Below are 72,089 nucleotides of genomic sequence, written 5' to 3'. Positions count from 1 at the left end.
TAATCTATGTTAGAGAACATGCCAAGGCCTATTTAAATACCACATTACAACTTGATTTAATACTCGCTACAACCATGTGAATTAAACTTTCACTAAAGATAAATATTAAATAAAAATTGTAATTCTTAATCAAATGATCCAAATTTAATATATGTTAACCAACATATCTAAGCATAATTTCCTATCATGTCACAATTCAAATCAAAGTTATACATCATCATAAATTTTAAATTTTATACAAAGAAATAAAAATTACTAACTTTCTAGATTTGATACAAGGTATACATAAATGTTGTATAATCATGGCAAACGCATAATATAACACACAAATAATCCTAAAACATTCCCTACCTTAATTGGAATGAAAATCCCAATTACCACCGAAATGAAATCGCCCCAAATTTTCGGTCCGCAAAACAGATTTTTCAGCTTGCTACCTTCAACTTGTAAAATTCATAAAAAATTCAATTCTAACCCAAATTGAATGAATCCAAAGCCCAATGAAAGCTTAAACACTGTAATTTGATAATATCAATTTAGTTTAACAAAATATTTTCCCAATTGAAACAATTTTGACCCACAACTTTGAACCAAATTCTGCCCAGAAAACACATTTTCAGCCTATACCTTCCAACTTTGAAAATTCATGAAAAATTCATTTGACAACCAAATTGGACAAACCTAATTTATTTTGGAAGTACACATATGATAGTGTAAAACTGAAAATTTAAGCCATGATCCAATGTCAAAAGGTTAGTAAAATAAATCATCTAAAAATATGTTTTCCAGCTACAATAAAAACATGGACAGCAGATAGTTTTGGATTTTTAAAAAAATTTGGAAATGCTCTAAAATCTTGAAAAAATTCTGAGTAGTGTAAAACCTGTGTAGGAAGTTCCAGTAAAAATTTCAAGGTAATTGAAGCACCACAGCTCCATATAAAAATTTATTTCCGGACCGAAAAGGAAAAGCTTCAAATTTCAACAACTAGCTTGCAACTTCAAAAATTCATAACTAATTCATTTTAAATCCAAATTATATGAAACCAAAACTAAATGAAAGCTAATTGAGTATATTTTCATATTCTATATTTAATTTGACAAGATTAATTTCATGTCAAAATAGTTTAAGGGCAAAATACAAGTCCTTCTCTTCCATGCATGTAAAACACTCAATAATGACATAAAAATACTTCAAAATAATTGATTAATACCTCACTAGAGAATTGAATCTCTAGATACCAAAGCAAAACTAGGAGTTAGGCTAGATCATTCAAGTGTTTTAAAGAGGAGGATGAGGGGAACAAAAAGTATTCAAGCTTTATGGTCTAAAGTAAGTGAATGGGCCTCAAAGATCAAGGTCAATGCTAAAGGCTTCAAGCTCCATCCATGGAGGCTAGGGTTTTCTTGTAAGGAAGAGAATGAAATAATGTGGTTAAGTGTGAGTGGAGGAAATAGAAATCCTCCACTCACTATGTGCTCTTACACCATGGTCAACACACACATCTATGGTCAATTGCACAAAAACCCTCCTTTAAAACCATAATCCCAAGTGGCCCAAAGATATTTGCAAGACTAAATTGTGAACCTACACTTATCACCAATCCATGGCTCCTTCCAAGGCTTAATCCCACACCTACACTTGTCAACCATCCAAGCCAACAAGTGCACCAATACTAGGCCAACAAGTGGGTGAATCCTCACCCTCCAAATGTCATCATCCAATGCATTAAAGTGTTTCCACACAAATGTCAACAAGTGGACCAATGAGAGTGGGACACTTGTCACACTTTTCAAAAATTGCAAAAAAGGTCCTTTTTGAAAATATCAACATGCTTTTCTAGAACAGTAAAAATACCACTATCATGGAAATTAAATATCATAAATGCATGCAAAACCGGAATCAAATCCGAGCACAAAAAGTGAGGTTGTGCAAGGAAAATGGATAAACGAGAAAAAGACAAAATGTGAATAGTGTTCGGAAAAATAAAATGTGGAAATGACATAATCCCCAAAGGAAGTTGTCAATCCAAGGAAAAGAGTCTCAGAAATCATTCCAGAGCACTCGAGACGACATCAAGTGATGAAAAACCGAACCCAAAAAGGAAAAGACAACGGAAAAAAAAAATATCCATTAAAATCTAAGAAAAAGAAAAGGAAGAAAAATGACTGGGTCATTACAGTTTGGGTTTGAGGTCAAGTTGTGATTTTCATGGGGCTTCCTTCGGATTCATGTAGATCGTGTTATCCCCGACAAAACCCTTCGGTTTCGGCGGATTCGGAACACTTTTTTTTTCGGTGGGCCTTTGAGGTTTTCATCTCAATTTGAGGTAGGGGGTGTTATAATTTACTTTCTTACTCTATTTCATGCTTGTGATGCTTATTCAACTCAATTTCATGCTTGGATATTAAATCTAGAATTTTTGATTATTTATTTTCTAGTATGAAATTTAATTTTCCCGGTGAGTTATAGGATGTTTTAAACTTATGGCTTAACATTATATTACACCTTGATATGTTGATTAACATATATTAAAATTGGAGCATTTGGATAAGAAATGAAGATTTTATTTAATATTTATCTTGAATAAAATATTAATTCATGTGGCCTTAACTAGCTTGAAATTAATATGTGATAGCATATTATATTTGGCCTTAGCATGGTCTTCAACATAGTTGAATTTGAAAGTAATTGGAGGTATTTTGAAAATTAGTAATTATTAATTAACTTGATTAATTAATTTGCCCCGAGTGCACTATTCACTCTATTTGAATTTCGACTTGATATTCTTGATCTTAATGCCATATAGCTTCACATATATTTGATTTAGAATATTCGGTGAGGTTTTGAAACCTTTCATTTAATTAATTTCCTTGTTTAAGATTTAATCCTCATGGTGATATACAACTTGGAATTGAATTGTGGCATGCTAGAAAATTAGGCTTTGGTATGGTTTTTCACATATATTAAATTGGGATTAATTGTATGAGAATTGCAACTTTTATTTTATATTTAACTTTAGTGAAAGTTTAATTCACATGGTCGTAAATTGAATGAAATAAACTTGTAATGTGATATTACATTAATCCTTAGCATGTTCTCTAAGATATGTTAAATTGAGAGCATTTGGTTAAGTTTGAAAATCTAGAGATTTTAATTAAAAGAATTAATTAAAATCTATGTTGTGGTCCCATTAGCTTAATTAAGATTTTAACTTGATATTTGTATTGGCAATGACTTGTTTACTAATATATATTAATTGTGGACCATTTGAAGTTGCTTTAGAACCTTGGTAATTAAATTAGCATGATTTAATTAGAGTTCTATTTTGTTGTTCCAATAACCTAATTGAGTTTTATAATGGATATAGGTGATGACTATGCCATGTTCTTTAATATGTATTAATTTGAGGTTATTTGGAATTGAATTAGAATCTAGGGAATTTAATTATTTTTATTTAATTAAATTCTATCTAATTGAGCCATGGATTTAATTGTGTTTGAAATTCGTTTCTATATCAAAATCCTGGACATGGACTGTAACGACCCTGGTTTTTAGGCCAGCGTGTCCTGTGATTAACTATAAGGATGATCCGATAACAGATCCGAATGCGGAAGCGAAAACAGAAAACAAGACTTTAAGAAGTCAAAGTGACCTTCCATGAGGTTGTGAAACTCAACAAGAACTAATGCGGAAGCAAAAGATCGAAAATATGACAAATAAGCCCCCAGGGGCAAAATAGTCATTTCTAAAAACTATAGATTCGGGTGCCACCGAGCACATTGCTGGAAGGACAACGAAAAACAAATCAAGATGGACTCAAGAATCGCACGATTCGGAGTCCGAACGAAAGAGAAACGGCATGACAAAGAAAAATAAGCACTTAAAGCAAAAAGGGTAAACTGGTAATTATCCAGGAAGAACCGGGTGCAACCGAGTACACCGTTGGAAAGACAGCGAAAAATTAGTCAAGTTCAAAAAAAAAATTCACTTGAATCGGAGTCCGGACGAAGAAGAAAAGCCCAAAAGAAGAATTGACGTCGCGGCGGCCCGACGAGGGGCCATGGCGCACACGGCGCCTATGCGCGATCCCACCGGCGTGCATGCCGGCGCCTAAAGACATGGCTGGTGGCAGCCCTTAGCTGCTGCTACATTTTTTTTGATCTACCCAGAATTGAGGCTTGAAACGGATGTCAAGACGAGTTTTTCTGGAAAAACACGAAGAAGAAACCCCACCTAAAATCGAGTTTTCTACCCGACAGCACGAACAAAATCGAAAAAAACTCAATGTGAAATCTCCAAAATGCCCCTAGATCAGAACTGAACAAGAGGGTCATAAAGCTGCTAAATGAAAACTGGAAGCTGAAACTTCACGAGGGATTTTCGGTACCAAGACGACATTTTCTGGAAAAACACGAAAAAGAAACCCCCCTTAAAATCATGTTTTCTAAGCGACCATGTCCAAAGAAGAAAATAAAACTGAGGTGAAAGGTCCATAATGCCCCTAGATCAGAATATGCAAAAAAAAATGCAAAATGAATTCACAAGAGGCTCAAAACACAAACGATGAGGTTTTGCCCGGAAATGACTATGCACGCAAACGTAACTTACCTATTTAGACATGCTACAATGGTCCATGGCTTAAAAATATAGCCGATGCAAAATCCGACCCCCCAACGGGCAAAAAGGCAAAAATGGACTTGGAATGGAAAACATGGAATCCAAAAATGCAAAACAGGATCAAATGACCATTTGGCCCTTGGCCACACTTCATACAAGATTAATAAGACCCTATGCAAGAATGAAAATGGAATTCCCACACCCGATGCAACCATGGTGAAGCAATGACTTGCGATTTTTCAAGGTTTTCATAATATTTCATGAAGTTAAAAAGTTGTATAAAATACAATACACATGTCATTGGCCTCCGGCCTCATCTCATACATATCAAATACATTGAAAGGAGTGTACTTAAGTACACATTACATACATGGAATCAAATATACATATTTTGACATATAAGTCTACAAAATAACATTTCATGCTAACGTTTGCATGAAATGGAAACTTGAAAGCTACACGACATCCAAGGAATGCTAGGCTTCACGAACCAAGTCTTCGTACCTGAAATATGCCCCAGTATCTAAAGCTATTCGTAGGAGATGAGCATGCATCGACCTAGCATTTTACAAATTTATCACCTTAAGGTGAAACATGTTAAAGGGGCTCATGCCACCTAACGTCTATGTCCAAGTGAGACTCAGTGAGCATCCTAAGCTACCTTAGAGTCTAAGCAACAAGAATCATGATATACATACATGTATGAAACGAATCATGGTTGGGATAATCTAAAGAACACGACAAGAAGAATGCTCGAGCATATATTAACATGAATTGCATTTTCAATACAATTGAACTAGGTCTAGAGTAATCCATACAACATAACAAAAGCATATTTGAATACAAGTTAACAAGAATCACATTATTCATGCAATTCAACAACGAAAGAGCATGTTATACAATGCAACAAGGTTTAAGTTCTCAAAGCCATCAACTTAGAATCTGAAGCACAAAATAACAGTAGTGGTTCATGCCACCTAACGTCTATGTTATAAATGAATCAATATGATCAATCCTAAGCTTTATTAGAATGTCAAAACACGATTTTCAATATCGATGCAATTTAACCAACATTGGAACTTCCAATACAACGCATAAAGCATAATTTCGCAAAGTTAACATCCTGTAACTTAAAATGGAACGACAAATAAGAAACAACAAGTTACAACATCATCTAGTTATCAACTTGAAAATGAAATACGAAATCAAACAAAGTGGATACTCGGACGTCACGCCGGATCAGACCGACAACATAGTTACTTTAGGGTTACTAGCCCATAGGTAACCTCCCTATGTGCGCACTAGACTATATATAGAGGGACTATCCCCCGTACTAGAACCACGTCCTAGCCATAGTCAAACAACGACATCTCCAAGTTTCCAAAATCAACAAGTTGTGCAACAACGCATATATCAACATAAATATGCAAGATAATCAACTATCTACCAAGCACAACCAAATTTGGAAACCTATACAATCCATTCTCTAAGTCCACAACTAATATGATGTGATGAATGTCGAATCTTCAGTGTGCGATTTGTTACACGCTATGCATGAATGATGTTAAATACGAAGTGTGCAAATCATTACACAAGGCAACAATATATTCAATAAGGAAAATATATTCTCATGAATACAAACATAGTAACTATGTTATCCAATGTTCAAAACATAACCAAATGAATATACAACAAGTCTAAGTCCATGATTTGAATATAGAAACCACTTCTAAAACACAACTAGATCATGGAACAAATTGATAAAATTTAAATAGATAGACACAATTAAATTCTCTAAATTTCCGATTCAATTTCGATTAACCTCAATTTAATACATGTTAAAGGACATGGCATGGTCATCACCTATATCCATTCTAAAACTCAATTAGGTTGTTGGAACAACAAAGTAGAACTTTAATTAGATCATGCTAATTTAATTACCAAGGTTCTAAAACAACTTCTAATAGTCCCAAATTAATATATACTAGTAAACAAGTCATGGCCAATACAAATATCAAGTTAAAACCTTAACTAAGCTAATGGGACCACAAAATAGATTTTAATTAATTCTTTTAATTAAAATCTCCTGATTTTCAAACTTAACCAAATGCTCTCAAATTAACCTATGTTGGAAAACATACCAAGGACTAATGTAATATCACATTACAAGTTTATTTCATTCAATTTACGACCATGCGAATTAAACCTTCACCAAAGTTAAATATAAAACAAAAGTTGTAATTCTCATGCAATAAATCCCAATTTTATACATGTGAACAACCATACCAAAACTTAATTTTCTAGCATGCCACAATACAATTCCAAGTTGTATATCACCATGAGGATTAAATCTTAAACATGGAATTTAATTAAATAAAAGATTTCGAAACCTAACCGAATATTCTAAATCAAATATATGTGAAGCTATATGGCATGTAAATCAAGAATAACAAGTCGGAATTTAAATAGAGTGAATAGTGCACTCGGGGCAAATTAATTAATAATTACTAATTTTTGAAATACCTCCAATCACTTTCAAATTCAACTATGTTGGAGAGCATGCTAAGGCCTAATTTAATATGCTAACACATATTGATTTTAAGCTAGTTAAGGCCATGTGAATTAATCTTTCACCTAAGATAAATATTAAATAAAATCTTTAATACTTATTCAAATGTTCCAATTTTAATACACGACAATGAGCATGTCAAGGGGCAATATAAAATCATGCTACATGTTTAAACCAAGTCATGAGTAACCGGGAAAATTAAATCCCGTACAAGAAAAATAAATAATAAAATCTCTAGATTTTATATTTAATCATGCAAACAAGTAGTATAAGCATCACAAGCATGCTATATAACAAGAATTTAAACCTAAAACATCCCCTACCTCAATTTGAGATGAAAATCTCAAATGCCATCAAAATGGAACGGCTCCGAATCCGACGAAACTACTAGGTTTTGTCGGGGACAACGCCGTGAACATAACCCCCATGAAAGCCCCATCAAAATCATAACTTGACCTCAAAACCAAACTCAAGAAATGGTCAAAACTGAATTCTAATAAGGGAGAAAGGTAGAGCACGGCAAGGGGAACAACAAACGTTAAGGCCGAAGACTTTCCATCAAGGAAAAATGAACTAAAAGAGGAGAGAGAAGATGGCAGTACCCCTTGGGCTGCCATGGGAGCTCCAGGTCGTGCATGAAGATGGGAGAAGATAAAAAATGAAATATCTCACCCCCCTTTTATAGAAATCTCAAAAAGTGCCCCGAACGGGCCCCGCCGGGTCCGAAAAAGTAAAATTTGAGCAGACGCACTCAAATGGCAAAACTTTGTGAACAAAAAAGATTCAAAATGATAAAATATGAATAATGGAAGAAATAGCGTCAAAAACTGAGTCCCGAGCAGAAAGTTATGCCCAAAACAAGTTTGGCAAAAACTAGGGCCAGAAACCTTGAAACTGGAAAACATCAACCAGGAGGAAATTCCTAGAGTACATAACTCAACGAAATGTGAAAATAAATCCCGTACGAGGATCCAGGCTCAAAACAAGACATTTTGCAATAACTTTCATTAATTGCACAATGGCCCCTCCAAAAAATGAAAACTGCACTTATAGCCTAGAATGAAAATATCTTCCAAAAATATTTTCTTAAAAACCCCTAAAATAAAATATCTTCAAAAGATATTTATGAAAAACACCCCAAGAAAAGAAAATAATTTCAAACAACTTTGCATCCGTGCCCCTATGGACACCAAGAGCAACCAGAGTACTTTCTTGCAAAAGTAAAGATACGTATTTCGTGGAAACCACTAAAGATGAAGGCACGTGAAGTCAAAAATCAACTCCGAGCATGAGAAGTGAGGTTGTGCCAAAAGCTGACAAACGGAGATAAGACAGAATAGGGAAAAGGACGAAATAACGCATAGTGTCGAAAAATGAAAAATGTGAAAATGACTCGATCCTCAAAGGAAGTTGTCAATCCACGGAAAAGAGTCTCAGGAACCAATTCCGAGCACTCGAGATGACACTAAGTGACACTAAACAGAGCTCAGAAAAGAAAATTAAACGAAAAAAATTCATTCGTAAAATTTCTGGAAAAAAGAAAGAAAGGCAAATGACCGGGTCGTTGCATGGACTTGTTGTATATTCATTTGGTTATGTTTTGAGCATTGGATAACATAGTTGCTATGTTTTTACTCATGAGAATATGTTTTCCTTATTGAATATATTGTTGCCTTGTGTAATGATTTGCACATTACGTATTTAACATCTTTCATGCATAATGTGCAACGAATCGCACACTGAAGATTCGACATTCATCATATCATATTAGTTATTGACTTAGAGCATGTATTGTATAGGTTTCCAAAATTTGGTTGTGTATGGTAGATAGTTGATTATCTTGTATATACATGCTGATATATACGTTATTGCACAACTTGTTGGTTTTGGAAACTTGGGGAGGTTGTTATTTGGCTACGGCTAGGATGTGGTTCTAGTACGAGGGATAGTCCTTTTATATAGTCTAGTGCGCACATAGGGAGGTTACCCATGGGCTAGTAACCCTAAAGTAACCACATTGTCGGTTTGATCCGGCGTGACGTTCAAGTATCCACTTTATTTGATTTCGCATTTCATTTCAAGTTGATAATTAGATGATGTTATGACTTGTTGTTTCTTACTTGTGTTCTCATTTTAAGTTTCAGGATGTTTACTTTGAGAAACCATGCTTTACATGTTGTATTAGAAGTTCTAATGTTGGTTAGATTGCATTAAAATTGTAATTTGTGTTTTAATTGTTCAACATGGCCTAGGATGATTCCTTAGACTTATTTAGAACATAGACATTAAGTGGCATGATCACTTTAGTTGTTTCTGTATTCTAGATTGCAAGTTAATACCTTTAAGAACCTTTATCTTGTTGCTTTGTATAACATGCTTCCATATTGTTTAAATTGCATAGATGATGTGATTTATGCTAGAAATGATCTAAGATAGGTTAGGATGATCCCTGAGTCTAATCTTGACATAGACGTTAGGTGGCATGATTCCTTTTCTAATTATAGCATATTAGTCCTAAAAATCTCTAAGGAAATCGAGTCATGCATACTCGTCCCTTACGAATAAACTTGTTAGACTTGTTTATTCACCCCGAAGCTACTGGGTGTTTTGCAGGTAAAGAAGCTTTGTTGTGGGATATACAACACTCTTAGACATGATAGAAGTCTTGAAGTAATTTTGATGACATTGAATATGCACATGTTAACATATCATGTTTACTTTTGTTTATTTTGACAAAACTTGTACTTATTGTTTAAGCCATGTAATGTGCACTTAAGTGCACCTTTTGACACTCTTTTGATGTGTATGTAATGAGGCCGGAGGCCAATATCATATATTATGTATGTTATGCACTTTTACTTGCAAACTTCATTATGGAAATATTGAAAATTCATGAGATATTATGTCACAACTTTTGCATCAGGTGTGGGAATTCCATTTTCATTCTTTCATAGGGTCTCATAAATCATGTTTGAAGTGTGGCCAAGGGCCAAACGGTAATTTGAAATCATTTGTCAATTTTGGTTTTCATGTTTTCCATTTCAAGTCCATTTTTGCCTTTTCGGCCGTTGGGGGATCGGATTTTGCATCGGCGGTATTTTTAAGCCATGGACCATTGTAGCGTGTCCAAATAGGTAAGTTACATTTTCGTGCATGATCTTTTTCAAGAAAAACCTCTTCCTTGGCAATTTGAGCCTCCTAGAAACTCATTTTGAGGTTTTGTTGCATAATCTGATCTAGGTGTATTCTAGACCTTCTACATCAGTTTTATTTTCTTCTTTCAACATGGTTGATTAGAAAACATGATTTTAGGGATGGTTTCTTCTTCGTGTTTTTCCAGAAAACATCATCTTGGTACCAAAAATCCCTCGTGAAGTTTCAACTTCCAGTTTTCATTTTAGCAGCTTTTTAGCTCTTTTGACCAGATTTCTTGGGAGGGCACTTTGGCCATTTTTCAGTGAGTTTGTTTTGAATTCTCTTGTGAGTCACGTAGAAAACTCATTTTTGAGGGGGGTTTCTTCTTTGTGTTTTTGCAAAAAAAATCATTTAGGCCTCCAAATTCAGCAGTTTTATGGGCTGCTGCCAGCCATGTGTGCACCCAGCGCGTGCGCCCCGTGCATGGGCGCCCGCATGGGCGTGCTCATGGGGCTGTCATGGCCCCTCGTCAGGCCGCCGCGACGTCAATTCTTCTTTTGGGCCTTTCTTCTTCATTCGGACTCCGATTCAAGTGAATTTTTTTTTTTTCACTTGATTAATTTTTCGTCGTCTATCCAATGGTGTGCTCGGTTACACCCTGATATTTCTGAATAATTACCAATTTGCCCTTAAAGCTTTAAGTGCTCGTTTTTCTTCGTCATGTCGTTTCTCCTTCGTCCGGACTTCGAATCATGCGATTCTTGAGTCCATCTTGATTAGTTTTTCATTTTCCTTCCAGCGGTGTACTCGGTGACACCCAAATCTATAGTTTTCAGAAATGACTATTTTGCCCCTTGGGGCTTATTTGTCATATTTTCGATCTTTTGCTTCCGCATCAATTCTTGTTGAGTTCCACGACCTTATGGAAGGTCACTTTGACTTCTTAGAGTCTTATTTTCTATTTTTGCTTCCGCATTCAAATCCGTTATCGGATCATCCTTTCAGTTCATCACTAACGCACTGGCCTAAAAACCAGGGCCGTCACAGTTTCATTTTGGTGCCATTTGAGATTTTCATCTCAAATTGAGTTAGGGGGTGTTATAGGTTATTATTTTTGTTGTCTTGCATGCTATTGATGCTTATACAACTTGTATTCATACTTTTGTTCAAAATCTAGAATTTAATTTAATTATTTTATATGTTTAAGATTTAATTCTCATGATGATATTCAACTTAGGATTAAATTGTGGCATGCTAGTAAATTAGGTTTTGGTATGTTTGTTAACATATATTAAATTGGGATTATTTGAATAAAGATTTCATCTTTTATTTAATAATTTTCTTTTGTGAAAGTTTAATTATTATGGTCGTACCTTGCATGAGATTAACTTGTGATAGGCTATTAAATTAAGTCTTAGCATACTCTTTAACATACTTTAATTTTGGAGCATTTGGATGAGTATGAAAATCTAGATATTTTAATTAAAAGAATTAATTAAAATCGATTTAAGGGTTTCATTGGCTTAATTGTGTTTTAAACTTGATATTTGAAAAGACTAGGACTTGTTTACTAGCGTATATATTAATTTGGGACTATTTGAAGTTGCTTTAGAAGTTAAAGATTTAATTATCATGATTTAATTAAATTTTACTTTGTTGTTCCATTGACCTAAATAAGATTTTGAATGGATGTATGTAATGACCATGCAATGTTGTTTAACATGTGTAAATTAGGGGTCATTTGATTGAGATTTGAAATTTAAAAAAATTAATTAGTTTATTTAATTAATTTCCATTTCTATAGCGTTAATGATTTAATCATGTGTTTGACATTGGTTATATATTTAAATCATGATTTTGGATTTGTATTAGATTTATGAGTTTATGTATTCAATGTTGAAATATATTGCCATAGCATGTAATGAATCGCACACTAAAGATTTGACATTTGTCACGCCATAGTAGTTGTGGACTTAGTGCATGTATTGTATGTGTTTCCAAATTTGATTGTGCATGGTAGATAGTTAATAATCTTGTATATACATGTTGATATATTGTTGCTACATAACTTGTTGATTTTAAAAATTTGGGGATGTCGTTGTTTGACTATGGCTAGGACATGGTTCTAGTACGAGGATTGTCCCTCTATAGTCTAGTGCGCACATAGGGAGGTTACCCATGAGCTAGTAACCCTAAAGTAACTATGGTGTCGGTTTGATCCGGTGTGATGTCCAAGTATCCACCTTGTTTGATTTCACTTTTCATTTTAAGTTAATGACTAGATGATATCGTAACTTGTTGTTCCTTAATTGATTTCCCATTTTTGAGTTTCAAGATGTTAACTTTGAGAAATCATGTTTCATGTATTGTATTGGAAGTTCCAATGTTAGTTAAATTGCATCGATATTGTGATTTGTGTTTTGATGTTCAAATGTACCTTAGGAACGATCCTATAGATTCATTTAGAACATAGACGCTAGGTGGCATGATCCACTTTAGTTGTTTTCGTATTTTAGATTTCAAGTTGAGGACTTTGAGAATCTATATCTTGTTACTTTGTATAACATGCTTTGATGTTGTTAAATTGCATGAATGATGTGAGTTATGCTATAAATGATCTAAGGTAACTTAGGATGCTCCCCGAGTCTCATCTTGACATGGACGTTAGGTGGTATGAGCCCCTTTAACTTGTTTCACCTTAAGGTGATATTTTTGTAAAATGCTAGGTCAATGCATGCTCATTTCTTACGAGCAGCTTTATGTTACTCACACCGAAGTTACTGGGGATTTGTTTCAGGTATGAAGACTTGGTTCGTGATACTCATCATACTTTGGATGACTTGTAGCTTTTAAGTTTCCATTTCATGCAAATGTTAGCATGAAATGTCATTTTGTAGCCTTATATGTCTAAACTTGTATCTTTGATTCCATATATGTAATGCGTACATAAGTACACCTTTTATGATGTATTTGACTTGTGTGAGATGAGGCCAGAGGCTAATGACATTTATATTACATCTTATGTACTTCTTGATTTCATGAAATGTTATGAAAATATTGAAAATTCAGAAGTCATTGCTTCATTACTTTTGCATCAGGTGTGGGAATTCCGTTTTTATTCTTTCATAGAGTCTTATAAATCTTGTATGAAGTGTGACCTAGGGTCAAACGGTAATTTGACTCTATTTTATATTTTTAGTTTGCAAAATTCCGATTCCAAGTTCATTTTTATCATTTTTGGCCATGAGGGGGTCGGATTTTGAGTCGGGGCTTCTCGGGAGCCGCAGATCATTCCCATGCACTTAGAATCATTTATTACACTTGCGTGCACATTCGTTTCAACCTAGAAATGCATTTAGGGTCAAATGCATACATGGTGCAAAGTTGCATTTTTTGAGTTTTTAAGCCCTTACTGATCTAGGGGCATTTTGGACATTTCACAGTGTGTTTTTTTCATTTTCTCTCACGTAGCTGGGTAGAAAATTTGATTTCGGGAGGGGTTTCTTCTTCGTGTGTTTCCAGAAAAATTCGTTTGATAGCCTATTTTTGATCTCAAATGGGGACAGTCACTGTAGCATCTTTTTAGGCCCTCTTGACCTCTTCTGATCTAGGGGCATTTCGAGTATTTTACATTGTGTTTTTTTTTCGTTTTCTTTCATGTAGCCGGGTAGAAAACTTGATTTCGGGGGGGATTTCTTCTTCGTGTTTTTCTAGAAAAATTCGTTTTGGACCTCGTTTCGACTCTCAGTTATAGCTGGAACTTTTCTTCTCCTAGCATGTCATGGTGCTTGTCAGGATGCTCGTGGGGTGCTCGTCTCGACATTGTGACGTCGATTCTTGTTTTCGCTCGTTCTCCTTCGTTCGGATTCCAAATTGAGGGAACTTTTTTTTGACCTTGACTAATTTTTGGCTGTCTTTCCAACAGTGTGCTTCATTGCACCTGGATCTTCCTAAAAAATTACCAGTTTACCCTTTTAGCCTTAAGTGCTCATTTTTCTTCGTCATGCCGTTTCTCCTTCGTCCGAACTCCCAATCATGTGATTTTTGAGTCCATATTTATTAGTTTTTTGTGGTCTTTCCAGTGATGTGCTCAGTGGCACCCGAATTCATATTTTTAGAAAAATACCATTTTGCCCCTAGGGGTATTTTCAATCTTTTGCTTCCGCCTCAGTTCTCATTGAGTTCCACGACCTCATGGAAGGTCACTTTAACTTCTTATAGTCTTATTTTCTATTTTTGCTTCCGCATTCGGATTCGTTATAGGATCAATCTTCGGTTCATCACAAGACGCACTGGCTTGAAAAACCAAGGCCGTCACACTTTCCTTCTCAGGCTCGAGCTTTACATCTAATTGCTCGAGCTTTACAACCAATTGCTTGAGCTTTTCCTTACAAGCACGAGCTTTTCCTTACAAGCACGAGCTTTTCATCCAAGGCTCGAGCTTTACCCCCAAGGCTCGAGCACTGTAACAGCGGTCTGAGCACTATTACGCGACTCAACCCAGAATTTCACTATGCATTCATTCTTTATTTTTTTCAGGAATCCTAGGCATGTTTCTATGTTCCATCAATATACATATATGAAAACATTATGTATAACATATAACAAAACATAATGTAATCCAATCAAATCATAAATTTATCAATTTATACACAAGAACAAATATGAACAAACTAATTTATAAAACCTAGTTCTAGATTAATTAAAACATGGATCCAATTTTAATTATCCTTTAAGCATCCCTAAAGTTATACTAGAGATATATAGATTACAGATCTAAGAGAGAGGTGTAGAAGAAAGAACTTGCCTTAAGGATTTGATAAAACTCTAGCCTCCTTCTTCTTCTTCCTCTTCCTCCTTCCTCATTCCTCCTTCTTTCTCTCTCTTTCTCTCTAAAATATACGTGATATAACTCTAGCCCCTTTTTTCCAACCCAATGTTATATATTTATAGGCTACATATGTGGGATATATATTTTGTAATTGGCTTATTTCATTGTCAAAATAAGTCCAATCGAGTTGTAATTTTTCGGTTCAAAAATTTCAAAGATTGAAGATCGGATGTGAATTTGAAGAAGAAAGTCAAGTGTTCTTTACTACACTCTGAGATAATGAGAAAGATGCTCTAAGAAGGTTGAGAGGTAGTGAAAACAGTTAGGAAGGTTTCTGGAAGGTTCGAAACAAGAATTATTGCAAAATATTGCAAATTTTCAAGACTGCTCATCTTGAACTAGTTCAAGAGGGCTGAACTGGTTCAAGAATCCATAGGATTTAGTACTATCCATCTTGAACCGATTCAAGATGGCTGAACTGGTTCAAGATGGCTGAACCGGTTCAAGGTCTTCTAGCAACACTTGGATTTTAGTTTCCTTTTTGCTGAAAGTTTCCTTTTTCGATTCCAACTTTCTTCCAAGTCCTATGCATGAAATTATCATATTTTCCATGGGATTAGGACTTTCAAAACTCTATATAAACCATGTCATATACATTGGTTGAGAAGGGGCTTTAGAGAAAATCAATTCTATATTTTGAGAAAGCCTTTAGAGAGAGAAAAATTCAGAAAATCAAATCTGATTATTCTAAATTTATTTTTGAGAGCACACATATATATTCATGAGTGATTTAGTTTTAGTTGTGATGTTCTCTATCTCATCAGAATTAGAGCTGTATTGAAGATTCAGATATTCCAGATGATCAGCAGGAGTTAAATCCTTTACAATCGCGTTCAGATCTTGAAGAACAGAAGTAAACTCAATCACACTTTGGAAGGGTTGGAGCATTCGTGGAGTGCTGTCTGATCTACCTGCTACTGTTCTACAAATATCAAGTATAAGCCTGAGGTTGAGTTGCTGTTGGACGGGGAGTCGCAAAGCCAGAGGATCGTCAGTCGTTGGTGTAATGTAGAATGATAGGGTGTGAGCTAGAGTCAAAGTTCAGTATACTTTGTTTCAAATATAGTGGATTGGTTTATTTTGGACTATGTAGTCCACGAGGTTTTTCCCATGCAAACAGTTGACGTATTTTATCAACTAGGGTTTCCTCGCTAAAATCCTGGTGTAATCTCTCTAACCCTGACTTGCTTTACTTTTTATATATTTGTGATTGTGGATGCATGCTTAAATTGGTCATATAATTTAATCAATCATAAATTGAATAAGTTGACCTAATAATCAGATCTAGGTTGTTAAAGGAGTTAATCATAATTAAAATCAACTAATTATTTTCGCACCCCGCATAACTCTTGTTTGACAATTTGGTATTGACGAGGCCGCTTGTGAACGCCAAAATAATGTAGGAAATGTGCAGTTCAAGAAAAGCCTTTTAGGTCAAGTTTAAATTTATAAAAACCACTATCACCACTACTACTAATGTAGCAAGAGTGAGTAGGGATCGTCCCAAGGGATTATACGTGTTGGAATTTAACTTCAACTCTAATGTACCAAATGATTGCAAATAGAGATATTGGTTGATTACACTAAGGTGCAATGAAATTAAAATGCAAGTAAAGTAAACTAGTGAGAGATAGGGATTTAAGAGATATGAAGAGAAGTCTTAGGGTGTTGAAATCACCACTAAGCTCATATAATTAACCACTTGCTTTCCATTAATGAGGAATACATTGTTGTGAACAAAATGCGACTACCAATTGCAATATTAAGCATGGACCATCAAATTCATGTATGAATTGTCTACCTAACCAACAAATAAACTAAGTGTAGAATAACCCATCAAATCTAAGCATGACCCATCAAACTAGTCACAATTGTAGCACACATCAATCTAGAGAATCATGGAATTTGCAATAATAAGTCATGAAATATCAAACCAAGTATAGATTGTCTACCTACCTACAAGCATGAATTAAATTATAGAATAACCCATCAAGCATAAGAATAATCCATTAAATTAATTGGCAAACCCATTCAATGAAAACACATGCTTAGCTATCACTAAATCCTTAATTAATCACACATAGACATGCAACCAACATAGAAAATCTAGTGTAGAGATTAATTCCTAAATAATCACACATAAGACAACATGTAATTAAATAGAGAATCAATAGAAAGAATATTCATATGAATCATGTAAGAAATAATTCCTAATTTAATCACACATAGACATGTAAATAAACTGAGAATTAATAGGAAGAATTAAACCATAGAAATTATAAAAATATACCAAGATTCATTAAATTCACAAGGTTAGAACACTAATCACAACAATATATATAAATCCCCAAAAATAGAAATACAAGGGTTTAGATTACACAAGAATTAGGGCTCATCCAAGCCCTAAGTGTAGATCTAGCCAATCATGGAGGAGGTGGATGTGGTCATGAAACCCTCAAGAGTAAGCTCCAAACATGGTTCCATCTTCTTCTTTGAAGCTCTAGAGAGAGAGTATGTGTGGATCTAGAGATAGGTTCTTGAGATGTGTCTCCACTTCCCTCTTTTCTTCTAACCCTAATCTCTAACTTTTCTAGAGAGAGAAATTAAAATTACAATGTAAAAATAAAATAATAAAAAGCTCCTTTACAAAATGGGTCACTTCCCTTTATATAGAAGGTCCTTTTCTTAGCCACTAAGTCAAAAATATAGCCCCAAAAATATCTAATCCCGTACTATGTGGTAGGTGGAGTTTTGGGCACACGCGGGAATAAGACAGCTCGCTTACAGCACATTTTCGATCGATCCAACTTTTCTTCGATCGATCTGAGAAAAGTTTGATCGATCTAACTTCGATCAATCTCAGAAAAGTTGTACCCAGCCAACTTGGCAAATTTTCAGCATTAGCCTCCTTTTGCTCCAAATCAGCTTTCTTTTGCTCCAAATTCTCACGAAGACTTAGTTTGACTCCAAAAAGGCCTTAAGACACCATTTTTAGCTCGTTTTAATTTTATTGACCTAAAAAGGGAAATAACACGAAATTAGCCTAAAACGAAAAAATAAGATAGATAAAGGTCCTAGAATATTCAAGCTTAAGGCGTTTAAAAGCACACTTGTCAGCGCTCATCAGGTATAAGAGCGGGTAACTCGATATACTGAGTTGATCATATTTGTTGATTGATTATTGCTTTTTGCAACATGTCTGAAAATTCATCTGTTGATGTGTTATCTTTACCTCCTGTTTTTGATTCTGCTACAAGCATACAAATTGAGTAGTCAAAGTTTAAAAAGGATTTTGAAAAATTGTTAGAGAAATTAGAACTTGCGGAACTTGATAGAGATATTTATAAGTTAAAAGTTTCTGTCTCTAATAAGAATTTGGAAGAAATTGGCCATAAAAATTTAAATCTTCTTCATAAAATTGATTTTCTAGAAAAGGAGCTTAAGGAGGTAAATTTGTTTAATAAATCACTGGAGCTTAAAATTGATAATTTGAGTAGTGAATTTGTTAAATCAAAACAGTCTTTTTAGAAAATTGATATTGATACTTGCAAAATTGATAAGTTGAAAGGAGTGATTGGGAATGTTATGAGTAACAAAGATTTGACATCAACTCCAAAGGATTTGTATTTCCAAAAATTAAAGGATGTTTTTGTGGAAGTTGAAACCAAACTTTGTGTTATTACTAATTCTCCTAAACTTATTTCAACTTGTCATTTTAGTGGTGAAAAAGGGCATATTAAGTATAAGTGTCAAAAAAGAAAAATTGAACTAGGAAATAATTTGAAAAATCTAGAAAGTTCAAATTTGAGGAAGAAGAGGATTATGATTGTTAAGCCTTATGACAATTTGCCTAGAACAATAGGGAAATCATTGTATAATGAATCTAAAATTGTTTGGGTAAAGAAAGAGAATTTTAAGTGTCTTGCCCTGCACACTGCACTTAGAGCACTTGGTCCATGTGGTTGGTATTTTGATAGTGGTTGCTCTAGGCATATGACAGGAGATAGAACATTATTTACCATTTTTAAGGAATGTTCAGTTGGTACTGTTACTTTTGGTGATGGGAAAACTTCTACAGTAAGTGGTAAAGGTAAGATTAAATTTCCAAGAATTGGGGAGTTAAAAAATGTTCTATATGTTAAAGGTTTAGCTGCTAATCTGTTGAGTATTAGTCAAATCTGTGATGAGGAGTTTCAAGTCAATTTTACTCAATAAGGGTGTTTTGTAACTAATGAAAAAGGTGAATGCATCTTGAAAGGAACTAGAACTTCTAATAATTGCTATGTTGTGTTTTCAGATCTTTTACTTATGTATTTTTCTGCAGTTACTGATGAGGCTGTTTTATGGCATAAAAGACTTGGACATGTGAATTATAATGATTTAGTGAATTTGTCTAACAATGATCTTGTTCGAGGTTTGCCTAAATTGAAGATGCCTAAGAATGAAATATATGGTCCATGTCAGTTAGGAAAACAAACTAGAATGTCACACAAGAGACTTATTCGTAAAGTCACTACTCGACCTTTAGAATTGATTTGTATAGATTTAATGGGTCGCATAACACCGGATAGCATTGGAGGAAAAAGATATTTGCTTGTGATGGTTGATGATTTTTTTAGATTTACTTTTCTTGCATATTTGAGAGAAAAATCTGATATTTTTGTGAATTTCAGGTCTATTTGCCAACTTATTCCAAATGAGAAGGGATATCGAATTAATCGGATTAGGAGCGACAATGGAGGTGAATTCGAACCTAAGAAGTTTATTGAATATTGTGATAAGAATGGCATTAAGCATGAATTTTCAGCACCTAAAACACCACAACAGAATGGTGTAGTGGAAAGGAAAAATAGGACAATTGTAGGAATGGCTCGTACTTTGTTTCAAGAGAATAAGATTGCAAGTCACTTTTGGGCTGAATCGGTACGTACTGCTTGTCATATCCTAAATAGAGTTTATCTTAAGCCTGAAATTAACAAGACTTCATATAAATTGTGGTATAATAGAAAGCCCACTGTTAAATACTTTAGAGTCTTTGGAAGTAAATGTTATATCCTTAGATATAGGGAACCCTTGGGAAAATTTGACTCTAGAAGTAATGAAGGTGTGTTTTTGGGTTATTCACAAACTAGTCGGGCTTATAGGGTTTTGAATCTTAGAACCAAAGTGGTCATGAAGTTTATAAGTGTTGTATATGATGATACAAAATCGAAGATAACCTCTTCTCAACTTGATGAAGAAGAAACTAATTTTAACATTGCAGGAGAAAGGAAAGAAACTATAATTCATGAGGAAGAAAGAGTTGAGGATTTAGGTGGAGAAGGTGAAGAGGTTAAAGAAGATGAGGATAAGGAATTAGAGGTCACCACTGATGACCCTATAGGAATTCCTGCACCATCTCTATATGTTCCCACATCCAGCAGTTCTAGAGTTAGATTGAGTCACCCAATTGATAATGTGATAGGTCCATGGGATAAGCATGGTACTAGGAGTATAGTCCGTGATGATGTAGGACACTCATGCATTGTAGATGATATTGTTCACTCATGCCACATGGCTCAGTTTGAACCTAAAAATGTTGATGAAGCTCTTCAAAATTCTGATTGGCTTATGGCTATGAAAGAAGAATTGCTTCAATTTGTGAAGAATTATGTATGCGAACTAGTGCCTCGACCTAGTGATGTTAATATCATAGGGACCAAATGGATTTTTAAAAATAAACTTGATGAACATGGTCTTTTGATAAAAAAAAAAAAGCTAGATTAGTTACACAAGGATACACTCAAGTTGAAGGAATTGATTTTGATGAAACTTTTGCACCTGTTGCTAGACTTGAGTCTATTCGACTTCTTTTTGCTCTTGCATGTCACTTTAAATTCAAATTGTTTCAAATGGATGTTAAAAGTGCTTTTCTAAATGGTATTTTGCAGAAAGAAGTTTATGTAGCACAACCAAAAGGTTTTATTGATCCACATAATCCTGATTTTGTTTTTCATCTTAAAATGGCTCTTTATGGTTTAAAGCAAGCACCTAGAGCATGGTATGAGAAGTTGACTTCTTATCTATTACAGAAGGGCTTCAGAAGAGGAGGAGCAAATAAAACATTGTTTATTTTTAGGAAAGGAAGAGATTTTCTTGTTGTTCAAATATATGTGGATGATATTGTTTTTGGTGCTACATATGATAACCTTGTTCATACTTTTTCTAAAGATATGAGTAAAACTTTTGAAATAAGCATGGTTGGTGAACTGACTTTCTTTCTAGGTCTCCAAGTGAAACAACTTGATGATAGGATTTTCATATCTCAATCAAAGTATGCAAATGAGCTAGTTAAGAAGTTTGGTACGAAAGATTCAAAGCATATTCAAACTCCTATGAGTACTTCATCCAAATTGGATTGAGACTCTGATCCTAACAAGGTTGATCATTTCTTATATAGGAGTATGATTGGTAGCTTATTATATTTGGCAGCAACCAGGCCAGATATTTTATTTAGTATAAGTGTTTGTACTAGGTATCAAGCTGATCCTAGAGAACAACACATTCTTGTAGTCAAGCGCATTATTTGATATATCAATAGTATATTGAATTATGGATTGCGTTATTCTTATAAGTCTAACTCTGAGATTGCAGCTATACTGATGTTGATTGGGCTGGAAACAAGGATGATAGAAAAAGTACTTCAGGTGGTTGTTTCTATGTTGGTACTAATCTTGTTTCATGGTATAGTAAGAAGCAAAATTGCATATCTTTATCATCTTGTGAGGCTGAATACATTACTACTAGAAATGGTTGCACACAATTGCTTTGGATGAAACAGATGTTTCTGGATTATGGAGTTGATCAAGGTACTATTTCTATCTTTTATGATAATACTAGTACAATTAATATTTCAAAGAATCCAATTTTGCATTCTAAGACTAAACACATTGATATTCGACATCACTTTCTTAGAGAATTTGTTGAACAAAATGTCATGTCTTTGGAAAAAGTGCATACTGGTCAGAATTTGGCTGATATTCTCACTAAACCATTAGATGCTCCTAAGTTTTCTCATTTTAGGAAATCTATTGGTGTTTGTTGTCTTGATTAGATGCATTGCAAAGACCATAGTCTATAAAGGATTTTCATGCATATCTTGAGAGTTTAGATTATGTTTTTGGGAAGTTAAGCAAACCATATTGATTGAGTATATTGAAAATAAGGAGTTTTATGACACATGGATTATTTGTGGAAAGCATACAATAGCTACGATTTGATGAAGTTGGTTTTGCTTTACTTATTTCGTATAGTAAATGAATCATTGATAGTACATTTACTTGAGATGTCATTGTTTTGGTCAAAGATAATGTTGTTATGATTGATCATTGTCTTATGATTTAAACTTGCTTTATGTGTTTTAGACTAAAAGAGTGAAAAGAAAAGAAAATTAAAAAACAGCTTTGAATGAAAAATGTTTGAAAAATAAAGAAAAATAATTGCTATTTAGAAAAAGGTGAGATGGAAAAGGCTAACTTTAGGAATTGTCCGAAAGTTACCTTGATTTAAAACAAATGGGAATAAGGGAAAGAGCTGGCTGCCCATAAGCATGAAAGCCGTCAATGTGCAAAAAGAAAAAATGGAGCACAAAAAGAGATAAAAAAAAATGTGTTTGTTGCACATGTTGATTGTTTAATTTCTAAGGATATGTAATATCATTGATTTATTATTTGAAATCTGAACAATTGATAAATCATATATTTTTGGAATTTGGTGGTGATTTTTACTACACTTACTAAGTTTGTGGAACTTCATAGCATTGATCTTGGTTATTTATGTGGATTCATATAATCTTGTGGAGTCTACAAACTCATTAATTTCAATTTCCAAGATTAATATGGTTGGTTGCTTCCTCTTTCTAGGAAATTTCTTTCTTGTGACCCTTGTTAATTTGTGACAAAAAGGGGGAAAGAGTTTAGAGTTTTATCATTAAGGGGGAGAAACTTTTTGCATTAAGGGGAGAAACATTTTGCATTGAGGGGGAGAAATATTGTTCAGTGCATTACATTGCATTGACATTCAGGCATTATTAGTTTAGCTTTTTTATGCTTATGTTTATTTTCTTGATTAAGCTTCACGGGTAGTTGTGTTTGAGCTAATGTGCAGATTACAGGTAGCTACATGTGTCAAAGCTTCATAAGGTTCAAGAAAGTTTTCGCGTTTTAATTCCTTTAACATTCTATGTAATTTACTTTCCTGCTTGGGTAGATTGCTGAATTGTTTTAGGGTTTTATCATGAAATTGCCAAAGGGGGAGATTGTACGATCTATATTTTATAATTGGCTTATTTCGTTGTCAAAACAAGTCCGATCGAATTATAATTTTTCGGTTCAAAATTTTCAAAGATTGAAGATCGGATGCGGATTTGAAGAAGACAGTCAAGTGTTCTTTACTACACTCTGAGATAATGAGAAAGATGCTCTAAGAAGGTTGGGAGGTAGTGAGGACAATTAGGAAGGTTTCTGGAAGGTTCGAAACAAGAATAATTGCAAAATATCACAAATTTTCAAGATTGCTCATCTTGAACCGGTTCAAGAGGGCTGAACCGGTTCAAGAATCTGTAGGATTCAATACTGTCCATCTTGAACCGGTTCAAGATGGCTGAACGGGTTCAAGGTCTTCTGGTAGCACTTGGATTTTAGTTTCCTTTTTGCTGAAAGTTTCCTTTTCGATTCCAACTTTGTTCCAAGTTCCATGCACGAAATTTATCATATTTTCTGAGGGATTAGGACTTTCAAAACTCTATATAAACCATGTCATATACATTAGTTGAGAGGGGGTTTTAAAGAAAATCAATTCTAAATTTTGAGAAAGCCTTTAAAGAGAGAAAAATTCAGAAAATCAAATCTGATTATTCTGAATTTATTTTTGAGAGCACACATATTTATTCATGAGTGATTTAGTTTTAGTTGTGATGTTCTCTATCTCATCGGAATTAGAGCTGTATTGAAGATTCAGATATTCTGGATGATCAACAAGAGTTAATTCTTCTACAATCGCATTCAAATCTTAAAGAACAGAAGTAAACTCAGTCACACTTTGGAAGGGTTGGAGCATTCGTGGAGTGCTATCTGATCTACCTGCTAATCTTCTACAAATATTAAGTATAAGCCTGAAGTTGAGTTGTTGTTGGACGGGGAGTCGCAAAGCCAGAGGATCGTCAGCCGTTGGTGTGGTATAGAATGATAAGGTGTGAGCCAGAGTCAAAATTCAGTATACTTTGTTTCAAATATAATGGATTGGTTTACTTTGGACTGCATAGTCCACGAGGTTTTTCCCATGCAAATAGTTAACGTTTTTTTATCAACTGGGGTTTCCTCGCTAAAATCCTGGTGCAATCTTTCTAACCCTGACTTGCTTTACTTTTTATATATTTGTGATTGTGGATGCATGTTTAAATTGGTCATATAATTTAATCAATCATAAATTGAGTAAGTTGACCTAATAATCAGATCTAGGTCGTTAAAGGAGTTAATCACAATTAAAATCAACTAACTGTTTCCGCACCCTGCGTAACTTTTGTTTCACAACATATTCATCATATTCCTTTTCCTAATCCACATCTAATTAATAAAGAAAATAATAATAAAATTTAAAACACTAAAAAAAAGTAACTAAAAATATAAGTTACGTATAATCTATGTATATTATTTTTATCTCAATAAAATAAATACACTAGATTATCTCCAAAGGATTTTTCCTAAATCTATATGTATTATTTAATTATATATATATACATATACACTATCCATCGGTAATTATTCGTACCCATTAAACTCCTTATTCAAATAGTCCATGGAACCCAATTAGTTGGGCCATGACTACTATCCAAAACCCTTAAAATAAAATGAAATAAAATAAAACAAACATTTAAAATATTTAATTCCTAACATTATTTTTTAATGAAAATTCCTAACAATTAAATAAGCAAATACACATCAAAACACCTAACACTTAAGTAAATAAATACACGTCATTAAACATGTATTTCAAATAAACATATAATCAATTAATTCATATAAACAATTAAAAAATAGCCAAGAAATCAATTAAAGAATTAAAAAAAAAAAAAAAAAAAAAAAAACCGAGTCTATTCTTTTAAAATTAGGGGTATTACACGAGTCACTGGCATTAGATTAATTTCAAATATTAATGATTTAAAGCTCTTAATTTCTTCAATAAGTATGGATTAATGTGATATTTTTCCATATAGTTGCCTAGAAGCTAACAGGACCATGTCAATGTCTTCCAGCTCAAGTTCATTTAAGTAATTGAAATTTCATACTAACCAGCACTCTTCTCTCTCTCTCTCTCTCTAGATATATATATATATATATACACACACACACACACAAACTTAGTCACACAAGGAAGATGTGTAAAATATATTAATTATTTGTTGTGTGAGCTAGTTCTCAGTTAATGGCAACTTGGGCTTTATTATGAAGGGCATATTAGAACACTAGATTGAAGAATGGCTTTAAGTAGTTAATTTGTATATTGAAAGTAGAATTTCCTATATGCGCACATAATATTTCAAAAATGACTGTAAATAATGTAGTGTCATTGCAGGAAAACTTAAATTCATCCTACACTATAAATTATATTTAAAGCTCACACTTTTCTTATTCGTTTCCATATCAAGGATTTTAATCGTCAAATTGTAAGTAATGAAGACACAAGTGCCATGTGCATGCTTGCATATTACTTGTGAAAAATGATTTGAAGGGCATAAAGAGAACTTGTGTTTTAATTATGTAAAATGATTTAAAAGGATGCAAAAGAGGATTGTATTTAATTATGCAAAATAATTTAGAAGAATGCAAAGAGAGACATGTATTATAGCCTCTCTTTACCGGATTTTGAATTGGATGTGGCAACTCTACTGGCCATTGCTGTCATAACACTACAGTAAAGTTATCTGTAGGGTGGTTTAAGTTCTCCTGGTCAGGTTTCAGTCCTAAAAAAAGAAGAGTCCCCCCCCCCCCCCCGGATTTTGAATTGGATGTGGCAACTCTACTGGCCATTGCTGTCATAACACTACAGTAAAGTTATCTGTAGGGTGGTTTAAGTTCTCCTGGTCAGGTTTCAGTCCTAAGAAAAGAAGAGTCCCCCCCCCCCCCCCCCCCCCCCCCTCCCATTCCCTCTTGTAAGCAATTTGGGAGGGTTGTGTACTTTCAATCACCTATTAAATAAGCCATGCTTAAGCTTTAATTTTGGGATTATTTCCTTGACACACTGAACTTGCTTTGCTTAAGTTAAAACCATGTTAATACTTGCTTTGCTTGAGTTAATACGAAGAGTAGATCTTTCAATGTACCTTTATTATAATGCTTGCTTTTTTTGGTTTAATTTTGGTAACTTTACAACTTGCTTTACGTTAATTCTCTTACTTCAACTATTACATCTTTGTAGGTCAAAGTTAGGATTGCAGGTTGTGGTTAATTTTTTTTTTTTTTAGCCGCTATATTTTTTGTATAGCTCATGAAGAAGTTGCAAGAAGATATAAAGAATTTTTGTTTTATTTTGGTTGAGTAAATATATAAGGTGTGGATCATGTACTTATTTGAAATTTGTATATGGCTAATTTTTGTATAAAATAATGATTTGGATTTGGTTATATATATATATATATATATATATATATATATATATATATATGATGTTATTGGTCAGTTGTAAATTATTTTGGTTATGATACGATTTTTTATTTATTTAGGATTTGCTTATGGGGTCCTTGCAAGACTAGTAGTAGGGGGAAAAAAAAAAAAAAAAAAAAAAAGGCTTCAAATGGGCTACACTATTTTATTTTTTAACAAAATTATATAACACTTTCTACTACGGTTATGCATAATAAACTTTCTACCATGGTGCATAACCGTGGCAGAAAGAAAGACTTTCTACCACAGTGCAGAATCGTGGTAGAAAGTCTTTCTTTCTTCCGCGGTACGGAACCGTGATAAAAAATTTATTTTTTACCACGGTTCTACATCGTGGTACTGTGGTAGAAAGTCTCTACTTAACTACCATGGCTATTTCCGTGGTGGAAAGCCTCTTCCACTGTGGTAAAAAGTCATTTTTCTTGTAGTGATTTTAGTGCTATGAAAATTCATACATTTAAACTACAGTCATATTTGTAATTTTTGGAAAAAAATTAACACAATAATCCTTATATCATCGACTACACAACCATATCATGTTAAATTTGTAAAGCATCATTTAATTCAAATATTCATTTTTGCAATAATTCAATTAAACAACTAAATCAACACAATTACCACATAAGAAACAACCATCATGTTTTACATAAAAAAAACTCTAATAATCATAAATAAAAATCATAAAGTTAACATGCTATATTCACAAAATATAGAAAATAACTCACAAAAGTCAAAGGGTGTGAGGTTCATAGACCTCTACATCAAAATCAAGCAGAAGCCCTAAAAATTTTTAAATTTTCAAAATCTTCAAAGTGGGCCAAATAGAAATTTGCTCCGATCACCTTGTAACTCTCGTCGTGCTCGTTAAGTTTGCCTTCTATAGCAAAGTCCAAATCTTAAAGAAAAGTGATGAAATCATGGCTTGATTAGAAAGAGAAAGAAGTTTTAGAGAGAGAAAGTGAAGCTCGGCTGGGAGAAGTGAAAAGGATTCTATAGAAAATTTGAGGTTTTAAGTCCTCTTAGATACACCTTAAGTCAAGGTGGGTCCCAATAGGTTCAAAACATCTCTTTTGTTTGATTTCTTGCATATATATATATATATATATGTATGTATGTATGTATGTATGTATGTACATGCTATAAATATTCATTAAGTCACATACTAACATAAATATACACCAAATAATAGTATATGAAATATAATGATGCCAAAAAATAAATCTGTATAGGAAAAATGGGGATGCGGGACCTACCAGAGACCTCTTGGTCCAAAAATCTAGAAAATGTCAAAATGGCTCCAAATACATTTTTAAGAGTCCTAAACTTAAAAAAATGTTCCAAACCACTCTCGGAACCTTTGTGGCAAGTTAACCGGTACGTGGCACATAAAACGAGCCGAGAAAATAAAATAATTTAAAAAATCAAAAAATACCCAAAAAAAATAAAAAATGAAAAAATAAAGACAGTTTTGTAACTTGGTCCTCATATCACTGAAAAGCCAATACACTTTAGAACTTCGTCAACAAGTTTGCATTATCCAGTACTGTGAATCGAATTTGGATAGAGCGCAACAATAGAGAGCATTCAAGGCACGGAGCTCATCTCACAGGGCATTGTTGACAAACATTACCAACTTAATTAGAAATAGATTGGTTTCAATGCAAGTAAAGGACTCCACTTCTACTCGTCGAGTCTCTTTGGATCGAATGGGATTTGGCAGAGGGTTTCATTCGACCACTAGAGCCTCCCGATCGCGCCATGGTTGAGGTCAAATCTTCACCTGTTTTGTCATCGGAAACTGTGGACGACCTGTTACCTTAACATCATGTATTTTGATTTGTTAGGCCTAGCCTGCACTTGTCTTGTGCCTGTTTAACCTGAGACATCAACTGGATTTGCCTTGGTTGCTTTCTTCTCTCTTTTGGGACTGTCCAATGGTATACACACTTCAACTTCCCGGAAAAAAATAAAATTTGTAGGATAGAGACTGGTATAAGATTAGAAATATATACAAGACAAACGATTTACAAGATTTAACTACAAACCATAATATACATTACACCATTTTATTTATAACATTATATATACAAGACATACCATTTACAAGATTTAACTACAAACCATAATATACATTACACCATTTTATTTATAACAACATTATCCCACCAGCAATGTGGTAGGAGAGAGACTAGTATAATAAACAAGATGCAATTCTCCAAAATGTGACTCCAGAACCTTGAAATATTTTACACCATTTTATTTTTTAAGCAAGTCCATCACCATCATCAAGTAGTGTAGTCTTCTCCATTTTCAATTCGCATTTGCTCTAAGAACGACTTTCCATTGAGCTTACGGGCGAAAAAATCTTGGACATACTTCTCCATCTCTACCCTTTTGAACAATGCTGGGTTTTCCGAGTTTATAATACTAGCTGCTGGTCCAATCTCTGCTTGGAACTTGGGATTGAAGAACATAGCAATAGAGATCCTTTCTTTCACTGGATTTACTGTCACCTTGTGCTCAATGCTGCGGTAGACACCATTGCTCAAGATCTGTACATTTACGTACACAATAAATGGAAAGAAATTAAGAAGACAAAAATTATACATATTTTGATTTGGTTGTGGATTTTCTAATAATATACTAACATCATTTAGGATGTGCATATGTAGGAAATTTTTTGTTTCCCACAAGAAGATAATTATTGTTATGATGAATACAATTTGCTTCAAAAAACAAAAGAAAAAAAAAAGAAAAGAAGAAGAAGATTATGATTAATATGATCAGTGGAACCAACGGGCTAGTGGTTTAGTGGTATCAGACTTTTAATTTTTAAAGGGAGGTTAAAGGTTCAAGCCTCCATGGAGGTATATGTGTGTGAGTATCAACTATGAAAAAAAAAAAAAAAAATTAGTGGGCAATGCCATTATGATGGTAAAATTAATTGTAACAATCCAAATAGTGGAAAAAGAAAAAGGAAAAGGAAAATTCAGAACTCTAGAATGAATTTTTTTTTTTTTTTTTTTTAATATTATTAAACGAGTCTTTTGCCACTAATACCAAGGTAAGTGATATAAATAATAAATCCAAGTCATGATAGCTCGTTCCTAGCACATAATTTAATTTCATTTTGATATAAATTTCAGTTAAATTTTTTAATTTTTTTTAAAATTATTACAGAATTTCAAATATTAAGGATTGTACTTAATTTACTAGTAACCAATAACAAAGCCCAAAATGTTGAAATGAGTGATGCTGCATAACTTGAAAATCTGGGTATAATTATAGAAAAGAATTAATCATCACTCTTATAGTGCCTATCAGTAACAAAAGGAAATTGAAAGAAAAGAGTTTGTGTTATGATCCTGCAAAACTTGTGTTGAGCAGTAGGTTTAAAAAAGGTTAATATAAGTGTCTATCATTGTAAGGTCTAGAAAGGGTCAGATATACTCATTCTCACCTCTGCAAAGGAATTTATCTTTTATTTATTTTTATTTTTTTTTTGAAAGGTACCTAGCATGTGCATTTTAAATTTATTTTTTATTTTTTACCATGACAAAAAATACACTCACTATCTCATTTTTGCTTTTGTGAAGATCGACTTGAAACATTGACCTTCTACTTTAAAACAGGAGATGATAGTATTACTAGATTGTAACCCTTGGTAGGTGAATTTTAAATGGACATTGAAACGAGAAATAAGTTTTGAAAATGACAGCAGCCAAGTAAGGTAAGGTTTCTAAAATGCAGACAAAATTCAATATATTTTCAGATTACTTTAATTTATTTAATTTTGTTGATGGATAAGATAACGGGGAAGGGGGAGGGATCTTTTCATGTAGGGTATGCAAACCTCTAGAATGTCTCCAACATTCACCATAAAGGCACCAGGAAGGAAGTTTGCAGGGATCCAAACTCTATCTTTTCTAACTTGGAGGCCTTCCACTCCATTGATTTGGAGAAGGAAGGTGATGCCAGAAGCATCGGAGTGCGGTGTAAGGCCAACAACCAACTCTGGTTGTGGACATGGTGGATAGTAAGTCATCCTCACTGATTGCATCCCATCTTCAAACATCTCTTCTACCTCTTCCTCATCAATCTTTAGAGCCTTTGCCATCATCCCAAGTAGTGTTTTGGAAAGTTTTTGCAACTCCAATAAGTAAGATTCCAAGGTATTCCTGCAGTGATATATATAGATGAAATAGATATATATATATATATATAGACATACATATAACTAGGATAGACAAACATATAAGTATACATCCATAAATACATGTATTAATACATAATATCTACACATATATGCATGCATGCATGCATATTAACATACAGTAATGCATAAATACAATAAATATATACTGTGTGTGTAGGGGTGCGTGTGTGTGTGAGATATATATATATATATATAGAGAGAGAGAGAGAGAGGGAGAGAGAGAGAGAGAGAGCACCTAAGTGATGAAGGGAGCTCTGGCAAGAGGTGTGGCTTTCTTCTATGGTTGGGATTAGTTATCATATAAAATCTGTCTGACCAGTCAACCTTTTGATCTTCAGAGAAGAGGGGGGTTTGTCCATACCCTTCAACATCACCAGGCCTTAGCTTGTATTTCATTTTCTCTTCCATAGGGAGCTTGTAGAATTCTTGAATCTCATATTTCAGTTTCTCCACTAATGAAGAATCAACTCCATGGTTCACCAGCTATATAAAAACATAATTCCAACTGTTAGTACTCCACTTCTAATTTAATTTATGCATTATTTACTTTTTCTTTTGTATATAAATATCTACATATATATATATAAATACATATAAACAAATAGGAAGAGACCAAAGCTTAATTATTGTATGGTTTAAACTTGGCCGAATCTATAACTTGTTTTTCTTTTTTTTCAGTTTATTTCTTTTCATCTTTAGGTTAGCAGCAACTATATCTTTGAAATATCCAACTAATTTTCCATTTAAAAAGTTATAGAAATTGATGGACATGAAATGCAAATTTTCGATCGCGGAAGGAATTGGGAAATTTATGAAGAGAGATAGGTATAAGACAAGAATAATTTTTCAATGGATCGAATCGTATGATCTAGGCTTGGGGAAGAACTTATCATAGCTAAAATTTTGCGAAGATGGAGGGGGGGGGGGGGAAAAAAAAAAAAAAAACCTGAAAAATGCCCCACTCTTTGCATGCTGAGTGCAACTTCTCTAGTTCATAATATTTGGCTTCTTCCATAATCAAATGTTGCATATTGATTACAGGAATTGTGGGCAAGGAAGTTCCTTCCAAGAGGATTGAAGGTTCTTGATCTACTTGAACATAGTGTTTTGGTATGGCAAGCATGGGCTCTTTCACTAGCTCCTGAATACTAAGTGAACTCCTAGAGGTTACTGGTTTAGAAGATGCCATTGCTCTCAACCTAGCTTAGTGCATCTACACAACTAGTGCCCCTTAATATGGGTATTTATACTATCATAAATTATTTTTTTAATAAACTAATATCTAAAATAATAAAATGTAAATAAATTTTGCCCGTGAATTATTCGAAATCAAAGATCGTAATCTAGCTGGTACTATCTCCTCAACTGACCTATTAAGGCCCCTGTTTGACAGCCGCCCTCTCTGAAATTATTTTATTTATAAAAGGATCTATAATTTTTGTTAATATATTAACAATGTTCATATTCAATTTTTTATAATACTCTCAAGCACGGATCTCTAAAGGGCTTAGTGGGGGCATCTGTCCCCACTAAAATTTATTATTATTGTATTTTATACCCCTAAATTTATACTTTTTTGCATTTATATCTATAAAATTTTGAAATTGCCCCCACTGAAATTATGAAAAAATCCCTTTATATAAATTTGCCCCCTCTCATGTGAATTTCAATCCTAGATCCGGCCCTAAATACTCTATTATATATTATTGTTGTTTAATATCATTCTTTCTTATTGTAAGTGTTGTCAACTTATGAGAGTTCAAATCTCAATAAAAAAAAATGAATGTATGTGTCTCATGTCAATAAATAAGTAAATAAATAAAATTGTTAGAGAGGCATGTAGGGCAGATAGTGATTTAACAATGTTAGTTGTAACGTTTAGTCACCATTACAATCAATAACAATAAAAATGTTTTAAGAAAAAGCTATCAATTAAAGGAGCTAATTCAGCTCTCATTTTCCGCCGTTAGATTAGTGCATGGAGTCCCTCAATCCCAAGGTTGTAAGAGGAGCTCGTAAATGCTCTGGATTTATATGTGTTCGACTTGCATGCTTCTGTGAGGAGCTATGTTACCATCAGTTACCCACAGTGACCCCACAAGTCACGGACTCAGAAATTTGTTTTTAGGGACACGACCTTAAACAATAATAAAGAAAAAAATAAAAAATAAAATCAACTAAAATTATATCTAACTTAATTATAGAATATAGATTGATAATATTTTTGTAAAATATATTCACAATTGTTCTATCTAATAACTCAGTACTATTTTCTCTATCTTTCAAAGTGAAAAATTCTAAATACAAATCTATATGATACTAAATTTGTATCTCTCAATTTTTATGTGACAAATTTAACTAGTAGGATCAATATCAAAGTCACCAACAAATAAACTAATAAATATACATTATCTTCTTTTCTTTTCTTTTTTTTTTTTTTTTGTCTCAACCATGAATTAATTAGGACTTTTCTTACGGTCCTAATTAAGGTTTGTATTTCTTTCTTGAAGAGAGGCATTGTCAATGAAAAGTGTAGAGAGAAATTATTTATTTAATTCTTCAAAGAGAGAGTTGTAGATGATGGAACGGGGGCTGGTAGAGATGGAGACTAGAGATGGAGACTAGAGATGACGCAGTTCTTGGGTGCAAAGTATGAAAGTTGTGGGAGCATTTATATAATCTCTCAATATCTTATAGGTGATAATATAATTATTTCACATAAGTTCGTCCTTGGTTACCCAGCTTGTTTTGATCTTTTCTTTTATTCTCGGTGTAGTCTTTTTGGTGTTGGGATCCGATAGAGTACTACAAGAACTGCATCAAACAGTTCACGGCACATGCACCTGCATTCGTTTTGTGCTTTGTGAGTAGTCCGAGACAGTACAACAATGTTACTTAGAAGATCTAAACTTATAATCCCAATACTTACTTCAATGCTTATGTTTTGATAAGCTACTTGGTTGTAAAACTTCCTTTTAAATAAAATAATAAAAAAAAAAGGAAAAAAAAAGGTAAAATTGTCCCCTTAACTTGCTTGATTTTGTATAGTAGGTAATAAAAGAATTTTAAAATAGGGTAAAACATGACACTTGTGGGAAAAAAATCATCTCCAGTTACTCTCTAACTGGATGACTTCGAGTGAGCATCAGATGGTGATTAATGCCACCTTCCGAATATAGCCTAGCTTGTTATAACTAAGTTAGCGCCAAATCAGCAAGTCAAGAAAAAAAAATTAATTATGGAGCATATTATTATACAATTTAACTTTACCTTTTGACTGAAATTAAAATAAAATTAAAATGCAAAATAAACTCACTTTAAAACAATTTAACAAAAAATAAAATATGCATACAAAATATGTTACTCAAACAAAATTACAAGTAAGAACAAATCATATAATTATGGATTATTAGGGTTAGTATATCAATTTATTCTCAAAACTTCTCCAAATTGGAAATATCGAACCCTAGCTACGTAGGATTCTGTCGAATTGAATAACTTTAATTCTTACAACTAAATTTTACTTCCCTAACCTTAAATTCTAAAAAGAAGGATTGAACCAAAGAAAAAAAAAACGGTGACTAAGGTTCAGTTTTTTTTTTTTTTTTTTTTCTTGCTAACTCAATTCCATGTTCTTCCCCTTTTTTATTTATTTATTTTTTCCTTTTCCACCTCTCTCTCTCTCCTTATATATATACACAAATATGCGCCAAGGAAATCAAGGCAATCAAAACAAAATTAACAAATATATAAAATATATGTATATACATATTTTCTATATATATATATATATATATCTACATCTTTTTCCTATAGTTCTTCTCGATTCTTAATTTTTTTATGTTCAAATTTCAACTAATCTGGACTGATGAGGTGAAAGTCAATTCATCAAATAATAGATACTAGGTATGGTATATAGTTGTATGTATGTATGTATTAGAAATTTGATAAATATAAATTTGATTTTCTTTTTTTTTTTTTCTGACATAATTCGTGCATTATTATTTTTATATAAAAATAATAAATCACCCACAATTTTCTTCTCAAAAAATTTTGTTTTTTCTTTTCTTGGGAGGGGGAATGTACTTGTTTCCTACCAATCACCCCTGCGTTTTATAAATTATAACTACCATGTCAATCCCTGAAAATTAGGTAATAAATTAAAGCAACGTCAAAGACTGCTTAGCTCAAGATAAATTAAAAATACTGCATTTTTTGGTCAGTCTTGAAAGAAATTATGTTCCCTGCTCTTCATAAATGAAAATGATTCTGTGACCGAACTGGCCAAACGAATGGAGAGCCCAAGTGTTTATGATTGTTAATAGGAAAATAATTTTTATACCTACTATTTTGTAGTTGCAAAATATTGTCAAAACTTACTGTTCTTAATTTGTTGTCCATGCAAAAAATAAGAGTGTGACTGTGTAACTCTTCACTTATTTGTATTTTGTATAAATAATCCATCAAAACCATCCACTTAGACAATTCAGTGCAACTCTTCAACGTGGATACCACTACTCGTGTTAATATGGGCACCAAACATCAAGTGAATGGGAGCTGCTGCATAGTTTGGCAAGCCTATCATCACTCTTTTATGGACACTCAGCGTGTTTAATTCATTGGACCTATGTAAGGTACTCCTCATGTGGGTCGGGTGAAGCTCGACTATGTTTGCGAGCGTAACCCTAAGAAATTATTTACTCTTAAGTACAATCGATTATCGATCATGAGATCTGACGCTTTATAAAATGTACACCAAAGTCAATCCATGGGTTAAGCATGTTAAAATTGTTAAAACCAATCCAACTTTTTTTCTTATGTTAGAATCTAAGGCGCCCCTCACGTGGATCGGGTGAAGCTCGACAATATTCGCGAGCATAACCCTAAGAAATTATTTGCTCTTAAGAACAATCGATTATCAGTGGCGGATCGAAAGGGGGGCTTGAGCCCGCCCCCCAGGACATTTTTTTTTTTTTTTTTTTTTTTTGTAGTATAGGTATATTTAGTTCAATATTTTAAAAAAGAAAAAAATTAATAGTATTATTAACCCCCCAATTTTAACCCATCCAAACAAGTCCAATTTTTAAGCCACAATTTTAAAATAAAGGCCCAACCAAATAGGCCCAAGCCAAACAAGCCATAAACAATCACTAAGCTAAAGTACAGAAAACTCCTAAATTCCTAATCTTGCACAAATCAAAGAGCTCGTTCCTTCTCTCCCTCTAAAGTCTAACCCTATTTACTCTAAAAATTTTCAATTCTTTAATTTTTTGATCCCCAATTTTTCCTTATTTAATATTAACCCCCCATTAATAATTTCTGAATTCGCCTTTGTCGATTATTGATCATGAGATCTGACGCTTCATAAAACATACACCAAAGTTAATCCTGGGTTAAGTACGTTAAAATTGTTAAAACCAATCCAACTTTTTTTTTCTTATGTTAGAATCTAATTAACACGTAGGGTCCAATATTGTATCTGATCATGTATAGGAGCAAGTGGCCGGTTAAATAAATTATTCATCTAGAAACAGATTGTTTGCTTGGGAAGAGTATTCAATTCCATCTAAAGATGTCATCAATCGATTGCAATTTTTAGGATGCATGTACAATCACTTAACCATCATTTTCTTTTTTCTTTTTATAAAGACTTTCTGTTAGGCAAGCTAGCTACTATATAAATGTCTGTCTTAATTACAGTACTGTGTTTATATGCATGTGCGTGTATATATATATTTATAAATATATATAATATATCATGAACATTAGAAAGTTACTTATTCTGATAATTATCTCTTAATGAACCGGTATAAGTTAACGTCATGATTGTCGTGTTCTCATGTTACGTCTTAGTTAAGGCATCTATTCTTTAACAAGAACTACAGTTTAAAAACGTGCTTGGTTATGATTTTTTTCTATTCACAATGTGCTTTTGACTATTACTAGTATATTATGCGGATGTGACCTTTTAGATTGAGACAACCAATTGCCATGGATATATATACACGTAGTAGATATATGTGTGTGTGTGTATATATATATATATATATTTATATATATAAACTGCTTGCATCCTTTACCAGTAGATCAAATTACATGTCCTTGATCTAATGATGTTACAACGTTAGTTTGAGTGAGTGTGTCATAACCATAGTCAATTTTGTGTGTGTGTGTGTGTATATATATATGTAATGAAATCGTCATTAGTGATGAAATGTGTTGAAAACAAAAGATATTATATGGATGGTTTGAATTGTTCCATTAGAATTTTGTTCTAAAATAGAAGATTTAGATTAAATATAGATTAGCCATTTGAATGTGCTTCCATCGTCAGCATGCACTTTCTCAACTTGTTGAAATGAGAGGTTTTTTTTTCCCGATCCAACGGTTGATGTCGTGTGTTCACAGTAAAAACACATTGCTGATAGATACAATCAATGAAAACGATTGAGGACATTTCTAGAGGAAATCATATTTGTATCTTATTTTTAGTTTATTTTGAAAGGGAAGAGAAACTGGGAAACAATATTGTATTTGTACACATTAATTTGTAGAGGGAATCATATTTATATATGTATGATATATGCCATGGACACCTCTAGATATAAGATTGTTATAATTTCTTATGATCTTCTTTCCAAAAAGAGTATCGCTTTTGGAGAATTTCCAAAAGTGACACTTTTTATGAGACGGAGGGAGTATTAAATACCTAAGCAATACTTACTTCCCCACCCGAATGAGGAAATTGATAAATAAGAAAAACAAAGAGAGTTCGTGATATTTTTCTTATTAATTTGAGTAATGATATTGATATCATGAGAACCCTCTAGATGAGTTTTCTTATCTAACTAATGATTAATAATTTAATTTTTTACATATCTAAAAAAATTTGTCTTAAAAAGAAGTGCATGTCTCTTGTCACTGAGAGTATTCTCGTAATAATATTACTCTATTAATTTATGGGAGATAATATTCATGTTCCACAAAATAACTGTGGCACTCCACTTCTATTTTTTATAATTAAAATAACAAATTTAACCCTATACTTTTCCTTTATCATAAAACTCTGCCATGTCCCTAATATATAGTATATATTTTTTGGATGACGTGGGAACTTTCGCAAATACCCGCCCTTTGGAGTTGAATCTATCAGGTAAACCCCAATTACTCACCCCGACCCCACAATGCAAGTAGTATTTTTTTTTTCTTAGTTGGTACTCACACACACTTGTCTCTTCTGATATTTGAATCCTAACCTCCCTTTAGAAAGTAAGAATAATAGTGTTAGGCTATTGGCCCATTAATGCAAGTAGCACTTTAAGTCGGGAACTAGCAGAGTTGGAGGAGAATCGAACCCAAATGCTAGATATGGTTGTCTGGCACCGGCTCCCCTCTCACCAACTGTAGTCCCTAATATTTTCTTCTCTCTTTTTGGTTATTTTCTTCTCTCTTTTTCTTCTCTCTTTTTGGCCTCTCCTCATATCTTATCTTCTCTCTCCTCATATCTCTTTCCTTTCTTTGCCTAAATGTGTTTTCTTCTTCACCGATCATCACCTATTCCATCAATCACCTTACCAAATTACTCAAACCTATCTTCCACCGCGTCATTGCAAACACTCCCATATATTAGTGTGATTCACCATGACACATATATATAGAGGGTCAGCAACCAAAAAAAAAAAAAAAAAACCCTCAGATTCATCTCTATCACTTTTGGACATAATGTTTCGTTGCCTTGCTTTTTCATGTTTGTGATCATTAAAAAAAAAAAAAAAAAAAAAAAAAAAGAAAAAAAAAGAAAAAGAATTCAATAAATCATAAATTGCAACGTATAATATTTACAGGCCTTTGAGTTTTAGCCCTATATCCATTTTGTTTCTTTCTTTCTTTCTTCATCTTCATCATTATAGGTGCTAATAGAAGAAAGGCGGAGAAAATACACACAGAAAAAGCATTAGATCGAGAGAAAGGAGTAGAAGGGGGAGATAAAGATGTAGTTTAAGGTGATTTTTGTCATTTTAGTTATGAAAACATATGAGTGGAGTGCCTAAGGTGTTTTATAGAGTGCCTAAGGTGTTTTATAGAGTGCCAATATCAACTCTTAATTTTTTATTAATTAAAGACATACTTGAGTTGCTCCTCGTGTATCACTTACCGATGAATTGGAAGGTATTTTCCTAATGTTAACCATAATCCTCATTAATAATTTTGCCTTTAACATCCATTTGAAACTATCACTTGTTAAAATGAAAAAGTATTAGGTCACTAAGATTTATTTATTTATTTATTATTAATTTTTAATCAATGATGAGTATAGAATCCTTGACTTCGTACATTGAACTAACGGCATACAAATGGATTTAAAGAAGTAGGTATCATAATGGAATATGCACGAGTGTATAAGGATGTAATTAACTCAATCCGAATAATTGTGGCTTAAATTGTATTTTTTTTTTTTTGGGGAATTTATGTTTTTACATAGCAAGTTGTATAATTTGAGAATTATATTTGTAGCACTATTGTAATTGATCTTAATGTCAATAGTAATTCTTGATGAGCTCATTATATTGTCTTAAAAATGTTTTATCTTGAATTAGACTCTTTATCATGCTTATTTTGACAATGAATATGGAAGTTATGCAATGGTTTTCATAATATGCAATGCAAGGGTTTTGATAGGCCATGCCTAGAGAAGACGGATTGTACTACACATTAGATTAGTGTAGTTAGGTAGATGGTCCGTACTTATCGAAGATGGATTATGCTTAGTCTTAGATTGTGTATGCATTTTATCTTCTTAATGGATTCATTTTGTGTTTTACACCACATGAGTTAAAGTTATGTAAAGTCTGATTTTTCCCTATGTTAAATGCAATGTGCCATGGTTGTTGTAACGACCCGGTCATTTGCCTCCCTTTCATTTTTCTTGAAATTTTATGAATGAATTTTTTTCGTTTAATTTTCTTTTCTGAACTCTGTTTCGTGTGGCTTAGTGTCATCTCTAGTACTCGGAATTAGTTTCTGAGACTCTTTCATGTGAATTGACAACTTCCTCTGAGGACCGAGTCATTTTCGCATTTTCACTTTTCGGACATTATACGCCTTTCGTCCTTTTCCCTGTTTCGTCTTTTTCCCTATTCTGTCTTTTCCCCGTTTGTCACATTGTTGGCACAGCCTCACTTCTCATGCTCGGAGTTGGTTCTTGACTTCACATGCCTTCATCTTGAGTGATTTCCTTGAAATACGTATCTTCACTTTTGCAAGAAAGTATTTTGGTTGCTCCGGTGTCCATAGGGGCGTGGATATACAATTCTTCAGAATCTTTTTCTTTTCTTGGGGTGTTTTTCGTAAATATCTTTTGAAGATATATTATTTCAGGGGTATCTAAGAAAATATCTTTTGGAAGATATTTTCATTCTGGAGCAGTTTAGCAGTTAACCCTTTTTGTAGGGGCCATTGTGCAATTAACGAAAGTTATTACAAAATATCTCGTTTGGAGCCTGGATCCTCGTATGGGATTCATTTTCACTTTTCATTGACTCGTAAATTCATAGAATTTCCTTCTGGTCATTTTTCTCCAGTTTCAGAGTTTCTAGACCCGGTTGTCGCCGAACTTGTTTGGGGCATAACTTTCTGCTCGGGACTTGATTTTCAATGCCATTTCTTCCTTTGTTCATATTTTCTCATTTTGAATCTTTTTCGTTCATGGAGTTTTGCCATTTGAGCGCGTTTGCTCAAATTCCACTTTTCCGGACTCGGCGGGGCCCGTTCGGGGCACTTTTTGAGATTTCTATAAAAGGGGGGTGAAATATTTTATTTTTCATCTTCCCCACTGTCCTTGCATGACCTGAAGTAGCCATGGATGCCCATGGAGCTGCTACCTTCTCTCTCCTCCTTTGATTTACTTTTCCTAAATAAAAAGTCTTCGGCCTTCACGGTTTTTGTTCCCCTCGACGTATTCTACCATTCCCCCTTATTAGAATTCATTTTTGACCGTTTCTTGAGTTTGGGTTTGAGGTCAAGTTGTGATTTTCATGGGGCTTCCTTCGGATTCATGTAGATCGTGCTGTCCCTGACAAAACCCTTCGGTTTCGATGGATTCGGAACACTTTTTTTTCGGTGGGCCTTTGAGGTTTTCATCTCAAATTGAGGTAGGGGGTGTTATAGGTTTAATTATTGTTATATAACATGTTATTGATGCTTATACAACTTGTTTACATGCTTAAATATGAAATCTAGAGATTTTATTATTTAATTTTCTTGTGAAGGATTTAATTTTCCCGGTTGTCCAGAGCTTTGTTTAATCATGTGGCATGATAGAATATTACCCCTTGATATGTTGATTAACATATATTAAATTGAGAGAAATTGGACAAGTAACGAAGATTTTATTTAATATTTTACTAGAATAAAATATTAATTCATGTGGCCTTAACTAGCTTAAAATCGATGTGTGTTAGCATATTATATTAGGCCCTAGCATGCTCTTCAACATAGATTAAATTGAGAGTAATCAGAGAAGTTTTGAAATCTAGTAATATTTAATTAATTAGATTAATTAATTTATTCCGGGTGTACTATTCACCCCATTGGAATTCCGACTTGACATTCTTGATATGCATGCTATATGGTTTCACATATATTAAATCTAGAATATTTGGTTAGGTTTTGAAATCTATCATTTATTATTTTTCTAGTATTAAAGTTTAATGCTCATGGCCATTCATTGCATGGAATTCACTTGTGTTGTGTTTTTAAATCATGTCATGGTATGTTGTATAACATATTTAAATTTGAGATCATTTGGATGAATTTCAAAAATTAGAGACTTTAATTAAGTGTAATAATTAAAATCCATTCAATAGCTCATTGGTCTTGATTAAGTTTCTAACTTGGAATTTATGTTTTTTGTGACAAATTCCTTCACATGTATCAAATTGAGAATAATCAGATAAGTTTGAAACTTATATTCATTTACTTCCTTTGTATGGAACTTAATTCACATGGTTATGTCTTGCATGAAATGGACTTGTAACTTGACATTGAACTTGACCTTGATATGATCCTTGACACACCTTATTCATAGAACATTTGGACTTGCCTCGTAATCGTGATAATTTAATCCCTTAGGTTGATTAAATTTTTCTTTTTATGCTTCCATCGGTTTAATCATGACCCCTTGTATCTAGGTTTCATGAATGTACTTAATGAACATGCACATTTGTCTTGGAATGATTTAATTACTCACATATTACTTAGAAAGTAATTGAATTATGTATCTTATACTTGTGGTATATTTACTTCAATGAACTCCATGTGCTATATATCTTGGATGTTGTCTATATAGTTGCATACTATGATTTCTTGTCATCTCACATGCCATGATAGTTGATGAACTAGGGGCATGACTTGCGTGTTCCAAAATCTTGGTTGTGCATGAAACATGGTTAATGTATTTATTGTATTTGATACAATCTTGACTTGCACAACTTGTTGATTTTGGAACTTGGGATATCAATCAAGAATAGGGGAAGGTACCCTTGGGTTAGTAACCCTAAAGTGATTCCAAGAGTACGGTTTTAATCCGGGCGATATCCAAGTTTCCAAATTGTTTGATTTCACTCTTTAAATTTCAAGTTGTTATTCTTTGAAGATTTAAACTTTTCATGTATGTGAAATGCTCCAATCATGCCAATTGCATTTATAATGTAATTCTTGCTAACTTATATCCGAATATACTTCTTGTCGTGTCAAATAGTATGTTCTAATCATGTAAAGTGCCTTGACAATGTGAACTTGTATTCTAGTAACTCCTTGTCGTGTTGTATGGATTATTCCAAACTTTACCTAATTGCATTGATAATGTAATTCTTGTTAACTTGTATTCAAGCATCCTTCTTGTCATGTTCTTTGAATTATCCAAATCTTGATTCGTTTCATACGTGTTTAAGTATCATGATTCTTGTTGATTATTACTCTAGGGTAGCTAAGGATGCTCCTTGAGTCTCATTGTGACATAGACGTTAGGTGGCATGAGCCCCTCTTATATGTTTAACCTTAAGGTGATAAAATTATAAAATGCTAGGTCGATGCATGCTCATCTCCTACAAGTAGCTTTATGTTGCTCACCCCTACGTTACTGGGGCATATTTCAGGTATAGGACTCAAGACTTGAAGGTTTCATTGCCTTGGATGATTTGTAGCTTCTCATGACAAAACTTGTATTCTTTGATTCTATGTATGTAAAGTGTGCATAAGTACACTTTTTTCATTATATTCAACATGTATAAGATGAGGCCGGTGGCCAATAACATGTATTATGTATTCTATGCACTTTACTTTCAAAGTTATTATGAAAACATTGAAAATTCACAAGTCTTTTCTTCATAACTTTTGCATTGGGCATAGGAATTCCACTCTTTCTTTTTCATAGGGATTCTATAATCATGATGAGGTGTGGCCAAGGGCCAAACACCATTTAGTGTTCATTTTTTGCATTTTAGTTCACATATTGCATTTTTGGCTAAAATAGTAGAATTCGAGCCTTTAAGGATTTATTTTCAAATCGGGTGGTGCAAAGTGTGTTCCGGCACCTCCACTAGGTCTAATTTATCTTGTATGAAGTGTGGCCGAGGGCCAAACGGTCATTTGAAACTATTTCCTAATTTTGGTTTCCATATTTTCCATTTCAAGTTTATTTTCGCCTTTTTGGCCGTTGGGGGGTTGGATTTTGACTCAGTCATTTCTGGGAGCCGCGGACCATTCCCGCGCGCTCAAAATCACCATTTATGTTTGTGTGTATGATCGTTTCCGGGAAAAACCTCTTCCTTGGCAATTTGAGCCTCCTAGGGATTCATTTTGCATTTTTTTTTTTTGCATAATCTGGTTTAGGGGCACTTTGGGGTTTTCCTTCAGGAAATAAATTCCGGTCTCCTCATGGTCACTTAGAAAACGTGATTTTAGGGAGGGGGGGGGGGGGGGGTTTCGTGTTTTTCTAGAAAATGTCATCTTGGTGCCGAAAATCGATCGCAAAGTTCAGCTTTCTGTTTTTTTTTGGCAGTTTTTTGGACCTCCATGACCAGATTTCATGGAGGGGTATTTTGGGCATTCTACATTGCATTTTTTTTGAATTCTACCATGAGTCACGTAGAAAATTCAATTTTGATGGGGGTTTCTTATTTGTGTTTTTCCAGAAAAATTCATCTTCTAGCCCGTTTTTGCTCTCAGTTGCAGACAGTCACTGTAGCAACTTTTAACTCTCTTGTACAGTTCTGATCTAGGGGCATGTTGGGGATTTTATAGTGACTTTTTTTCGATTCCGTTCACCAAGTCAGGTAGAAAACTCGATTTTAGGGGGGGTTTCTTCTTCGTGTTTTTCCAGAAAAATTCGTTTCGGCCTCCGTTTCAAGCCTCAGTTCTGGAACCTCACTTTTTTATTTTTTTCTTGCTGTCAGCTGGTGCTTGCCATTGGGCAAAAGGCATGGGCGCCGGTGGGCTTGTGCATGGGCGCCGTGTGTGCCATGGCCTTTGTCGGGCCACTGCGACGTTTTAACTTCAAACCCTCGTTTCTCCCTCGTCCAAACTCCAAATCGAGTGAACTTTTTTTTGAACTTGACTAATTTTTTGCTGTCTTTCCAACGGTATGCTCGGTTGCACCCAGATCTTCCTGAATAATTACCAGTTTACCTTTTTAGCCTTAAGTGCTCTTTTTTCTTCGTTAGGCCGTTTCTCCTTCGTCCAGACTCCGAATCATGCGATTCTTGAGTCCATCTTGATTATTTTTTTGTTGTCTTTCCAGAGGTGTGCTCGGTGGCATCCAAATCCACATTTTTTAAAAATGACTATTTTGCCCCTGGGGGCTTATTTGTCATATTTTTGATCATTTGCTCCCGCATCAGTTCTCATTGAGTTCCACGACCTCATGGAAGGTCACTTTGACTTCTTAGAGTCTTGTTTTATGTTTTCGCTTCCTCATATCAGATTCGTTATCGGGTCAATCTTCGGTTCGTCATAGGACGCGCTGGCCTAAAAACCAGGGTGGTCACAGTTATAAGGATTGTGGTGAAGTCATTCTCTTAGCCTGAACTCATACTATCTCTTTACATTGAATTCAAATTTTGTTTTAGTATTAATTTCAGTTTTCTGCAAGTGACAACCAAACCATTAAATCAAACAATTTTCAATCAAACTCAGAAGTAATCTTATAATCTTGATTGCCATAAGCTAGCAATCTTCGTGGATCGATAACCCTTATATAGCCGTTTTCTACAAGAATTTGTGTTATTACAAGTGTATTTATAATTGATAACACTTAGTGCACATCAATTTTTGGCACCGTTGCTAGGGATTGCAAACAACCTTTGTGATCAAGGATTATATATTAAATTTAGTTTGCTTTTTAGTTTAGGGTTTTGTATATTTTCTGTTTTTGACTTGTTTTGGAGTGTTTGAGTGCATTTGTGTAGGCACAAAGGGCTGTTTTGCTAAAAAGGAAAATTCTAGAAATTCTGAACCCTTTGTGAGTTTTTGAATTTGATTTCATTTGCACTTGATGTTCCATTTATATCTATTTTATTTGGGTATATGTTAGTTGATGTTAGGTGATGCGATGTACTTTTGAATATTTAGAGAATGTCAAGTGAGCATCACCTTTTAAAATTTATGAAAGCCAGTTAACACTAATACAATGAAGTATAGTGAGAAGGGATCGTCCCAAGAGATTGAACACGTGCTAGAATCAAATTGAACCTTAGTGCTAATGAGATTGTAAAGAGAGTTGGTTTGGTTTGATTAAACTACAATTAAACTTAAAAGAATGCAAATTAAATTCAACTCAAGTGAGTAGAGTTTAAGAGCTATGAGAGGAGACTTAGGGCATAGGAATCACCACTAAGCTCATTCACTAAACCACTTGCCTTCAACTAATTGGGGAAAAGTCATGTTGTAAATCAAATGTGACTACCAATTACATTAATGAGCATGGCTATCAAATTCAAGCATGAATTGTCTACGTAACTACAAGCATGAATTAAAGTGTAGTGCAATTCATTAAGTTTAAGCATAAACCATCTAATTAATCAACAATTGTAGCACACATCAATGTAGAGAATAATACAATTTGCAACAATAAGCATGGATTATCAAATTAAAGCATGTATTGTCTACCTAACTAGACTTGAAATGCAATTAAACTACAATTAAGCTAAGACAATGTAATTAAAGTAATTAAACATTACAAGAATTGTGGGCAATAGGAACGGATTATTAGGGACGGTTTTAAAACTGTCTCAAAAAGGTAAACTTTTTGGGACGGCAAGAGGCTAACTGTCCCGAATGACCCAAAAATACGCCCGCCAACATTTTGGAGGGAAAAATTTGTTGCGAAATGGCCTTTGGGGACAGTTGTTACATATCTAGGGACATAATTTTGTTCATCCCAGATTTCTATTTCCACATGGCACCCACAAAATTAATTTGATATTAATAATAATAATATAAAAAAAATACTACGTCGTTTTGGGTTAACCCACGATTTCTCTAGAAAACCTTGCCCATCTCCATCTCTGCGCTCACTCTCTTCTCTCTCTACGACCAGTGGACCACCACACATGTAACGACCCGGATTTCTCAACCCGGTGCGTTAGTGATGAGCCAGAAGTTGACCCGATAATGGACCCGAAATGCGGAAGCGAAAGAAGCCAAATGACCTCAAAAGATGTACGTCATCCCTAAGGCCCCAAAATGACTCTCCATGAAGCCATGGAACTCAAATGAGCCAAGCAAATGAAGCAAGAATGCCTAACCCGAAAAGAAAATGGTCATTTCTCACTGAAAAGGGTGCCACCGTGCACACCATTGGAAGGACAACGAAAAATGAGCAAAATTAGACTCAAGAATCGTCTGATTTTGAGTCCGGGCAGAAAAGATATGAAATTCCAACACTCGATGCGAAAGTTATGAAGCAATGACTTAACATTTTCCAATATTTTCATAATAAACTTTGAAAACAAAAGTGCATAGAAAACGAGATACATGTCATTGCCCTCCGGCCTCATCTCATACATGTTAAATACATTGAAAAGAGTGCACTTACGTACACTTTACATATACGAATCAACGAATACAAGTTTAAACAAATAGGGCTACAAAGAGGCATCTTCTGCTAACACTTGCATAAAATAGAAACTTAGAAACTGTAAGCCATCCAAGGAACAATGGAATCTTCAAATCCTGAGTCTTGTACCTGAAATATGCCCCAGTATCGTAGGGGTGAGTAACATAAAGCTACTCGTAGGAGATGAGCATGCATCGACCTAGCATTTTACAATTTTATCACCTTATGGTGAAACATGTTAAAGGGGCTCATGCCACCTAACGTCTATGTCAAGATGAGACCCAGGGAGCATCCTAAGCTACCTAGATCATTTCTATCATAATCACATTGTTCATGCAATTCAAACAACATGGAAACATGTTATACAAGGCAACAAGATATAAATTCTCAAAGTCTTCAACTTGAAATCCAAAATACGAAAACAAGTGTGGGTCATGCCACCTAACGTCTATGTTCAAAATGAATCTATAAGGTCATTCCTAAACTACATTTGAACATCAAAACACAAATTATGATATCGATGCAATTTAACCAACAATGGAACTTCCAATACAATGCATGAAGCATGCTTTCACAAAGCTACATCTTAAGCTCAAAATAGGAAATCAAATAAGGAATAACAAGTTATGATATCATCTAGTTATCAACTTGAAATGAAATACGAAATCAAACAAAGTGGATACTCGGACGTCACGCCGGATCAGACCGACAACATAGTTACTTTAGGGTTACTAACCCATGGGTAACCTCCTTATGTGCGCACTAGACTATATAGAGGGACAATCCCCCGTACAAGAACCAAGTCCTAGCCATAGCCAAACAACGACATCCCCAAGTTTCCAAAATTAACAAATTGTGCAACAACGTATATATATCAACATGTATATACAAGATATCAACTATTTACCAAGCACAATCCAAATTTTGGAAACTTATACAATACATGCTCAAAATTCACAACTACTATGGCATGTAAGATGTCAAATACAAAGTGTGCAATTCCTTACACATAGCTACAACATATTCAATAAGGAAAAACATATTCTCCTGAATATAAAAGTAACAACTATGTTATCCAATGCTCAAAAGTAATCAAGTGAACATACATCAAATCCAAATCCATGATTTATATATAGAAACAACTTCCAAAATGCAATTAAATCCATGGAGTAATAAAGTAGAATTTAATTAAACATAAATAGTTAAATTCTCTAAATTCCAAGTTAATCCAAATAATCTCAATTTAATATATATTGAAAGATATGTCATGGTCATCATATATATAATATCAAATGACAAGTTAAGTGATTAAAATACTTAAAACAAAATTAATCATGCTAATTAATTAATTTCCTTTAGATTTTTAAACAATTCCAAATGCCCTCAATTTATTCTATGTTCGAGAACATGCCAAGGCCTATTTAAATACCACATTACAACTTGATTTAATGCTTAATACAACCATGTGAATTAAATTTTCACTAAAGATAAATATTAAATAAAAGTTGTAATTCTTAATCAAATGATCCAAATTTAATATAAGTTAACCAACATATCTAAGCATAATTTCTTAGCATGTTACAATTCAAATCAAAGTTATACATCATCATAAATTTTAAATCTTATACAAAGAAATAAAAATTACTAACTTTCTAGATTTGATACAAGGCATACATATATGTTGTATAATCATGGAAAACACACAATACAACACACAAATAATCCTAAAACATTCCCTACCTCAATTGGAATGAAAATCCCAATTACCACTGAAATGAAATCGCCCCAAATTTTCGGTCTACAAAACAGATTTTTCAGCTTGCTACCTTCAATTTGTAAAATTCATAAAAAATTCAATTCTAACCCAAATTGAATGAATCCAAAGCCCAATAAAAGCTTAAATACTGTAATTTGATAATATCAATTTAGTTTAACAAAATATTTTCCCAATTGAAACAGTTTTGCCCCACAACTTTGAAACAAATTCTGCCCAAAAACACATTTTAGCCTATAGCTTCCAACTTTGAAAATTCATGAAAAATTCATTTGACATCCAAATTGGGCAAACCTAATTTATTTTGGAAGTAAACATATGAGAGTATAAAACTAGAAATTTAAGCCATGATACAATGTCAAAAGGTTAGTGTAATAAATCATCTAAAAATATGTTTTCCAGCTGCAATAAAAACATGGACTGCAGATAGTTTCAGATTTTTAAAAAAATTTAGAAATGCTCTAAAATTGTGAAAAAATGCTGAGTAGTTTAAAACCCATGGGGAAAGTTCCAGTAAAAATTTCAAAGCAATTGAAGCACCAAGCTCCATATAAAAATTCATTTCCGGACAAAAAATGAAAAGCTTCAAATTTCCAGCAACTAGCTTGTAACTTCAAAAATTCATAACTAATTCATTTTAAATCCAAATTACATGAAACCAAAACTAAATGAAAGCTAATTCAGTATGTTTTCATATTCTATATTTAATTTGGCAAGATTAATTTCAAGTTAAAACAGTTTAAGGGAAAAATACAAGTCCTTCTCTTCCATGCATGTAAAACACTCAATAATGACATAAAAATATTTCAAAATAATAGATCAATACCTCACTAGAGAATTGAATCTCTAGATACCAAAACAAAAGTAGGAGTTAGGCTAGATCCTTCAAGGGTTTTGAAAAGGAGGATGAGGGGAACAAAAAGTTTTCCAAGCGTTATGGTCTAAAGTAAGTGGAAGGGCCTCAAAAATCAAGGTTAATGCCTAAGGCTTCATGCTCCATCCATGGAGGCTAGGGTTTTCTTATAAGGAAGAGAATGAAATAATGTGGTTAAGTGTGAGTGGAGGAAATAGAAATCCTCCATTCACTATGTGCTCTTACACCATGGTCAGCACACACATCTATGGTTAATTGCACAAAAACCCTCCTTTAAAACCATAATCCCAAAGTGGCCCAAAGATATTTGCAAGACTAAATTGTGAACCTATACTTGTCACCAATCCATGGCTCCTTCCTAGGCTTAATCCCACACCTACACTTGTCAACCATCTAAGCCAACAAGTGCACCAATCCTAGGCTAACAAGTAGGTGAATCCTCACTCTCCAAATGTCATCATCCAATGCATTAAAGTGTTTTCACACAAATGTCAACAAGTGGACCAATGAGAGTGTGACACTTGTCACACTTTTCAAAAATTGCAAAAAGGTCATTTTTGAAAATATCTTCCAAATTTAATTGCAAAATGGTCCCCAAGATGAAAAATAATTACTTTATTTAATTACACTAAAACCCCACAAGTTAAGAATAATTACACTAAAGTATGCATTAATGCCCCTTTATGAAAGAAGTAAGCAATCAACATGCTTTTATAGAAAAGTAAAAATACCACTATCATGGAAGTCAAATATCATGAATGCATGCAAAACCGGAATCAAATCCGATCACAAAAGATGAGGTTGTGCAAGGAAAAAGGATAAACGAGAAAAAGACAAAATGTGAATAGTGTTCGGAAAAATAAAATATGGAAATGACACAATCCCAAAAGGAAGTTGTCAATCCAAGGAAAAGAGTCTCGGAAATCATTCCAGAGAACTCGAGACAATATCAAATGATGAAAAACCGAACCCAAAAAGGAAAAGACAACGGAAAAAAATATCCATTAAAATCTGAGAAAAAAGAAAAAGGAAGAAAAATGACCTGGTCATTACAACACACGATCTTTCTTCTCCCCTCTCTCTGTGTAACCCAAATGATGCCATAGAAGGTCATTCACTCTAAGTGGGGGAGCAGGAGGTGGATTAGACGGCGGCGGGGATATGCAGAGGCTGCGTAGAGCCAGTGCGGCGGCGATGAGATATGTAGGGTTTTGATATCGGAGGAAGAAGAAGAAGCAGGGTAACAAGAGGATTAAGTGGATAGAGGCAGATGAGTTGTGGTGGCCACCGATTTAACGGAGCTGGAACTGGAAGTGAGGTCACCGGTTCAACGATCCCTTTATTCGCTGTTGCCAATTGTCATTTGTGTAGTCACCGTGTGTAACTGAATTTGTGGTGGGTATCTACGTTTGGTGTTGCTATCGCCGAGAAAGAGTTGCAGAGGTCACCGTATCCTCGCCATCGTTGAGCCGCAGTTTGGGACTGGATGTGACGAAGAAGAGGGGTGATTGGCTACGGGATTTGGGGTATTTGGCCACTGCAGTTGGGTTAACCCATACCAGTTTTCTCCAACCCAGTTTTTGGGCGTTTCTGTGCGTGAGGTAATATTTCCATACTTTTGAAGGATTTTTGTGTGTATTTGTATTTGTGTGTCTCTGTGTGTTTTTGTCTTCAATTTTATGTCTGTACTGTGTAGCTTTTTTACACTGATTTAAAGCTTAAATGCTTGATTTTCCTACCATTCCAACCTATAATTGCTCCTAACTCAACTGATTGATAATGAATTAATCTAGTGACAGAAAAAAGTAATAAATATATCATTTTTTAATTCTGATATGGTGAGAAATAGAAAAAAGAGACTTGATAGAAAGTAATTGAGATATTTTGGTTTTACATGCTTTTAGCATTTATTTTAGTCATATTATTTTAAAATTTACTTCTATTAAAGTAAAGATAATAATCAATTTTAATTTTATCTTTTCTTTTAAATCTGCCAAGTGCAACTTAGTAAAATTGGGAAATGGAAGAGGTTTCACTCTTCTCTTATTTATGACAGGATGTGACCTACATGCTTGTGATAATTTAATGGTTTCAAAAGTAGTGAAGTTTTTGTTATGCTACTCGCTTGAGGGGGTCTGAATGCTGATTATGTTCATTCCAGTAAATGTTCTTGTGAGTTCATTCTGGTTAATTATGATTACAAAAAATTCTATATGCAATCACATTCAGCTGATTTACAATATATTGAGAAAAATTATCAATCAAATTTGCATGAAGTTTATTAGGCAGAGCTATTTTGTTAACTAACTCGTTCATTGCTTGATCTTGGACTTGGAACATGGTTTAACATACAAGTCTATATATTGCAAATGCAATATACAGGAAATATCTATAAAATACATGAATAAATTAATTCTCCTTGAATTGCCTTATGAATTCCAAAGTAGCAGTATCAAATATTGCATTACATTGTTATTCTAAATTTCACCGACTTTGGCATTCTAGCATATGTGTTACTTCTTTCGTCACATGTATTTTACAGATATATGATTATTTAAATATTACTATTTACATTATTGATTGTCAAACATGATACTGATTATTGCCTTGAAAATGCTGATTTCTAAAAGGTTGTCAATGTGAGCTTAGGAGGCAGTGTCAATTGGGATTGTTTATTTTCTGCTTTAAAGTTTTAGGTGCATAGTTTGTACTCTCTGGTGGGTGTTGGGATCTAATAATGGTGTAAATGGATGTTAAGCCTGTGCAATGTTTGTGAAATAAAGAAATGTTAGTAGTGACGTATAATATATAGCTTACTTGTTTTACTTTAGCTGCTACGCCAGATTTTCTACAATAAGTCACTGTAATTTTTAGCCTTATTTAGCTTAAATGTTTATAATCTGTTGGTATTGCTTGTTGTCTAGATTTTAGCTTTGCAGTTCTGTTTGATGGTTGTGCATTCAGTTATTATGTTTGATGGTCGTTCATTCACTTGTTTGATAATGTAGGACAATATGGTGAGCCAATCATCATCAGAGGCATTTGATAATTTGGATGCGAGGGAGTCCATTACTGGATTAAAGGCAACTGTGAATGGTATGTTTGAGTATTAAAGGATGTCCTCTCAATTCATGTCCACATAGTTCGGTACATATCGACCCCCAATTTGCAGCAGTAGTAGCAGCTTTATGGACCCTTTGGCAGCCTGTTCAATAATTCGTAGCTACTGATGTTTGGCCAGTATGCTCTGAACCCACCATTTCACTCTCATTCACCAATAGATCAATGCTTACTCTTCTATTATTGGATAAATGTATTTCAAACATTGATGTCTAGATATTATGTTATTTGATAATGTTTTGAGCAGAATTGATGTACGTGTGATTTGTACATTGTTTTTTTAATTAATGGCCAATAAAATTTAGCTTTTTTATTTGCGCTTACATGATATCTAGTTTTCTGTTAGTTTTAATGGATAGGGCAGATAAATGAAAATAGAAATAGCAAGCACACATATTACCAATAAAATAAAATAATATTAAAAAAAAAAAATTGATTTCCGTCCCAAATGAAAAAAGTTGTGTCCCAAATGAGTATTTGGGACTGAAAGTTGTTCTGTCCCAAATTATCATTTGGGATGGAAGTGTAGTGTTCGTCCCAAATAGTCATTTGGGACGGAAAGTTGTTCCGTCCCAATTGGTCTGTCCCTAATTGGCTTTTAGGATGCTACATATTGAGACGATTGTATCTGTCGTCCCTAATAGGTATTAGGGACAGATTAGGCACCTTTTGGGACGATTTTTTTTGTCCCTAGTACCCTAAATTCTTGTAGTGAAACTAAAAATGTAGAGCAATCCATTAAGTATAAGTATAATCCATCAAATTAATCAAATGCATCTAGTAAAATCCACGCATAGCTATCACTAAATTCTCAAATAATCACACAAAGACATGCAACCCGCATAGAGAATTATTAGGAAGAATTATTCTATAAAATGATAGGAAAACCCAAATTTTATTATATACACAAGACTATAGTATCATTTACAACATTAATTCCCCAAAAGGATGAAAGACAAGGGTTTACATTAAAAGCGTAGGGCTTATCCAAGTCCTAAGGAGAAGTCTAGCCACTCATAGAGGGTGTAGATGTGGTCACGGTAGCTCCAAAATCCATCTTCATGGCTTGATTCATCTTCTTCCACTTTGTCTTGATGCTTGAAACCCTAGAGGTCTAGAGATGTTCTTGCCTCTTTTCCCCAAAACCCTAATTCTAGAGTGAGAATTCTAACTTTTTAAAAGCTAATCTAATAATATAAAAGCTCACCTATTACAAATGGTTCAATTTGCCTTTTATATAAGACCATTGGAGGCCAAAATAGGTCAAAAATAAGTCCCAAAGTGAATGAATCCCATAGTCATTTGGTATGTGAAAATCGGGCGAGACTGGGAATAAAACAGCTCGCTGCCAGCAAGTTACGATCAATCGCATGGATTTATGATCGATCGTAAGTTCCCTACAATCGATCGTGCTAACGCAGCTTAAACTTATCCAAATTTGAACTTATCTGTTAACTCAGCTGTTGATGTGGCAGTGCGATCGATCGTGATTTCCTTGCGATCGATCGCAATGTTAACGTGGCTTGTGAACAGTGACGTGGCAGCTTCATCTAGATGACTGAATTTTAGGATCGACGACATAGCCTTGTGATCGATCGCAAGTAAGTTACGATCGATTGTAAGCCCCTTTTGGCAAATTTTCTAAACTTTTTCTGAATTTTTTCGATGTATTTGCTTAATTCTAAAAAGGCTTTAATGAACCGTTTTTAGCCTGTTAGAACCTTATTAACCGAAAATCGACAAAAAACACAAGTTAAAACTAAAACGGAAAAATAAAGATAGATGAAAGGACTAAAATACACTAGTTTAGGGCTGAAATGTGCAATATTTCAGCACTTATCACATCCCCAAACTTATATATTGGTAGTCCCTAGCAATGAACTATGAAGTAAGAATGAAAGAAATAACTATACAACTACTAACTATAAAGCAATAAATGGAAAACACAATTTTCGTAGGGCTCACGGTTGCATTTACCATATGCAACAAGCCTTTTAAACCCCTAGGTTACCCCTAGTGGACGAGTGAAATCTCGTGAGGGTTTCCAAAAATGATACCAACAAACATCAACATTTTTCTCACTAAAGAGGCACCAACATTTCCAAACAAGTTTTAAAAGAAAACTACCTCAAGTATGTCATTTTTCAGCCATCTTTAAGCAATTTCCAAAACTTCAACAACAAACATGCAAATATGGTCCTCCACACATCAAGTAAGATAATCATGCAAATCAAATCAACTCTAGCATCCTTATGAGTGAACTGGCATCAAATATGTTGTTATTTTAGCAAATCAATGAAATGGGCACAACTAGTCTCAAACTAGCATACAAATCAAGTACCAATTATCAACACAAAAAAATGAACCTTCTTAATCAATTTTATTTCCAGCATGCTCTCTCTCTATCTTTTTTTTGAACTGGCATCAAATATGTTGTTATTTTAGCAAATCAATGAAATAGGCACAACTGGTCTCAAACTAGCATACAAATCAAGTACCAATCATCAACACAAAAAAATGAACCTTCTTAATCAATTTTATTTCCAGCATGCTCTCTCTCTATCTTTTTTTTTTTTTTTTTTTTTCTTTTTTTTTTTAATGGGATTAAAGATAAGAGTATGGTGCAATGTAAAGATCTTTTAAGCTCTCTAGAAGATTCATGTAACAAGTGTTAGGTCAATGACTCCCAAACTAGATGACTTAGTGACCTTGGATGGCTTTGGGGGATTGGAATTTTAATGACCCGGATTTTCACGGATAATTTTTTTTTTCTCCGTTGTCTTTCCTTTCTGAGTTTAGTTCCTCATTACTTAGTGTCATCTCGAGTGCTCTGGAGTGATTTCCAAGACTCTTTTCTTTGGATTGACAACTTCCTTTGAGGACCGAGTCATTTCCACATTTTTCGTTTTTCGACACTATTCACTATTTCATCATTTTCCCTATTTTGTCTTTTCCCCGTTTGTCACTTTGTTAGCGTAACCACACTTCTTGTGCTCGGAGTTGGTTTTTTACTTCACGTACCTTTATCTTGAATGGTTTCCATGAAGTACGTATCTTTACTTTTGCAAGAAAGTACTTTGGTTGCTCCCGGTGTCCATAGGGGCATGGATGCAAAGTTCTTTGGGAACTTTTCCTTTTCTTGGGGTGTTTTTCGTAAATATCTTTTGAAGATATTTTATTTCAGGGGTTTCTAAGAAAATATCATTTTGGAAGATATTTTCATTCTGGGGCAGTTTCGCAGTTTTCACTTTTTGGAGGGGCCATTGTGCAATTAATGAAAGTTATTGCTCAATGTCTTGTTTTGAGTCTGCAATTAATGACGCCGTTTCTTCCATTGTTCTTATTTTCTGATTTTGAATCTTTTTCGTTCACAGAGTTTTGTCGTTTGAGCGCGTCTGCGCGTTTTCGGACCCGGCGGAGCCCGTTCGGGGCACTTTTTGAGATATTTCTATAAATAGGGTGCCTTTAGTTGAAAAAAATCAGATCTCACTCTCTCTCTCCTCTCTTCTGGCCAGAATCCATGGCAGCCATGGCTGCCATCTTCTCTCTCCTCTTTTGGCTCACTTTTCCTTGATGGAAAGTCTTCAGCGTTAACGTTTGTTGTTCCCCTCGCCGTGCTCTACCTTTCCCCCTTATTAGAACTCAGTTTTGGCCATTTCTTGAGTTTGGGTTTGAAGTCAAGATGTGTTCTTGATGGGGCTTTCTTCAGATTCTTGTTCGTGGTGTATTATGTGTTTCCCATGATTATATAACCTATCTGTATGCCTTGTATCAAATCTTGAGAATTGAAATATTTAACTCTTTGTATAAGATTTAATTTTCATAATGATGTGTAACTTGGATTTGAATTGTGGCATACTAGAAAATCTTGTTTTAAGATGTTGGTTAACATATATTAAATTGGGATTAATTAAATAAGGATTGCACTTTTTCATTAATATTTATCTTTTGTGAAAGATTAAAGTTCATGGCCGTACCTTGCATGAATTCAACTTGTGTTATGCTTTTAAATCATGTTTTAATATGTTCTTTACATACATTAATTTGAGAGCATTTGGTTGAGTATGAAAATCTAGAGGGTTTAATTATTTTTATTTAATTAAACTATATCTTATTGTTCCATGGATTTAATCATGTTTTAGAAGTTGCTACTATTTTAAGATCATGGATTTAGACTTGTGGTGTATTCACTTGATTATGTTTTAAGCACTAAAAAGCATTGTTGTTAAATTTATATTCATGAGAACATGGTTCTAATATGAATGTATTGTTCACTTGTGATTTCATAGCATTATGAATATGAAATGCTTATTATGCACTATTGGGAGCTAAATTGCTAACTTGTTACTATGTAGTAGTGATATGTATAAGTTGTGAACTTATTTGGCTTATTTTGGAGTCTTGGGACATTGCTACTGTGATATGGCTAAAGTTCAGCTTTAGTGCGGGAGGTATGAGTTCTCCCCAATTGAGATAGTGCGCACTAGGGTGGTCTTCCCAGTAGGTTAATGCCCGGAATAACCGTATTGATCTTGGTTAAGTCCGAGACGTGATATCCAAGTATTCCACTATTTGTTTTCGCATTCAATTCCAAGTTAACAATCATGTTTATATTATGACTAGTGGTTTTGGGTTATTGGCGATTTTGATGTTGTTAAGTACATCCATATTTATGATTTTAATGAATCAATTTGATGTTGTTAAGTACATCTATGTTTTATGATTTTTGTGAATCATTTTGATGTTGTTAAGTACATTATGCCTTATATGTTCAAATGTGGTTTAGGAATAATCCTATAGATTCATTTGGAACATAGACGTTAGGTGGTATGACCCACTTTGGTTATTCTAGCATTTTAGATTTCAAGTTGATAACTTTGAGAATCTAAATCTTATTGCTTTGTATAACATGTTCTTATGTTATTGAATTGCATGAATAATGTGATTTATGCTAGAAATGATCTAGGGTAGCTTAGGATGCTCCCTAAGTCTCATATTGACATAGACGTTAGGTGGCATGAGCCCTTTAACATGTTACACCTTAAGGTGATGAAATTATAAAACTTAGGTTGATGCATGCTCATTTTCTACAAGTAGCTTTATGTTGCTCACCCCTACGTTACTGGGGTATATTTCAGGTACAAGATTCAAGATTTGGAGATTGGCATTTACCTTTGGTGGTCTAGAGATTTGAAGTTTCTTTCAAAACATTCTTGTTTACATGCAAGTGTTGGCATGTTCAAGTTTCTCTTTTGATGTTGTAGTACCTAGATAGGTTCAATATGCTATTTTTGTCTCAATTGTATGTAAAGTATACTTAAGTTAGTTGTTTGGAACCTATATGATATGTATGATTTGTGGCCAAGGGTCACCAACTTTAAAGTTTTAGTGTATGCACTTAGATTCCAAGTTTTACTTTTGAAACATATTCTTTTCCAACTTTGAGGTTTGGTATGTGAATTTGGGCAAATGACATGTAATGAGGCCATAGGCCATTGTAATACATTTCAGTATGTAAAGTACACTTGCGAGCATGTTTATATAGCTTAAAATAATGTTTTTGGATCATATTCATATTAGGGTTCAAGGCTTGGGTTAAGCCTTAATGTTTTTTGTTCATAATAGGCCATTCAGCATGTTTTTGAGCCATTTTGGTCATCCAAAGCTTCATTTCGGTTGACCAATGGCCCTTAGTTTTTGTTTAAACTTCAAAAACCCATTTCTAGTAGCCAAAAGTACTGTTAAGAGACATTTCGGTCGACTGATGGCGTATTTCGGTCGACCGATGGTTCATTTCGGTCTACCAATATAACCAAGCCTTGAAAGCATGATTTCAGTACAATTTTTGTTCATTTCGGTCGTCTGAAATAGCCAGATCCCGAGAGTAGTTTCAGTTCAGTTTCAGCACTGTTTTTCCGACGTCAAATGACCATAACTCCTTCGTTTTAAATCCAAATGGGGTGATTCTTGAGCCTAAATTCATGAATTTTGAATCAGATTTCCAATGGTACCAATGCCATTCTCATATTCCAATCACAGTGGTAGTTTTTAGTGAACTAGTATCAGTTTTTACTTCAACCCGGATAGGGCATTTTGTGGGATTCTTGTCCAATGTTCTTAGAACCTCTTGGAATGTTGTGAAATGATTAAATTAGGTTGTTTTCACCTTGTTTGACTTATTTAGAGTCAAGTTTCTCCTTTTAATGGTTAGTTGACCATTTTGCCCCTTGGTTCACAGTTTTTGCCCATTTTGACCCTTGTTTTCGCTTTCATTCTCTTTGAGCTTCATGACTTCATGGAAGGTCACATTGGTGTCTTAGAGATGGATTTTATCTCTAAAGACTTTGGTTTCATCTTTTGCTTCCGCATTTCGGACTCGTTACTGGGTCAACTTTCGGTTCATCACTAACGCACCGGGTTGAAAAACTCAGGCCGTCACAGGTGGTATGAGAGCTCCTTGGTTTGAATACCTTGGACGACGGGTTTGGGGTGCATATCATGCTTTTGTTGCCATGCTCTATGTGTTTATATGCTTCATGATAACATGTTTTGATTTAATAACATGTTTTTGTGCTTACGTGCTGTATGTGGTATGCTATCTGTTTAGCTTGTTTTAAATTCTAATGTAAAGAGCATGACATGTGACGTATGCTAGATTAGAATTATGTATGCATAACTATGTTACATATTTGGCATGACACAGGATTGGTCATTGAGGCATGAGTTGAGGTTGATGGTGATTGTAGTCACAGTTTCATGGTAGTGTAGGTTATTGTTGACCTAGCATTGGATTTGAGATAGGTGGTGAGTCACTTTTGTTTAGGCTCTCGTGAGGTGAGTGATTTGGCATTGCCGTAGTACTGGATTTGTTGGTTTTGGGCCATGATGAGGTTATGGACCTCTTAGGATCCTTGATTGTTCTGGATGATTCCTCTGAAACTTGCGTTTTTCGTGGGCGGGTACGTTTGTGGGCAGGTGCATGGCACTGTCATGCTACCATACTGGCAAGCTACAAGTGTAGTTCGGATGGAATCAATGTTGGTTTTGTTTTGATAGGCGTTGTCCGTTTGACCGATGATGATGATGGTTGTTTTGGGGGTCAGTTGTAGTGATTGATTTGGTTATTGTTGGTACGGCTATAGTTGCCTTTTTCTTTGAGGAGTTCTTGCGTGATGACGCTTTTGGGATCAAGTCGATTGATTGATGTTTCGGGTAGAGAGAGCATTGCATTGTTAGTGTCACTTGTAGTGTCACCTTTAAATTCGGAGATGGATTGTTAGAGTCTTACCATTGTGGTAAGGGCTCACATTTATTTTGAGACAGGTTGTTGTCGCATTGGTTTTGGAGTCAATTTAAGGCTAGGAATTGTCCTTCCTTTTACCTAGACACTCTAGGACACAATGTCCATAGGGTTCATTGTTGCATCATTTTGATCTTCTGCAGTTTCGTTTTCTACCATGTTAGTAGTTGACTATGATATTATGATGCATGAGTAGGTGGAGGTCTATCCACATTTGCCTTCTTGTCGTGTGGCATTAGCATGCCTTCTTTATATGCTAAGAGATTCCATGTTGTTATTGCGCTTTAGTGACATGATTTTGTGTCTACGTGGAGACGTGTTGCATGTACTTTTAATTTTTATCTATGTGAGTAGATTTTTTTTTCTGGTAGTTACATTCCTTGTCATATGCATGACTTCCAGGTTTGGTTTTCCCATTCGTTTCCCTTGGTCACATGTAGTGTGTATGCGGGTTTCCACAATGGTTTTGTGTTGGTTCGTGTTAGGGACTTCACAAGGAGTGAGTCTCTTCCCTCCATTGCATTGTGCACTGTTTTGGGGTTGGTTGGTCCATGAGAATCATCGTTGTTGTCTTGTGTGACACCCCTAGATTCTAGAGCCTCGGGTGATCAAGTCCGAGCACAGATCCGAGGGATACCAAACAATCAATATGTAAACAAGCAGGAATAAAAACTGAATTAAGAATAAAATAATAATACGCTGAAAGAAATCTAAAATAAAAGTCCATAAACTTTAAATAATAAATTAATATCATTTAAATCCTTCCATTACGTACAACTCGGGAATCCATCTAGTGGACCCCTAATAACCCCAAACTTATAATTAAAATTTCAGAATGTAAATTCAAAACTAAAAAGAAAGAACATCCTATGTAGTCGGGAGAGTGAGTGTCTGTATCTGCATCAATACGATCAAACTCTAAGCCTGGTACTGGCAAACACCTGAAAAATAGGAGTGGGCTAGGCCCACATGCAAGTTACAATCTACTACAATCCATACATAAACCCGATACGCAAATACATCCTAGATAGCTCGGCAATATCTAAAGATAGTCCATATATATATATACACACACACTATAGGATACTCACTAACCCACAGTCATCACACCTAAGTAGAAGGTAACACGCAAAAACGCCATCGCGTCATCATACATACCCAGACCTACCAGGGAACGTCTTTAGGTCCAGTTATCCCTCCATGCGATATACGCACCCTAACCGTGATCAGGAGACTTAAGCTCGTACCACGGTACCATGAGTATATATATAAATTCCTTCCTAATACTGAAAAGTAAAGCAACCATCCGTTGTGTCATTCAACTATTTTAGTTGACAGGACATGCATCCATGTAGGATTTAACTATTTTAGTTAATCCATTCCTTATGTATGAATGGATAGGGATTAGTGTTGTGACCTAATCTATCCCTCCGTATGCCACCGTCCCATACCGGTGCATACATGCAAATGATCCATAAAATGATGTGGACTCATTTGAACATCATATTCATCCATAACTAATCATAACAAGAATCAGATATATGCAAGATTTCATTATGTATTCTGTATATGATTATAATCATAAATCCTCCTTTTAAATTGTTAAAGTAGTGCTAAACAACTTAAATTTTCCACACCCATATAATTGATCGAACATAAATTAAAACAGTTCATCAATTAACATCCAAAGCACAATATAATGATAAACAGAATTATAACTGAGCACATTATACTAGAATGCCAAAAATACCTCCATACTAGTACAGTTAGTTTAATAATATAACACTAGTAGCCAAAACCTGCACCATTCGCGACGGCATGTCAATTAATGCCTAAATTACATGACGTCCCTTTTAATCCTCACTATAAATCCTGTGTCTAATATAACAACACTCAGAAATCTACACAGAGTACATCTTATGAAACCCCAAAAGTATTCCCGTACAAGTCCGTTCAGTTTGCTAAAATAAAGCTAACAACTAAAACTCCTACAACTCCTGTTAGCATGCAACCTATTTGTTAGAATTACATGACGACCCTAACCACAGCATAACCAACCTTCTTGGAACTGAAACATGTCAATTATATCATTGATATAATATCCTAGCACTTACTTTTATAGCAGTTCATTTAATTTGCTAGCAACCAGCGATTCAGTTCTCCTTCCTTCTTGACAACATTAAACATTCATATTTTAAAATTTATGTTGTCCATTCCCACGACCTAAACCAATAAATCCTAAGTCTTAAACGGTTTTGTACACCATTTAAGAACCCCCATGAAACTCCAGAATTACTCTTTAGCTCCGGAAGTATCGAAAAATTACCAAAAAATACCCCCGTAGGGGTTTCTGTTCAAGGGAGCTGGCTCCCCACCATGGGAGCCGGCTCTTCATCTTCCAGAGCCAGCTCTCCCTCATGGAGAGCCAACTCTACCTTCATGGGAGCCGGCTCCCTCACTTATGGAGCCGGCTCTCCCCCTCTAAGAGCCGTCTCTGCTCCACTACTTCGCCTCTACTTCGTCCGGTTGTCATCTGTGCTTCCGGCGAAGTCCAGTGTCCTATCTGAAACCTTTGTAGCATTCCTAGGATTCTATTTAAGTTTTTACATTTCTAGAACACCTCATACTCCAATGAAAAACAATTGATAGAAATTGAAACCAAAACAACATAGTTTATACAGAAAACAGGTTTCAGTTCTTTAGACAAAAACAAATTTACAGTCTGATAATCTTGTATTAAATTTCCATTTTTAAGTTTCCAGTGTTAAATTATAGTCCAAACCATCTTAGAAACTCCTTGGATTCCCTTATGAATTAATTCACAGAAGATTAAAACCATAACCAACACAGTTTTAAGCAAGAACCAATTTCAGTGAAATAAAACATAAACAAATTACAGTCTGATACATTTTGCGTCAACCATCAATTTTAAAAGTGGAATTAGTCCCTGGAGACTATAAAGAATGCACATAACACAAGTTTATAGGAAGGAGAGAATGAAACTTGCCTTTAAATTTCGGTTTGAAACCTTAAACGTCGTCTCTAAGTTTCAGAATTCTCCAAGACTGTTCCTTCCTCTGATCACTGTTCCAGTCCTCTGTTGCTTCTTGGTTCCATCCTAAAGCAACCCCTTCTTTCTCCTTTAGCCTCACAAGTTATCTCTTAAGACCCTCTCTCTTTCTCCTCAAGCTGCTCTCTGGTTTTTCTCTCAAAACCTTATTACATGAATAGGGTTTTTCCCAACCCTAGCAAACGTATCAGGATATATATATATCGGCATCCCAATCTTAAGTCTGATTATACCCGTATCTCTATAGGCTTTAATTAAACCCTAATACAAGTCGGCGACCAAATTATACAAAACAATAAAACCCTACGACACAAACAAATTATAAAAGCTACCAAATATAATCTACCAAATACACGTCAATTAAACATCATTTATCAAATAGTTAAATTAACCCATAACCAAATTAAAACAATTTCAATTAAACAACTAAATTAAATATATACCACATAAAAAAAAAAAATAACAAACAATTAAATTAAAACAAATAGACAATTACAATTAAGCACAAAACCAAATAATCACATTTAAATGTACATAAACCAAATAATCCACATCATTAAATAAAAATGAAATAAAAATCAAAGAAACCTTAATTTAAATTCCAACTATATCCTTTTTAAATATTAGGGGTATTACATTCTTCCCCCCTAACAAAAGGAATTCTGTCCTTGGAATTCACGAATCTCTGAATTCTTTCATTTTAAATTCAGTTCCATTCTGTAGTGGGTTCCGCCAAATTCCAAATCCTTATCGAAAATTTTATGGTACCGTTAGTTAAGAAATACCAAATCTACACATAAGTTGTATTGCACAACTAATCATCCGTACCCAATACTTATAGCAGGGTACAAGTCCATGGTCCTCTAAATGCCATAGAAGATAGCACAGACAAAATTGCTGATGCATGCAGCGCTTAACAAGTTGGGAACACTGAACTATAGGCTATTGCCTAAATGGATACGCCAAAATCCGTGAAAAGTCAATTTAATACGTAAAACTGACTTTTCGCCACAAATCACGTTGCTTCCCATATGGAAGACACCCCAACCAACCATTTCCAGATAGAAACTCGAAATATACTGTCCTGATCCAATCTCCAGCCTAGAGATGCAAAGCATAGTTGTTGCTCCAACACCTACCGAAAATTTCCTTTGATATAGCACCTTGTATTCCCTATAAGGAATAACCACATGCTATAACTCCGTTATCAGTGTAGTGTAGAATTGATAAGAAACTCCCCAAGTAATTACTACTAGAAGTAATGTCCACAAGCAACCTGCTCTATCCTCCACTCTTATTCTATATGGAATTTAAAATTCCAACCAATGTTGGTAATTTCGCCCATCCATCCACTTCTGATTAGTCCTACTCCCATTTTGATATAGGGAGTGGCTAAAACCTCCATTAATATCCAAGTATCAGTTTTTTCCTTACGCTAAAACGAATCCTCCTTCAATACCCTAAGCTTATCTGAGTAAGGTACTACCTCCTCCAAGGTCAGTTCCACTCTTTAAGCTGACCTTTCTTATTTCCTTGGTACTAGCAAGTGTTATCTATTTTACACATGCTAAAATTTAATTGATTCCCAAATAACCACTGAAGGTTCAATTACCATAGTGGTTGGTAAAATCATTTTCCTCCCTACTACTTCCATCAGACGAAACTTAATGCACAGTATGAATCACTACATCTATTCATCTAAGCCGTCTGTTGAGCCAGCACTTTCGCACTAAATCCATGGAAACGACTCTGTCATTCCCACTCTAATATGAAAAAAAAATGGTTGTAAGGATCTAACGATCTCTGATGGTCCGTCTAGATTATCAAATAGATACCAGACTTTGAGACAATCACACTGTGTCCCTCCTCCTGCCTGTCCTCCAAACAGCTGCTTCATTCTGTGAAACATCAGGTTTCCTCCAGGATAGACAAATAACTAAAAGTTGTGAACCTCCGTCCTTACATCCTCCTTCCAAATTAAGCTACGGAGAGTACCGTTAGTCCAGTAGCATCAGCTTCCCTATTTAGATGTTCAGTCTCACTTTCAAGTGTTTGACACCCTACGTTTCTAAACCAAGTACGTGTCTATTAGACCTCATGTCTAACTCCATAAGAATATGGAATCTTTCCATCCTCCACATAGTCAATAATTTTTGAGCAACAACTGTTTGGTGCTAGCTGTGACTTAGAAATAAATTTTCACATTATTTGTGCAAATGAAGAAACTTTGTTTCCTCCTCGATATGCAACTCCAGTACTCCTCCTAATGACACCCCCTCATGAATAAAATTCTTGATTAAGAATTTACTGATGACTAGTTAGTCTGTCCACTATCCTCAGTTAGTGTCATTCCAATAAGTACTTAAACCAGTACAAGATCCTTCTGCCGACTGGGAACAAGCTTGAAATTTCCAAGAAGATGTTCAGCAAAGTCAGTACCTCTGATAATTCATCGTAACGTTAAAGCACACCAAACCAATCGTACTAGATTATTTAACTTATTCTACGGACTTCCTCATCCCATCTTGACAATAGACCATCAGTACGTATGTCAAAAGTCAACAGACTGGCTAGAACTATGTATATCTACCAAATCTTATGACCACCTATTCACCATCCTAGCGTAAATAACGTTATTTCCTCCATTAGTAATTGGTTGATCACACATTTGTGTCCCCAACTTAACCACATTCCCGATCCTGGATACTTAACAAAAATATAAAACACATAAGATACATACAATGTAACAAAACAAAATTCTTACTTTAAAACACCGTTCTTTTTTAGAAAAGAAAAGTCTCCTTTGGAATCAACCTTCCCAGGTTGGTTCACAATTTCCTTTTATAGTTTCGTAGATAATCCCATCTCGAAACATAAGCTCCACCTATAGCTCAAAACAAAAATTCATTTGCCTAAGCAAATTCCAAAGGCTTAACCTTCATCCTCCTTATATGCGGAATACAAACCGTCCAACGTAGCTAAATAAAGCAACTTAGAACATCACAATCTAATCACTATACCCTCTAGAACATGACATAAAATCATTGCTTCGTTTTGCTAAGAGCTCCATCCACTTTCTGAACCCTTGAAGAGTTCTTTTTATCTACCTCGTTTAAAGGTAATACACAAGGTTAACTATCCACCTCAACTTAACGAGTATCGTTCACTATACTATTAGCGAACAAGATCACTTTCGCGTGATCCTTGATTTTCAACATTCAACACCCTCTTTCTTGGATATGTTGAAATCTCCTCCACTAGAATTCTCTTTGGACTCTTATTCCTTGGTTGTCTCCTTTACGAGAACAACTGAAATAGTATTGGTCCCGTTATGCGGTGACCTAAAACGCGCTCCAATTTCCCTCTTTGGCTTATACTTCAAAAGTAGCTCCAACCGGAACTAAACCTTTGATCCCAAGTTCTGTTTCTGATAGAGAAATCGATAATGTACTCCTCTACTCCTTTGGGTCTGAATCGCTGTCGCTGCAGACCCCATCCTCCTTCTAGTGTCAACCATTCTATAATTATGGAATATAATTGACATCAGCTGCTCCTCCTAACGAACCATAAAAGAGTACAACGAATTTTAATATGGCTCTAAGTTTTTAAGAGATGCAACGCGAAGACTTCTAACGAAAGATACTCCTAAGGACAAAAGAACCTGGAGGGCTCTGATACCAATTGCGATACCTCTCAATTCTAGAGCCTCGGGTGATCAAGTCTGAGTACAGATCTGAGGGATACCAAACAATCAATATGCAAACAAGCAGGAATAAAAACTGAATTAAGAATAAAATAATAATACACTGAAAGAAATCTAAAATAAAAATCCATAAACTTTAAATAATAAATTAATATCATTTAAATCCTTTCATTACTTACAACTCGGGAATCCATCTAGTGGACCCCTAATAACCCCAAACTTATAATTAAAATTTTAGAATGTAAATTCAAAACTAAAAAGAAAGAACATCCTATGTAGTCGGGAGAGTGAGTGTCTATATCTGCATCAACACGATCAAACTCTAAGCTTGGTACTGGCGAACACCTGAAAAATAGGAGTGGGTCAGGCCCACATGCAAGTTCCAATCTACTATAATCCATACATAAACCTGATAATCAAATACATCCTAGATAGCTCGGCAATATCTAAAGATAGTCCATATATATACATATATATACACACTATAGGATACTCACTAACCTACAGTCATCATACCTGAGTAGAAGGTAACACGCAAAAACGCCGTCACATCGTCATGCACACCTAGACCTACTAGGGAACGTCTCTAGGTCCAATTATCCCTCCATGCGATATACGCACCCTAACCGTGATCAGGAGACTCAAGCTCGTACCACGGTACCATAAGTATATATATAAATTCCTTCATAATACTGAAAAGTAAAGCAACCATCCGTTATGTCGTTCAACTGTTTTAGTTGACAGGACATGCATCCATGTACGATTTAACTATTTTAGTTAATCCATTCATTATGTATGAATGGGTAGGGATTAGTGTTGTGACCTAATCCATCCCTCCGTATGCCACCGTCCCATACCGGTGCATACATGCAAATGATCCATAAAATGATGTGTACTCATTTGAACATCATATCCATCCATAACCAATCATAACAAAAATCAGATATAAGCAAGATTTCATTATGTATTCCGTATATGATTATAATCATAAATCCTCCTTTTAAATTGTTAAAGTAGTGATAAACAACTTAAATTTTCCACATCCATATAATTGATCTAACATAAATTAAAACAGTTCATCAATTAACATCCATAGCACAATGTAGTAATAAACAGAATTATAACTAAGCACATTATACTAGAATGCCAAAAATGCCTCCATACTAGTACAGTTAGTTTACTAAAATAACATTAGTAGCCAAAACCTACACCATTCGCGACGGCACGTCAATTAATGCTTAAATTACACGACGTCCCTTTTAATCCTCACTATAAATCCTGTGTCTGATATAATAACACTCAAAAATCTACACAGAGTACAGCTTATGAAACCCCAAAAGTATTCCCGTACAAGTCCGTTCAGTTCGCTAAAATAAAGCTAGCAACTAAAACTCCTACAACTCCTGTCGGCATGCAACCTATTCGTTAGAATTACATGATGACCCTAACCACAGTATAACCAACCTTCTTGGAACTGAAACATGTCAATTATATCATTGATATAATATCCTAGCACTTACTTTTATAGCAGTTCATTTAATTTGCAAGCCAACCAGCGATTCAGTTCTCCTTCCTTCTCGACAGCATTGAACATTCATATTTTAATATGTTGTCCATTCCCATGACCTAAACCAATAAATCGTAGGTCTTAAACATGCTCTGTACACCATTTAAGATCCTCCATAAAACTCCAGAATTACTCTGCAGCTCCGGAAGTATCAAAAAATTACCAAAAAATACCCTCGTAGGGTCAAGGGAGCCGGCTCCCCACCATGGGAGCCGGCTCTTCATCTTCCAGAGCCTATTCTCCCTTATGGAGAGCTGGCTCTACCTTCATGGGAGCCAGCTCCCTCACTTAGGGAGCCGGCTCTCCCCCCCTGAGAGCTATCTCTGATCCACTGCTTCGCATCTGCTTCGTCCAGTTGTTATCTGTGCTTCCGGCGAAGTCCAGTGTCCTATCCCAAACCTTTGTAGCATTCCTAGGATTCTATTTAAGTTCTTATAGTTTTAGAACCCCTCATACTCCAATGAAAAACAATTGACAGAAATTGAAACCAAAACAACATAGTTTATATAGAAAACAGGTTTCAGTTCTTTAGACAACAACAAATTTACAGTCTGATAATCTTGTATTAAATTTCCATTTTTAAGTTTCTAGTGTTAAATTAATGTCTAAACCATCCTAGAAACTCCTTGGATTCCCTTATGAATTAATTCACAGAAGATTAAAACGATAACCAACACAGTTTTAAGCAAGAACCAATTTCAGTGAAATAAAACATAAACAAATTACAGTCTGATACATTATGCATCAACCACCAATTTTAAAAGTGGAATTAGTCCCTGGAGACTATAAAGAATGCATAGAACATAAGTTTACAGGAGGAAGAGAATGAAACTTGCCTTTAAATTTCGGTTTGAAACCTTAAGCGTCGTCTCTAAGTTTCAGAATTCTCCAAGACTGTTCCTTCCTCTGATCACTGTTCCAATCCTCTGTTGCTTCTTGGTTGCATCCCGAAGCAACCCCTTCCTTCTCCTTTAGCCTCACAAGTTATCTTTCAAGACCCTCTCTGTTTCCCCTCAAGTTGCTCTCTGGTTTTCCTCTCAAAACCTTATTACGTGAATAGGGTTTTTCCCAACCCTAGCAGACGTATCAGGATATATATATATAGGTATACCAATCTTAAGTCTGATTATACCCATATCTCTATAGGCTTTAATTAAACCCTAATACAAGTCGGCGACCAAATTATACAAAATAATAAAACCCTACGACACAAACAAATTATAAAAGCTACCAAATATAATCTACCAAATACACGTCAATTAAACATCATTTATCAAATAGTTAAATTAACCCATAACCAAATTAAAACAATTTCAATTAAATAACTAAATTAAATATATGACACATAAAAAAAAAAAAATAACAAACAATTAAATTAAAACAAATAGACAATTACAATTAAGCACAAAACCAAATAATCACATTTAAATGTACATAAACCAAATAATCCACATCATTAAATAAAAATGAAATAAAAATCAAAGAAAACTTAATTTAAATTCCAACTATATCCTTTTTAAATATTAGGGGTATTAGATCTTGAGTCCTTGGTGAGGATTTGATGGATTTTGGTCGGCTTACTTCCATGTAGGGGGTGAAGTCTTTGACCTTGTTGCCTTTTATTTCAGGGATGGAGTTGTGGTTTTGTCCTTTTTAGGACTGGAGGTTCCCTTTCTTTCGTGTCTTCCCTTTGGGAGTTTCTGCCGTGGTTGTTGACGGAGTTGTGATGCTCAGAGTGAGTTGATTGGTGTGAGATCATTTTATGGGGACTTATGTCCATATCATTGAGGATTTGTTTGATTGTGTGGTGAGCTCGATGCTCTTTTGAGAATGTCTTTTAGAGACTTGTTTCCGTTTTGGAAACCTAGATGTGGTTAACTCTCAGGAGAAGTTTTGGAGGATCGCTTTTGGATATAGCTTGTTGTGGAGTTTCTCGTCCTAGTTATGACTAGGCATGGTTTTGAGGAATGGTAGTTCCAATGATTGGTTGTGGATCAAAATTGAGGAATTTTGATTTAGCTTGGTGTTGCCAAACACGGTTTGAGAGACTCATTTTGTGATTTTGATTGTCAAGATTTTGATGTATGTGCCACTTGGTGGACTTGTATTTCGACGATTTAGTTATCCATAATTGGGATGTGGATCTAATGTTTGATTATGGTGTAGTCTTGTAATTGATCTATTTCAGGGAGAAATGTGACGGACTTACGATGAAATGTCTCATTGTGAGGTCCGTTTTGATTTCTGTAGGCGTTGATTTACTTGGCAGGTTTTGGATTCCTGATTAATGTTGTTAATAGGGGTATTTTGAGACATTAGAGATGTTGGTTTTACTATATTAAGGATTTAAGGCCTTACGCATAATGGTGCCTATGACATTGTTGTTAGAGTTTAGGATTGGCCGGGATGGTCCGGAACGTCTTTGGACCATATTCCAACTCTCACAGATGCCTAGTTCCCATATTGCCTTTAGCCATGATCGTTTGTGACATTGATGTCATTGGTATCGAGAGGTTTCATGGGTAGGCCTAGTCGGGGGCAGGTTATGAATTAGTGCCTTATACTGTCATGCTACTGTACAAAGTTGTGTGTTGTGGGCGAGTGCTAGTTGCCGTCGATGCTACCTTACTGACAAGTAAGTGTGGGCGGGCACTAGGCACTGTCATTGCTACCACACTTTTTGAGTACGTTGTGGGCGAGTTCTGGGTGCTATTCGTACTGCCACGTTGTCTTTGTTCTGTACCTTGATTTGATCTGTGATGATCTTGGAGTTCATTTGGTAGTTGTTTATGGATCGGTTTGGAGGTTCATCAGGAGGAATGCTTACGGTTGTTGTTTTCCAATCTTTTGTCTGACCTTGGGTTCAGTATGTGAGTTCTGACTTGTCGTGTGGCCATACGGTCACTTTTCCTTTAAAAGGTTGTTTTGTTGTGAGCACGTGGGTGCAAATGACATTAGTTTGGGGGTTTCCTTTCATCTTTGAGGTCGCTGGTGTGGCGTGTTGTGTGGGGTACTCGGAGATGTACTCCGTAGTTATCCTAGTTTCACCTTTTTGTTTTGTTGGGGCTGGATTTCGGGGACAAAATCCCTTTAAGGTGGGAAGGTTGTAATGACTCGGATTTTCACGGATAATTTTTTTTTTCTCCGTTGTCTCTCCTTTCTAAGTTCAGTTCCTCGTCGCTTAGTGTCGTCTCAAGTGCTCTGGAGTGATTTCCAAGACTCTTTTCTTTGGATTGACAACTTCCTTTGAGGACCGAGTTATTTCCACATTTTTCGTTTTTCGACACTATTCACTATTTCGTCCTTTTCCCTATTTTGTCTTTTCCCCGTTTGTCACTTTGTTGGCGTAACCACACTTCTTGTGTTCGGAGTTGGTTTTTGACTTCACGTACCTTCATCTTGAATGGTTTCCATAAAGTACATATCTTTACTTTTGT

At 34.5% G+C, this 72,089-nt stretch overlaps 2 protein-coding genes and 1 long non-coding RNA gene across 3 annotated transcripts in view; 1 reads left to right on the top strand and 2 right to left on the bottom strand.

Annotated features, from left to right (window-relative positions):
• LOC132267690 (uncharacterized) overlaps positions 1 to 1,270 on the bottom strand; it is a 2,717-nt gene extending 1,447 nt beyond the window's left edge. Inside the window, exons 1-2 of the long non-coding RNA XR_009469052.1 lie at positions 1,214 to 1,270; positions 352 to 443 (exon numbers count right to left, since the gene is read on the bottom strand). This is a non-coding gene — a long non-coding RNA (uncharacterized LOC132267690). The remainder of the gene's footprint in view (positions 1 to 351; positions 444 to 1,213) is intronic.
• Positions 1,271 to 19,208: 17,938 nt separating this feature from the next.
• On the top strand, positions 19,209 to 26,699 carry LOC132266293 (uncharacterized). Its single transcript, XM_059767146.1, has 5 exons — positions 19,209 to 19,305; positions 19,540 to 19,678; positions 19,889 to 19,975; positions 20,276 to 20,867; positions 26,670 to 26,699. The coding sequence occupies exons 1-5, from the start codon at positions 19,209 to 19,211 to the stop codon at positions 26,697 to 26,699; spliced, it is 945 nt and encodes a 314-aa protein (XP_059623129.1).
• A 2,500-nt stretch (positions 26,700 to 29,199) lies between these two features.
• On the bottom strand, positions 29,200 to 32,319 carry LOC132266292 (oxoglutarate-dependent flavonoid 7-O-demethylase 1-like). Its single transcript, XM_059767145.1, has 4 exons — positions 32,077 to 32,319; positions 31,366 to 31,613; positions 30,768 to 31,092; positions 29,200 to 29,466 (listed from the first exon to the last, which is right to left on the bottom strand). Exons 1-4 carry the CDS (start codon positions 32,317 to 32,319, stop codon positions 29,200 to 29,202), a joined length of 1,083 nt encoding a protein of 360 aa, XP_059623128.1.
• Positions 32,320 to 72,089: the final 39,770 nt, after the last annotated feature.

This window comes from Cornus florida, unplaced genomic scaffold, assembly GCF_030987335.1.
Source record: "Cornus florida cultivar Cherokee Brave unplaced genomic scaffold, ASM3098733v1 CherokeeBrave_3.0.0_Hap2_Chr07, whole genome shotgun sequence".
NCBI lineage: Eukaryota > Viridiplantae > Streptophyta > Magnoliopsida > Cornales > Cornaceae > Cornus > Cornus florida.
This window is presented reverse-complemented; position numbering and strand designations above follow the sequence as displayed.

Bases quoted from the DNA above. Each gene is read 5' to 3' on its own strand.
- LOC132266292 (XM_059767145.1), bottom strand. From the start codon at position 32,319: ATGGCATCTTCTAAACCAGTAACCTCTAGGAGTTCACTTAGTATTCAG. The intron at 31,093-31,365 runs GTGCTCTCTCTC...ATATCACTGCAG, and splicing joins GAGCTCCCTTCATCACTTAG to GAATACCTTGGAATCTTACT. The intron at 29,467-30,767 runs GTTTGCATACCC...GTAAATGTACAG, and splicing joins ATGTTGGAGACATTCTAGAG to ATCTTGAGCAATGGTGTCTA.
- LOC132266293 (XM_059767146.1), top strand. From the start codon at position 19,209: ATGACAGGAGATAGAACATTATTTACCATTTTTAAGGAATGTTCAGTT. The intron at 19,306-19,539 runs GTAAGATTAAAT...ATTTTTCTGCAG, and splicing joins TTCTACAGTAAGTGGTAAAG to TTACTGATGAGGCTGTTTTA. The intron at 19,679-19,888 runs GTTAGGAAAACA...TGTGAATTTCAG, and splicing joins GAAATATATGGTCCATGTCA to GTCTATTTGCCAACTTATTC.